This window comes from Lathamus discolor, chromosome 4 (assembly GCF_037157495.1).
Source record: "Lathamus discolor isolate bLatDis1 chromosome 4, bLatDis1.hap1, whole genome shotgun sequence".
Classification (NCBI taxonomy): domain Eukaryota; kingdom Metazoa; phylum Chordata; class Aves; order Psittaciformes; family Psittacidae; genus Lathamus; species Lathamus discolor.
This window is the reverse complement of record NC_088887.1, coordinates 42,030,919-42,103,007: the sequence shown is the minus strand read 5'-3', so window position 1 is coordinate 42,103,007 and position 72,089 is coordinate 42,030,919. Positions and strand designations below refer to the sequence as shown.

The 72,089-nt window shown below is 40.5% G+C and overlaps 1 protein-coding gene across 5 annotated transcripts; it reads right to left on the bottom strand.

Annotated features, from left to right (window-relative positions):
- Positions 1-37,952: 37,952 nt before the first annotated feature.
- On the bottom strand, positions 37,953-57,654 carry TASL (TLR adaptor interacting with endolysosomal SLC15A4). 5 transcript variants are annotated; one of them, XM_065677244.1, is made up of 3 exons: positions 46,546-46,760; positions 42,562-42,650; positions 37,953-40,040 (listed from the first exon to the last, which is right to left on the bottom strand). In XM_065677244.1, exon 3 carries the CDS (start codon positions 40,037-40,039, stop codon positions 39,182-39,184), a length of 858 nt encoding a protein of 285 aa, XP_065533316.1. In that variant the 5' UTR covers position 40,040; positions 42,562-42,650; positions 46,546-46,760; the 3' UTR covers positions 37,953-39,181. The 5 variants fall into 5 exon arrangements, 4 of the variants coding, with proteins under 4 accessions (XP_065533316.1, XP_065533317.1, XP_065533315.1 ...); XM_065677245.1 differs by lacking the exons at positions 42,562-42,650; positions 46,546-46,760 and adding an exon at positions 57,569-57,654; XM_065677243.1 differs by lacking the exon at positions 42,562-42,650.
- Positions 57,655-72,089: the final 14,435 nt, after the last annotated feature.

Below are 72,089 nucleotides of genomic sequence, written 5' to 3'. Positions count from 1 at the left end.
AGGAGTGTCCCAAGATTGATAAGTAGGTAGGTGCTAGTCTTGTCGTTACCAGTCAGAGAAATGAGTGTGGGCTTTTGACACTATTCCTTCTCCTAGTCTGAACAATGTTAAGGGTACTTCTGCTTAGACAATTGCATCAACCCTGATAATTTCTGTCAATATCTGCCAGTTCCACTCTTAATTCTTCTTGAGGCTCCTATGTGCCTCAGTCTTACAATGTTCTGGTTTACCACCTAGATGTCTTACCCTTGTAAGCCATCTGAATTCCACTTTCAATGGCATACTTATTTCCTCTGCACTTGATATAGATCTGCGCTCTAGATCCTCTCTCTGACTTTCTGTTTGCTAGAATTTGATCCCACCTCCTGCTTCAGATTTCACATAACGATGTGAACTTTTTGTTGGTTGCTATATGTAGTCTTTGGACACACCTAGAAAATAGCACAGATCCTGCTGTCTCACTGATAATAATTCTGCTGGCTTCCATATGTGAAAAGAAAAGTAGATTTGTTTTCCCCATGTAGGAATTCTGACTTTCCTCTTTGGGTTAGGATCTTTTTTTGTCTTACAAAAGTCTGTCTTTGATAGAAGCAGCTCCAGTCTGAGGTGCCTCTATATATTCATGCTATGTACAAACACAGCTAAGCAGCATGACAGCTCTATTGCAGCATAAATAAGAACTGCGTACTCTGAGCTTTGAACGATTCAAAATCGCTATGTCTGCTTACAGCCACATAGTAAGTCAAATAGGGCAATAGGAACTGATCCATGGAGTGGAACCATTACAGATCTAGACTTGGCATTCACACTCAGGGCAGAACATGCTTTCTTCAGACTGAGCCCATTAATGCCCATCAGTGGGTGTGCTCCTGGGTGACTCCTTTGGTTTTGGTTTCAGCTGAAGGAAATCCAGTTCACACACTGACACTGTCCATGGTGCACACCAGGGCACCACAAGCGAGTAGTGTTGATAGAGTCCAGTAGGCTGGATGAAAGGTGACATCCTTTTACTCTTTCGGATAATTAAGAGTTCCTAAATTAATGTTTAGACTGCAGCACTAGAGGGCATGCATTTTCTCTACTGCAAACTTGTTACTTTCCCACCTGTGACAGTATTTGTCTTCTCACTTGCTTATTCTGTCTGGGCAATCCATCAAAGCAGCAGGAGAAGGATAAAAGCAAGCAGTTTAAAGCTAAGAAAGCTATTTGCAAGTCTTCTGATTAATTGAAGGGCTACTAAGAAAGTTATAGTAACTCAGTTTAGGCATATGTGATTGTGCTGTAACCCATGCTGAAAGGGAAGAAGCAGTGTTTGCCAGCCACTGGTTTTCACTTTAATGGCTGTGGTTCAAGCTAAGACACAATTGTCTGAGTTAGCAGGAAATTAACTCTTTGTATCCATCACCATCTTCCGCCAGATTCCCTCATCTGAACTTGCAGGAGACCCCATGGAAACAAAATGCAGCTGAGGGAGCTATGTCTGTCTGGTAACTCAAGGAGCAGCAGTGTGATCTGTGCATCTCACACCACAGTCGGCTTCTATAGAGGTTTGGATAAGCTCCCATTCCTGTTTTTTGTGGTGAGAAAATAAGGTCATAACAAGTACTACCTACAAATGAAGCGAAGGCTAGAGAATTTAATGATGGTTTTCCTTGGCTGCAGTTGCAGAGAAAAGTCCATGTTTGTTAGTATTCCACTCAGTCTTTCATTGTCTCTCACTAGCATATGAGTAAAGCTTAACACCTCAGTGGTAAGATTAACAAGAATCTGTAGCTGGGTTTCTAAAATGGGTCAAGAGGTTTAACTAGAGTTGGCCTATATTGAAAACAGTCCCTTCTTCTGTGGCAGAAAAGTAAATGTTACCATATTTGGAATATCAAGTTTTTCACTTACGTTGATGAAATAACTAATACTGTGGTTATTGTTATATATCATTATGATGATAACAACAATTATACGGTTTTTATGATCAACGAGTCTGCACCCATAATAGCAATAAGAGCAATGTTCATGTCTTGAAAGGAGTTAAAATAATGTTATCTAATACCTCAGAAAGGAATAAAGACTACTGTTCCTTCTAACTAGTTTTAAGCATCTACTGTATCTGGCTGCACTGGAGGCACAGCTCCCTAATCTCTCTGTAGGTGACGTGGCAGTTGCTCTCAGAGGAGCCTGAGAAAAGTGTGCCATGTTACATGCCTGAGTTGGTTGGCATGAAAAACCCACTTGGTGACCACATGAGAGTCAAATGGGAGGTCAGAAGAATTTAGAGGCATCCATTGCAAAGCTGTGCAGGAAGGGGAATGAGCAGTGATGGGCAGGACTTGCCAGGGACAGTGAGCAGCAGCCACTGGCATGAAAAAGCTGGTGGGAGCCAGAAGCTCTATGACAGCCCTGGGTTGGTCACAAATTAAAAGATAGATCAAGACACATGGGAAAACAAGATCTCCAAGAAAAATCTGTGAATGGATCATCTCTGCATCCTGGACAGAGGGACATCCTGGCCTGCTGGTAATGAAAATCACAGTTCCTCACATGCCAGAGAACAGGGAAAGAAAAGGGAGATCTTGACAAGTAATGAAGCAGTGAGGTTTTTATTTCCTGGGCATGACAGAGTCTGAATAGTGGTCCTGGGATTTTATAGCCTTCTGAAAACTAGGAGGATCCTTTCAAGGGGTGAAACCAACCAAAAGACAATTTGGGGTAAAAAAAAATGCTTTTAAAGATTATATAAGGTAAATTCTCACTATCTTTTTATTAATGTGATTATTTACTGGTGAGGAATAGCAGCTCCATATGATAATTTTCAATATTTTCTCTTTTTGGAAATAGGATAGGACTTTTGATTGCCATAGAACATGGCTTTGTAAAGCTATATGATTTGTAAAGCCATAGAATAAGCTATTGACAAATCTGAAATGCCAGCTACATTTCAGGGCTCCTTTACCTTCCCACAGCTACCATTATTTCACCATAATCTATCTTTATATAGATTCCATATAAAATGCATAGAAGATAGGGTAGGTGTCTCTGAATGTTAAAGAGATTAAAGTAATTCCTGAAACATTCCTGAATCTATTGTGCTTTATAGCTCAATTGACTTTGAAAAGAGAATTGTTAGATCTACTAAGGTGAAATCCAGTCAACCAGCATGGTTTTTAATATGGAAAAAAAATACCCTGTTTTACTTTTGTGTATACAGACATTGTTATTATTATCTAGCAAGTGTGTCAAGGGCGTGCATGAAACATTCATATTAAAGGGGAACATTCATACTAAGCATTTAAATTAAGGGGAACTCTCATTAAAAACCAGGCAAGTGAACTTGCTTTTCATATCGAAATCCCTGAGGTTTATCTGGTGGTGCGATGTTGCTGTGCCCAACAGCATGTATTAAGCAATAAGATGTGACAGAATGTACAGTGCTGAAGGTTAAACTATAACTAAAGGTGCATTATGAGTCACAAGGCTGAAGGAATAGAGATTTCAGTCTGAGAAGCAAGTCAGTCATCTCCTGAAAATAGACTGCCTGAAGTGACTTATGGTGATTGTATAAATACAGAACAAATGTAACGATATGGTTAACTATGGATTCTCAGATCTCAGGTCATTTTATTACCTGGTTGGAGGTAACCATTGAGACAGCTGCCTGAGGTTTTGGAAGATCTGCAATGCTGACTCTGTCTCAGGCTGTTATTCACAGCAGCTTTGAACACTGAGTTGATATTGTTTCATGGCCAGGGATGTCCAGAGGCATGTCTTACAGAGTTGTAAGGCTTACAGGGGATGCAACCAATAAAGCTCTTCAGCAGTGTAAGGGCTCCACAGTACAACCCACATGTTGGAGTCTCAGAAGCTGCCTGGCAGGGACCAGCAGAGATGTCATCATGAGCCAGTCAGAGAGAAGGAGGGAAAGGAACTCTTCTCGGCAATAAACCCACTCGGTAGCTTTCAGCCAGCGTCCATGCAGTTTCTAACTCAGCTGCTGTTACAATTTCAGCACAGTTGCACTATCAGTAAAGAGGTGTGGCGAGGTCCCTATATACATATTGACTGGGAAGTATAGATTTCAGTAGTTAATTTCTTAAAAAAATTCTAAATGCTTGAAGTCTAACTAACTCACAGAATGGCTTTAACTCAGCTGGTAAGCATGAGCCTCATGCCCTGTTCCGTATGCTCAGGTATTACATAAACTGTATCATTTTGGATGCAAAGTTAATATTAATTAATGTTTAAACAGTAGTTTTAATGATAAATCATGCATATTACAGAAAACTCAACCTCTGGCTTAAGATCTGGAAGAAAGCCAAAGATAAAGTCTTATCTTGTTTCACCATAACGTAGAACTTTTTATAGACAGTCATTAAAAAAAAGAAAAAACAACCTATACCAAATTATAATCTAGAAGATGTCAGTAAAATGAAACTGTCAGCTGTTACTTAGAAAATTAGAGGTATTGGGTTTTTCCTTCTGCATCAGACTTTTTGAGAATGTTCTTCTAAGCTCTAAATTGACACAGGAATGTAATTAAGACAGTGTCTCCTATGTATTTGAATATTCTGAACTCCATTTCTTATTTCTCAGTGATCAGTATACATTTTTGAGTTCATAAATGGTTGGTCTCTTTATTTATAGAATTGTCTTTATTTATAGAGTTGTGCTTTGTGTGTTTGCCTACAAGAGCTGAAGGTTAATTCAAACCTGAAACAGACTCCCTGCAGTACACCACTTCAAAAGACAAGAAGTTGACACCTGCCCTGTTCATGAATAGTTCTTCAAAAACAACATAAGAAGCTTCCAAAGTGGAAATTTCTACTCATGATTAAGCAGCTTAAAGAAGCACTCTAAGCCCAAAACAGAAAACAAAGGTTTTGCCAAATGCACAAGCCTGTGAAGGCCAGCACATGTAAAAAAGAAAAAGAAAAAGAAAAAAAAATATTTATACCTGATTTCATTGTTTTAAAGGATGAAATACACCATGTACTAGCTAACTTACAGTGCTTCAGTAGAAGCAGAACTAATGACGGATCCTAACCACCACCAGTGAGGAGGCTGGTCCCCAGGCTTTGATCCAACAACCTAATGTAGGAAAACTGGTCAGAGGATTTTTAAACAACGATGAATTTCCCAAGACATATTTGCTCTTGCATAACAAGGTCTCTTATTTTAAAATTTTCCGAAAACTGTGAGCTGTGAATCCCACACAATAATTTAGAAATCTAGTTTATTAAAAATGTTGATCTCTGTTTTCTTCTTCCTGTGATCACTTGACTTTCCCTTTAGCTGCACTATATTAGCTGATGTCTGCAATGCACCATTTCATAGGATGCTTTGATGAAAAGACCTGAGGCTACTCTTACTCATCTCTCAGGTTAGGAGCATATTTTGCCTTCAAAAAACATGCTATAGGGCATTTATATTTTTATAGAAAAAATGGTCTTAACTAAAAGTTTTTAAAGTGTTTAACAATAAAAAGAAATAGAAGAGAGAAACAGGAAGCATAAAAATTCATAGAAACATTCCCTATCTCTTCTTGTGTTCACCATTGTAGTTAGGTGCAATGGATAAAACTACATTAAATACAGATTCAATAACATGCTCCCAGGCCTGTGTGCAGATTTCCGTTTTTTTTTTCTGCCCTTTTTCCAGTGTCTTTATTGCCTTATCTGTCTTGCTTCTCTTCTCATTGTTCTTGTTATTATCAGCATTTTGTGCATAAAGTTTTCACTATTATCTGCACTTTTTCCCACAGAAACGTTCAATTTATAAAGAAAACAGACAGAAAGAAAAAGAAAAGGCTTTGTATACTAACAAAAAGACAAGCCTCCAATTCAACTAGACATAACTGTATTCCTAGACTAAATTAAGCATTTTCTTTCCTAAATTTTACTTAGTTTTAAAATCAAACTTTTTTGAGCTTCAGAAATATCCAGGTATGTGTGCAAATGTATGTTGTGTGTGTGTATGCAAGATTAGAAACAAAGATTAAAAATGGCTTACTAAAATAGGTATGACAAAGACTCTCTGGTTATACCTGAAGGCAGTGATCCCTAACAATATGAAGAACTAAAGTTTCTGTTCCCCTAATAAAAGGTAAATACTTTTTCCCTAATAAAAGAAAAGATTTTTTCTGTGCTGAACTAGGAGACCAGCCACGACATAATGATGCCTGTAAACATCAGAAGGAAGCATGAAACACCGGGCAATTCTTTCATTTGCATGTATTGGACTGAATTATAGGACTAAAGGCTATCATCAGACTAGCACTGAATTGGATAAATGGAAGAACTGAGAAAGGTTTTGGAAGGAGACTATACTGGTAATTTGAGGTCTATAAAGATGTCTCTTACAGAAAAGAGAATGGTGTGATATTTTAATGTGCGATGAAGAAACCTCTGGAAGTTTGCTTCTTCTGTGTAATTCACAAATGGGAACAAGTTCAGAAATTCTTTAATATCTGCATATGCAAAATTTCTGAAAGGTTGTGCATGTGAGCTGAAAAATGTTTGTATTTCCATAGGCTGAGAAAGGCTGAATCATGCGCTACCAGATACTACAATGCTTAACAACATAAAAGGAAGGAAAAGTCCTTTCTGTTGCAGAAATTACTTGTGGCATGACAGAAAGAAAGATTAAATTGTCATAGCTATCAATTCCACCCACTTTTTCAATTTGTTAGCCATCATTTTCTTTGTCAAAGTAGCATCAATAACTATTGCTATATTGAGTCTTCAAATGTTTGTAGAATGCAGTTAAATTTTCATGTGCCTCCAAAAATCAGATGCTCACATTATGATTTGTTAAATTACCCAAATAATTAAAAAGGTCTTCAAGATCTTCCTGTCTTTACAAACCACCTCTACATACTCCCATGAAGAACAGACTTTGGCTATGTACACTGTCTTCCAGTATTGTTCCTAAAGATGCTATTTATTATAAGTATCATTTTTTTCCTCTTTTAGTATGTACACTGAAATATAATGCTAGTCCTTTTCACCATTATTCTAAGTTCATTCTTATAAGTATTGCTGCTTTCCAGGATAGCCTCATTAACATTGTCCTATATGCTTTGTTCCTGTGCTCTAGCAGTATTAAGATGTTCCTTCTTTGGTCAAGAGCAGCTTAAGCAATACATTCAGCTTTGTACGAGTGATCTGCCTCTTTTTATTATTTAAGCACCACTTTCATCTTTGTGACATTGACAACCCGTATCAGCAAAGGGTTAAATTTTCTTTCCAATAAAGGCAAGCAGCCATCCTAATGGGAAGATCTGAGACAGACTTCTATTCAGTGATCGTTTCCCATGGAGAAGTGCAGCTGGAGCACCAGGCGTGGTTTTGTCCGTGTCATACGGACCCACACTGGTGTTATGTGACATGATCTCAAATTCTGTTTCCCATGATATGGGGAACATGATATTGTTCTCATTACCTTTCAGAAAACAAGAAACCTTATAAGTCACACCTAAGAGTAGCTGGCTTGAGGCAGAACATAGCATTGAAAAGTAATTTAAGACAAAAGCAGTATCTTTAAGCAGTATCTTTAATCACCTCACGGTATATCATCTGTCTAAACTGCAGCCTCATAACCTTTCCACCCAAATATTATGAAATAAAATGTTTCTTATTGTATTTTTATGAAGTCAGGAATATTTCATTCGGAAGGCTCATCTTAAGGCCATAGCTCCTTATTATGTTACTTCCGCAGGTGTTCTCCTGCTACCATGTCTAAAGGGAGAAATAATGTAGACATTGCTATAGTTATTGTAGTTACAATGTTATCCAATCCACATTTAATTGGAGTATTAAAATGAATGCTACTTCTGTGAAGGACGGTCTGTACCTTAGGATTTATTTTTAAGAACTGATAATAGTCAAGCTGTTTAAAAAAAGAGAGATTAAAATTAAATGTGTATTTTTCTCCATTGTGCTGCATCTTTTTTCTGACAGAATGAACCCTCCTGATCTTGGTTTCAAGGTTTCCATTCTGTGTGCTTTTAAACGAAGGTCAAGCAGCAGGCGGCAGAAGGACCTTGAAGGTGTCATTGGCTAGAAATACATAAGCTTTATAGCTACACCACTAATTATTTATCATTCATAGAAAGGAATAAAGATGGGAAAAATGATATAGATATTGATGCTTCTGTAGCTGTATGCACACCAGCATGGCAAAAGTCAGATGCTTTAGATTATTTGGCAGTGCATATGAGTATACATGTATGTTTATGAGTAATTACAAATGTCTATATGATGATACGTTTTCCTACCTCTTTTTCTGTGTCCAGAATGAAACTGCTTTCTGTATGTGCTATGTTGCTCAGACATGCAGTCTGAAAATCCTGAGAAATCTCTGAAGGGGAAAAACATTTAACAAAGCTGTCTGTCTAGTGCAATCATATACTACTATGTGTTTTTTTAAGGTGGTTTCTTTTCATTAGAAACAAAGGCCTTTGAATGAGGCCTTACACCTGAGAAGGCAGATTTATTTATTTTCTAATAATTAATTTTAAAAAGTTAATAAACTGGGGCCTTTCCTGTATTCCTTGTTGTGTTTTTCCTTATTTTAACAATTACCTGTAGAAGGTACATTCTTGTACACATTGCTAGTAACTTTTTGCTTCCCATGCATTATCTGTTTAATTTGAATTTAAAGCAGATTTTATGGGAATGTTTAATGTATCTCCAGCAAAGATTTTCTATCCATCTAAGGCATCTGTGACTTCTGAAAAGTAGCAGGCACAGAGCCTTACATTTGTCAAAGAGAAACCATGCAGAATGACATGTTGGACTCTCAGGATAAATTTCTTTATTACATAAAGACAAAATTTCTGGCCCCAAATAACTCATCTTCTGTGTCCCCAGCTCAGCATAGCAGCATTATTTCTCATCAGCTGTGGCTACTCTTCTGGACATGTGGTCTCTATTAGCATAGTACAGACAGCCATCTTGATTCCTCAGTTTTTCCAAGCCACATACCAGTTGAGGTACACCACACTTCAGTCACTGGCAGTGGGACCAGATGTCCCGACAACACTGCACGCTGAGGTCTCACACATTGTGAACAAATAGGACCAGTGTGAGCATCCGGAGCTGGGAACTGGGAAATGCAATTTAGGGCCCTAGGTTAAATGTTTCCTAGAGCACTGGGTGCTAGTGCTTTTAAGCTATGCCTACATTAGCAAGTAATGCAAACCAATGGGAGTTGGTATCCTGATGGAAGCAGTTGATGCTGATCAACTGTCATATATACCATAAGCATTTTGAGGGGGTTATGCCAGACTAGCTTTACCTGTCTTTCTGGATTAATTGTTTATCAGCAGCTGAAGCGCCTTACGTAGACACCAGGACAGTATCTAATTCACTTTCATCAAGGAAAGCAGTTTGCATCCTCCAAGACAATTCTATGATGTGAGGTGCAGTAAGCGGAGACAAAAAATGCAATCCTGGTTCAAACTAAAATACTAAAGTAGACACATAGTCATTTCAAGAGTGTGGCATGTTGATATACTGGATCTATGCAGCTTTCTGCTTTCCTGTATTCTAAGTATGGAAAAGTATGCGGGCTTCACACATACAGCTATTTTTCAGAAGAAAAACCCTCAGTGTTTGAAAGAGAACATGAGTTTGATTCATACAGTATATGGCTTTTTTATTCAAAATGCCACAAAATTCCGAATTTATGTTGACTACGTAAAAAAGTTGGAAGATAAATTCCTTTAATAAACTTCCTTCTCTTCTACAATGTGTAACCGAAAAGCTTTCAGTCCATCTATCAAAATTGTCACTGATCTTGGCAAACTCATATTGCATGGATTTTCTGGGGAACCATGACATTCCCTGATTATGAAATAAAAAGTCAGAAATACCTTTTCTTGCACACACCAAAAAACAACAACAAAAATAAGGATACCCAATTAGGCCACATCACAGCACACTGCTTTTTGCTCCTTAGTTGCCTTGTCCCTTCTAAGCAACTCTGTGAGATACAGGTCACCTCCCACATCATTTCCTTGTATGGGGAAACACCTGCTTGCCCACCCTTAGTGCTATCTCATGTTTCGTACCTTTCTCAGTTTCTCCAGGTTCTTCCTCTCGGGTGGAAGGTGACATTTCCTTGCCCCCTTTGTTTTCGTGATTACTTCCTTTTTTTTTTTGCTTTACCTGTTTGCTGCTTGCTTTCCTCTCACTTTCCCAATGAGACCCTGGAGTAATGCTCGCATTGTTGATAAGGACAAAAAAAAAAAAACACATTACTTTAAAGATCTATAATTGATGACTCATGAAGATGACAAAGGGCGCAGTATTACAGATATGGATGATGCTACTTTGCCCATGTTTTGTCATGAGCTGTAGCATCTGTCACCTTCCTGTCTCATCAGTGTGGCAGTGACCCTTCCAGCAGGCAGGCTTATACATTTAAGGACTCTGGTGGACCTGCTGTAGCCACACAGTTCCCAGACTACTAAGAGCATTTCCAGAGCACCCTTATGTCTCCCTGTAGAAGGCCATGATGTGCTACCTGCAAAAAATACAGGAATTAAAATGCCTAATTATTTCTATTACTAGCCTTTGAAGGGACTTAAAACAGCACATCTCCAACACTATTTGTTCTTTTCCTTCTCTTTTTCATATCAGAGTTAAAGGCAGAGTTTTCTGTCTTCTTTCAGTCTCTTTATTTCTCTGGTCACACAGCAGTTTTGAAGCACACCACCTTCTCCGCCAGGCAACAGGAGGCAGATATAGTGAAACAGTTATAACCATTCCAAGTCCTGCCCAGAGTTGAAGGCTGCCCATGAAGTAATGCTGAGCTCCCCACATTTTCTGGATGATGGGATTTGGAAAGAAGGAGCAGTTCTGATCTTGTGTCATGGGAGGAAACGTGTATTTGTTTACTGATACTACAGTCAAAAGACTAGTTTTACCACTCATGCTGTTCTGCAGTAGCCATGGCAAAGCAGGTGGGACTCCAGTTTCTGCTTGAAACTCTGAAAATAAAATCCTTCAAATTATGTTAAAGAAATAAATATTGAAAGCAAAATAGATTTTGGGTGACTCCAAAGAAATATTTTTCAGTGTTCTTCCTAAAGCGAGGAAGATTGCACTTGAGATTAAACTTTTTCTTTAATTTTCAGATTATTTCCCCTTGGTGCAGGGAGGGAGAGTGAGAAAGAGGGAGAGATCCTTTTAATCTCAAAACATCATTTGACACATACATGTCAGGAACTTTTATTTAGATTCTAGTGCAATGAGGACTGGATCTAATGACAATAGTTTTCCAAAGGGTTAATTTCTTATAGCTGAGACTCTGATGACTAAGGCATTAACTCCTCGTGAAATGTTTCCCTCCTTCAGGACATACATCCTGTTTTCTCTGTGTATGGAGCCTCAGATACTTTACACAAACTGAGTATTTAGGCATTTTTCAAAGTGATAATCTGTGATTGTACAGTTTTCTGAGTGGAACTCATACCCTATGCCTGGCCCTTTACCCAGCACTACTGTAGCTTTTCTTAGTACACCAAGTGTTGAGCACTGCAGACTTCATATACTGTGACCAAACTGCAGCACAGTTTTGCATAAGACTCCTTACAAAGGAAAAATACCTCAAATAGCATGTTTTATCAGAAATAGTTTTTGAGCACTCCATAGGGAGCACATCTAATCCAGAGCTTTCTCCACAGGCACTCTCCTTTTATGCACCAACAGCATCTGTAATGGAAATGAGACTCTCAAACTGCTACTCCTAGGTGGAGAAAATGGGAGGGTAAAATGAATCCACAAGGCAGTTTCATTAGTCAAAAGTCAAAGGGACGTATATAGGCTTTATAAAAATCTTTAAAGTGATCTTTGAGCTTGTTAATGTCTGAGACTGATAGCTGTGAATAGACATATGACATCTGCGTTGCATTAAATGTTTTGGGACTTTCTGAGTGTTAGTTCTGCCACTGTTAGCACTGCTGGCAAATTGTTGTTGGTCATCATAATCCTGGATATAAATACCAAAACTTCAGATTAATTGGATTTGTTGGGAATAGCACTAACTGGATAACTCTTAAAGTACGCTGAGAATCTTTATTTCACAAAAATTTCTTTGCCACATTTTTGTTAGTTTATTTTCCTGACAATTAGAGTGAACACATTCCTTTTTTTTTTATTGCCTTTCATACCATCCCACAGACTAGCACCATGTCAAGGTTGCTGCGTCCTGCAACGAGAGTGAGAAGTTAATCTATTTCTTGTCAGAAGATGTGTGGTAGCTGTGAGAGATCGCAGTTTCTATCTTTCATGGGCATCAGCACTGGTATGCTCTTCCAGCTGGACTTCCCTCCTTCTTGCCTCCTCCAGACTCCCGCCGAGGTCGCTTCCTCCCTCTGCAGCAAGTACCAGCTTGTTTGCTCTGTTTCTCTACCACTAGATTAAATTATGCCTGTTGAACAAGTGTTAAACTAAACACAATCTGTAGTAAATAATTCCTCTGTGGTTAGTCCATTTGTGTGTGTTTTTTCCAGTCATGCTGGAATAAGTAGCAGTCTGGTCACTGAAATTGGTAAGGACCCCTTTATCTAGCTTTGTGTTATTTCTGTTCTGTGGGAACTATAATTTCTGTAGAACTCCACTCTATAAAACAGATAGTTGGATTTTCCAGTACAGGGGAACCAACGAATGACTGAACTACGAACCACAGGCCCAGCTAGGCTGGTGTCTGACTGCTGCAGATGCATGCTGGAAAATTATTGGAACTGAGTTGAGCCAGGCAAAGATTCATTTATTTTAATCCGTGCTGATTAAATAAATATTTTTCCAGTGACATTTTACATTGCACAGACAATCTGGTCTCTTAGAAGTTCCAAGAAACACTAATCGTGAAGGGACTGCAAGAGTCTTTATCAACAATTTAATTTCTGTAGGGTACTTAGTTCAAAGCCTCTTAATACCACGTTTGACCTTTCTTTCCCTTTCCTGCAAAGTTATTTAATACTGCTCCTAAAATTGATTTTGGGGACACTGCACTTTTAACCTGTTTTTTTCTTTCTGACTGTGAAAGGAAGCTTGTTCGCATTCTTGGCTTCCAGCAGCCGTCTTCGAGTTCACAGACAAGAGCCTCAAATCTTCAAAAGTAATTCTCCCCAATTTCCTAATGTACATACTTAAGCCCTAGTCTGCATAGAGAAATATAGTCAGAGTGAACTAAAACACACAAAACCACAAACCTGTCGTTTCACATTCCCTGTGTCTGGTGTTTAAATGAGGTCACGTGAAATTTAAGCTGTAGTAAAATGTCTATGTATGTATCAAATAGACAAAAAAATATATTTTATCCAGATTTATTTCCAGTAAATTTCATGATTTTACCACATTTTGCAAAAATTGTTGTTAAGTAACAAAAATACATGCATTTTATACCATCCTGTGCCGGTCTCAGTACAAAGAATTTTGCTTAGCAAATGAGCTTCTGTTTCCTCTTATTTTATAATATACTGTGGGGAGAAAAAGTTAATATTCAAGTAGACAGCCAAATGTTTAAAAAGTCTTTCAGTTTTCATACATTTTGCACTGTGATTATTTTGTCCTGGCTTTATTTTAGCATGAGGTCTGCCCCCTAGTCCACTCTCCAGGCAAGTAACATGGAATCATAGAATCATAGAATAGTCAGAGTTGGAAAGGACCTCAAGATCATCTAGTTCCAACCCCCCTGCCATGGACAGGGACACCTCACACTAAACCATCCCACGCAAGGCTCTGTCCCGCCTGGCCTTGAACACTGCCAGGGATGGAGCGTTCACTGCTTCCTTGGCCAACCTGTTCCTGTGTCTCACCACTCTCTAGCTGGACACACCCAAATCCAGGACCAGGTCCAAAGCCAGGAGCCAAATTCATCAGGATATTAGTGTCAAGTTATCCACTCCCATGCCTTGCTCTTCGCTGTCCCTTTCCACCTCTAAAGTGAAGTGTGATCCCCGGTTTTCTTTTGAAGCAAGGTCCCCCAGGAAGCCCTAGCCTGTCCCCCAGGGCAAACCCTAGCTTCCAACCATATTTCTTTTCTGCTGTACTGCTGGCTATACCACGCTCTGCAGGGCCAGGGTCTTTGAGGTCCAATTATTATTTCTTAAGCCCTCAAGCAGCAAATCTCTGGAATCATCATCATTTAAAAATGCAGACAAGCATCTGTTTACTTATCTCCTTCTTTTCACACAGTGAAATGCATACCTTTTATTACAAATAAATGCGAATATTTATTAACAATATATGCAGCCATTATTATTGTTCTGATTACTGCTGTCTCTGACGCAATGGCATGTGAAGTACTGCTTATAACATCCCCAAGTAGAAGCAAAACTGCTCTTAAAATATTCTTTGCAGAGTTTAATACAAAGAACAAAAATAAATAATATCAGGCCCTTGTCAGGATCAGCCCATTTTAAACTTTTCAATGGCAAAAATCATCATTAATGAAGCACTTAACATTACACTCATGACAGCAAAGTATAAAAGTTACTGCAGTCATCCAAAGGATAAGAAGAAACATGGCAGATAACTTCTGGAGGGGAAAGATTTACACTCTTGTATCAAACCTTTATGGGTTGAAGTTTACATTAGAATAAAGGCGGGGGGGAGGGGATGTTGATCTCTTAAAAGCTTTCGGGGAGACATTTAGAAAGAAATTGTATTTCTTTTCTCAAAGGAACAGAAGAAAGATCGGAGAGCAAGGTCTCAGCAGTAGTAAAATCTGGCTTTCATCATCAGCTATTTTGATATAAAATACTGTGATTGGAGTCATAGGATATAGATATTTACATTATAATGCAGAATAAAGTAAATTCTATTATGCAAGTTCCTTTGATACATAGTTCTAGTCACAGTTTGCTCCGAAAATAGCTGACAATAATCTCAACAGCTGGTATGTAATGCTTAATTTCTTTTCTGTTTATTTGTAAAAGCACAATACCATGCTCTTTATATTAAATTATGCATAGACAATGCGAGTCCATATGCCTATAAGACATGGATCAGAACAAAGATTCCCATTTGTGATGTAGGATATGAGAGTTTGGATGAGAGTCCCTGAGAAGCTAGAGGTTTCACCCACCTGCACTCACACATATAGCAGTATTGCTATGGAGCTGGGATGGTGACTGAGCAGGTCCTGGTGGTGGAGGGAGATGTGACCTGTGGGACAAGTTATTCAGTGCCATAAGAGAGGACCACTCAGTCCAGACTGCTTTTAAGTTTTTCCACCTTGGCAGGATGTAGGTTTTAAGCCAGGATCTGGATAAACGGGAAGAGGAGAAGCTCTTTAGACAGTAATTAGTGTTTGTCATCAGAGGACAGAAAAGTGTAGAAAAGATGGAGGAATCATTTAGCAAAACCAAAATAAACAAACATAAAATTTCAATGCCAAATTTCTCCTGCAACAATTTTGAACAGAAGCAGCACAAGAAAGAGGTCATCTTTGGCTTTATTTCATAATGCCTGTAACTGAAAATGAAAGACTTGGATATTATGCAGTCCAGCCATAAAAAAAAAAAACACAAACAAGCAAAACCAAAACAAGCAAACACATTAAAAAGCAAACAAAAAAAAAAAACCCACCTCCCTCCACCCCCAAAAAAATACACAAAAAAAAAGGCAAAAATAAAACCCTAACCAAAACAAACATTAAATGTTCTTTGATAATACACCAGACTGTTCAGTTCAGTGATTGCAGAAGCTAAACATGTCAGAAATGGATACTCCACAGAGGACATTTGGTTGTGTTCTCCCATCAGAAGGGTTTTGATGAAAACCAAAGTAATATACTATTCAGAGAGAAGAGTTTTGCTTTCCTTAGCTTATAAAGATAGCACCTACGTTCTGAAATTCAGTTTGCAAGATTATCAAGAGGAACATTTACTCTCCTCATTGAATTCAGTAGATTGTGATCAATTCCCACTCAAAATGAGGTGGCAATGTCAAACCTGCATATTTTCTCAAGCTTTATCTACTAGATTGAAAATTTAGGATTTTCTCTTGATTTATTAACCAAGGTATTTCTAAATTTAGTCCTACTTTATTTTCTGTCCAAGCACCCAATTTATTTAAATCCTGTTTGTTTTATTTCACACTTTCTCAAATATTAGCATCATTCACTAAGATATTCAGCATGTCCTTTGCAGAGAACAGATTGTCTTTGAGGATGGACCGTAAGGATCTTAAAAAGTCTTCTCTGCCCTCTATATTCTTCTATACACTTGTTCTCCAGAGTACCATAGATGCTCCCAAATGATTCTAGGATGAAATAACATAGCAGCAAGAAAGGCAATAGAAAATTGTCAGGTATTCACATGTTACTGACAAAAGACAGTTTAAAGAAAGCTGGCGTGAAATTCAATTCCTGTTGTTCCTAGATGAATATTTTGTTGCTACCTTCACCATAGATTAACTGTCAAATTTATAACCTCTATGACAATGCCCCCATCAGGAAAAACAGACTTATATTTGTGCATAAATTTCTAGAAAATGCAGCACTAAAATGCCATGTAGAACTGAAAGTACGTGCTGCTTTCCTTTGACCCATTGATTTTGCCCTCTCCAAAATGGGTCAAGTGTTCCTATAGCATGATTTTTTTATTATAATAGTTTAGAGTAATTGGTGTGTAAAACACATCTAATTTTAACAAATGTGCATCGACCTACCAGAAATAAGACTATGATACTTCGCCTACTATTGTGCCATATGATGTTTTCATTTGACCCATTTTCTATTAGGATTCCTGATGGTTGCTGTGGGAAACCAAGATAGTCCTGAACTTCTGTTAAGTTGAAATGTGTCCCTGTGGTTATTAATTTTTTGAAATATAGAGCTAACATTTATCAGCAGAAAAGCTGGAGAAGAAAGGGATTACTGGGTATGTGATAAATGCTGAGAATGAAGGACTGCTGGAAATGTATTAGGGGGAGATTTTCAAAGGCAAAAATAGGAGTTAAGTGCCTTTGAACATTGCTGAGAAGTTTGTGGATAAGCATCTGTATGTCAGCTAACATAATGACAGTGGGAAAGAATGGAAAATAACTTGGTCACTCGAGACTGGTGTTTTAAGTGGCCTTTAGTAGCAGCTTTATATTGAATTATTCTAAGGGGTCACTTTATTTTCTCTTTGTCTTTTCTACAGATTAAAATCATCCACTTGACTCACCTGTCCAGTTAATCAGTACATCCTAGTTGGAGATGAAAAAGCAAGCATCAAGTACAAAACTTTACTTACTGGGGCAATCCCCTCTATTCTTACTGACTTCCTCTCCCCTCTGTTGAAGTTGATTTGTATCCCACCTGTTTTTGCATTCAGTGCTCACACTCTTCTAATGATTTGCATGACATGACGAAGGGGTACCAATTCTGGGCAAATATTGCCCCAGTATTTCTGCCATCATATCACCATGATGCAATGCTAGCCATTGCCGTGGTCAGTGGTAACTGCATATGGATATGTACTCCAAATTCAGACTGAGCATTGAGCGTTGTTGTGCACTACTGTGGGCAGCCTGTTTAGCCTGGAAGGACTCTGAAAAGACACATACTACTTTGCTTTTTCTGTCCCTTTCTTTGATGCGTGACAGCTTGACTGTACTCAGTGAATGTACTGAATACCAACTGTGTAAAAAGCAGGCTATACAAACTGAGTACATGATAACACACTGCCTGGAAGGTATTCAGGAGCTGAGCTGTGCCTGCATTAACAGCTCCTGAGCAGATACTGTAAATCTGGCAAATGCAAAAGGCCTTTATGAAATGAAGCTTGTCAAGCCCTGAAAAGAATATGAGTGTTTCTTTGCCTTGCTGCTCTGAATGCCAGAGAAATGCTGCCAGTGAGGCTGAAGCAGTGCTCAGGCATTCGGGCTGTTTTCCCAGGGTTGCAGAGGAAGACGGGCTGTACTGAGACCTTCAGCCAGCAGCAGACGGTGTCACCAGGAAGGGTGTTACTGTGTGGGTCTTCAGCCAGAGCCACTGCTGCTGCATCCACACTGGCACATGAGGAGACAGAAGTTTCACCTCTGCCTAGGCTGAACAAATAAAGCGCAGGGTAAAAGCTCCTCCTTTGGTGTGTTGTTTTGTTGTGTTTTTTATAATGGATGAGACATTATCTTTGTAGCTATTGCATGACATTTTGAGCCCTTCTGTGGAAGGCAGTCTCCATCAGAAATGTTATTGCTATTTAATATTTTCCATTTGGTTTGAGGTGCAGTTTATACACAAGCAAGCTATCTATCTCATGACAAAATAGACAGCCATGGCTGATGGTCTGAGCTGAAAAGCAATCGTGACATTTAGGGACTCATTTGCAAAGGTGATAGGCACCTTTGGCAGCCTAGGGAAAAGATTTTATGCAGCTCATAAAGATCCTCTGCTACCTTCCATCCCAGAGACATGAGTCATGCTCTGTCTGCCAGTACGAGATTGAACTGTCGCTACTGTAAACACCATTCTTGTGAAGACTGCTTTTCAGTTTAAACATTTAAAAACATGTATTTGTTGGCTGGTGAAACCTAATGAAAGTAGGAGAAAAGCAGGATGAAACATAAACATGCAGAAACCTGTACAAGATGTGCACCTGTGTGAGCGGAAAGCAGGACCAACTGAGGTACAAGGGCTTACACTGCTCACCACTACCACCAACAGATGCCATATGACAGCACCTGCAGGAGCTCCCGATGAAAGACATTACGTGAAGAAATGCGGTTTGTTTTGTGTCTGAAAGCACAGACAAAGGTATGTTTGGTACATTTATTCACTGGTAAGAAAAGAAAAACAGGAGCCCCAGACAGAAAAACCTGTGTTCTTTTTTACTACTGACCTTTTTAATATCAATACTGAATTACAGAAAGGATCCTCAGTAAGTGCTTAGCTCTCTGGCTGCTCAAAAAAAATCTTTAACTAACCAGTGTTAAAATTCACAAGAAAATTTGAGGCAACAGAACCATGCTTTTCTCTCCCTACAGCAATCTGACTAATACCGAGTACATAGCTTAATGTCTTTCTATAATCCAGAAAACTCCCCTGGATAAGTTCCCTCTTTTCTATACTTGAATGCTCTTCACAGAGTGTCACTATTTATGCACAGAAAAGGTAATGATTTAGACAGCAGTTTCCAGCAAGCTTTTCACATGCCATTCTGTCAGGAATCTTTATCCCAGAATGAAGAAACATTTCCAATGGTTTTGAAGTTTTGGAAGATCCACTAAGATTTTACAGGACAGATTACAAAACTGAGTATCTACTCACTGTATTTAGCATCCATTTTCAGCTGACAGTGACATGATTTAATGCCTAGATTATCTGTTATTTTATTTTATTTCATTTTGTTTCATTTTATATTATTTTATTTCAGCTATAGGTTGCTAGTTTTATAATCTATGGAAATGCATAAGATAGCTGTATCTGGCCTTCTTAACTCCGCTCATCATCTTTGGTCCCAAGAGTGAAGGCCTGTGTAATACACCAACAGTTTTCTATTAACACATCAGTTTCCTGTTCAACCATCTCATGTCAGGAAACTCAGATGTTCTCTCCAGGATAGTAAGTACCTGGGCAAAAAATCCCAAGCAATACCTCCAACATTTCCTGACAACTCCCTTGTTACATCCCCTTTCCCAGCACTTCTTCCAGCCTTACAAGTAAATGCCATGTCTCTTCTGCTGCATCTGAACCAACACACCTTGCTCCCTCTTTTCCCCTCTCTCTGTCATCCCCTAACTTTTCTGACGTTTTTTGCACAACACACTCATTTTGAAGTAGTGTTTCTGGCTGCCCTGAGTGCAGAGCAAATAGTGCAGTAGCTGAGCAGCTCCCTTTGCATACCCATTCACAACAGAGTCAAAATCCCAGCAGCCAACTCCCTGCACTGCACCAGACAAGCCCTGCAAAAGTGATGGATAACCCCCCCAGGATTTCAAAGAGAAACTTAGTCATGTTTTGCCAACTAGGTGACTGTCTGGAAAATCTCCTGAATGGATAAATATACTCGAGGGTTTATTTGGCTGATGCAGTTGCAAAAAAAAAAAATGCTGTAGTACGGATGCTCAAGCCCATTTGTTTCCTGTCTGCTCTTAATAGCAGAATTTCTTCTTCACAGTACCCTGCCTGATGTCTGTGTAACAGGCTCGATGTCATACAAAGTGCTGCATTAATAACGCCAGTACAACTACACAGGTCCCGGTGTCAAGCAAGCAGCAGGACAGCCCTCCTGACCTTTCCCTGAGGAGGGGGACAGAAACCTGGGCTTGTCAGAATGCTATGGGGCATCCTCGAAACTATTTAAAAGGAATTAAAATGCAATTCCTTACCACATATCAAGGTAAGGGGATCGAATGGCCGCACAGTATGCCTTTAGCAGAAACCAGCCTGAAGGCTTTGAAAGCTTGCTGGTGTACTAATAGGTGTCAAGGAGATCTTTCGGATTTAGTCTTTGACAGAATGCCATTTTCTACATTCTGCAAGGAGCTAAAAACTAGATAATTATCTTTGTATGCTTCCAAGTTCTTAGGGAATTTTTTGTGTATTTTCCTATAGCATGGATTTTAAAAGCTGATACTGGTGAAACAACGACACCTTGTGGCACAGAAGAGCAATCAAACCCATACAGCCACACAGCTTTAGATAAAGCATCTCCAATACAGATTACATTCCCCAGAATTATTTTGAATTATTGATGAGCTAAGTTTTAAGTTTACATTTTTCTCATTTCTCTAACCTAAAATTGTCCTTGATGCTTACAGCATTTGTAAGCATCTTTCCAATGATGGGAATAATTTAGACAATTGTTATTTAGGAGTACAGCAAATCTCCAAGTTAGTTCTGTCACTATTCTTGCAATAAAAAAAGTAAAGTTTTTAACTTGGCTAATATATTCGTATTATTTAAAACCACACAGCATAATTGTTCTTCTTTTCAGCCTTTCTGACCTTACTTCAGGCAACCAGGTGCTTTAAATTACACTGGCAGGGGAAACGTTATGCAGAATTGCTAACAAGAAAGATGTGATGCCTGCTAGTTTTATGCAGGTTAAAGGGAAGACTCCAGATGTCCAGAGTTTTCTCAGGAAGGCAGAATTTCTATTATAACTACTTTAAATGGGCATAACTGAATTCAACATATGTGGTGCAATGTCATCTTAAAGCTCTGATCAGATTTTTGAAAGCTTGGAAACAGTGACTTTGTTATCAATTGTATGAACTCAAAAGACTGGACAGCTAATGCTTTGAAGACAGCTCTTCCTTTAATTTCTGGATCTCTTCAAATTAGAAATCATTAGTGAGTACAAGTGGGAGAGAATTCGTAGAAAGCAAAAAATGAGCCCAAGATTGTAGCAGCCTCTCGTGAAATATTTAAAATTTCATACATTTTGTCATTACTGTCCCATCTGCTGAGTGCTGGCTTTCGGTATCAGCACTAATTGCTGAACTTACCAGTGTCTTCTCTGACCTCCATTTAGATAAGGTATACTGCAAATTACTGGGATTTTGAGTGAATGATAGTCTGGTTAAGATGACTGGTATCACATTATGCACTTAAAGTATTATGCCTGCGCTCATACATTTCTTTTTATAACTGTCTAAAAATTAAAATCTTTTTCTCAGCATAATAACATTGCTGGGAGAGCACTTCTCACATCCAAGGGTATTCTAGAGGCAAGAATGAAAACCACAGTGTTATATAGAAAGTACCTCATAGTCAAAGAAGTGATACACAGGAACAAGGTATATTTGGTACCTCTGTCATTTAGCACTGGGAAGTCTCAAATCTTGACACCCTTTTTGCATCAAGAGGTAATTTTTTTCCAACCTGATGGCAATAAACTATATGTTTTACTTTGGCATAGTGGAAATTGCAAAATAAATCTTAAATAGTATTCAGATCAAACATTAGACAACAAACAAGTCAAATATACCAGCAATAGCATGTGACTAATAGCGTACTTCTATAAAATGCTATGCCAGGAAAATCACTTCTCCTCTTGTAAAGAAGCTGGTACTAGCCAATCATTGCAAAATTTAATGATGCGTTAAGTGATTGCTGCTGTGGGCAGTGCACATCCAAAAAATCACAGAGCTTGTCTAACACCACTCTTGCACAGTTGTCAGGACTGCAGTATAGGCCTTGCCATTTGCTCATCCACATCTGCTTTTTGAACTTCATATCCTGCCATGGGGCACCCCACATAATCACCAACATGAAGCCAAGTAGAGCATTGCTGGGAGATTTCTTTTCTGAAAGGAGTGGTACTGCTGGTGAGTGGGGCAAAGACGTGACAATTTACACCTCCCATTTCCAGTCCCTGTAAACTTCCTCTGCAGATAGAGACTAAACCATTCCTCAGCCATATCTCTGCTTTGCCAGCTCTCGTGTATGTGCAGAAATGCCAAGGGCTAGTTCATCATAGCCAAGCCTCTTCTCACCTCCTGCTTATTTCATAGATTCATAGAATGGTTTGGGTTACAAAGTGCCTTGAGATCATCCCGTTCCAACCCTCCCTGCTATGGGCAGGGACACCTCCTGCTAGACCATATCACCCAATGCCCTGTCCAACCTGGCATTTATTAGTCCACCTGCATCCCAGCTTGCCCGGTGCTGCAATATTTGTTGCATCCAGCAGTGCTACAAAGCTCACAGACCAGAGTCTTGCCATAAGCATCATACACCTGCTTTGTCGCTATTTTGTAGCACCCTGTATCTTGGGTATCTAAGTTGCGTATGTTCTGTACTCATCTTGGTTTACACCAGGTCACTGACCAGTCAAGATTTCTGGGTTTGCACTTGCAGTAGAAATATCAGAGCTCAAACTGCCTGGATGCCAGTGTTCAAAAGAACACAAAAATGCTGGAAAATGACAGAAAATAACAGTTATTATGCTTTTGCACAATGAAACAGCTGGGCAACTCCAAAAAATAGATGTACAATGCCTCTTTCTTACAGTGTCATGGAGATAGAATATTTACATTCTGATCTGCAGACCAAATGAGATGCTATTACCTTCTTGATGTCTCAATGAGTCATTAGAGAAAATGAGCTGATAAACACTAATCTTACAAAATAAATAAATAAATAAATAAACCCAAAACAAAACCAGAATAACCCCACCAGGTTCTCACCTTCTGTTTGCAAAGTCTTAGGAATGAATAAAAGCTGGCACTTTCACAGCTCATAAACGGGAACTAACTGTCCCTGTGGTGAGTTTGAAGATTAATTTAACCTTCCTTTGGCCCTGCATTGGACTACATCTGTGGCACTTTTAATGTTTTAACACTTTAGAAAAAAAAGAGTAGATAAAGAAATACTGAATCTTCCAAGATCCCTACATTTCTGACAAGTACCCAAATCCTGCTTCTTCTGACCTTTTTCTTCCTCGGGTCTTGCAGACACTTCAATCCTGAGAGTAGCACTCCACCAGATAACCCAGGGGTTAAGGGAAGCCTGGCTTTGGAAGTATCTGGAAGATGAAAGCTTCAGGTGCCAGTAAGACTGTGTGTCATCCACTCAGAAAGCCTCCAAAATCTGTCTGCCTAGTAAAACCCCTTTGAGAAGTAATGGCATTTTAACATAAGCAATGTGTGAACTGCATGTCAGGATGATGATGCACTCTTTTACCAGGCTTTTACAACTCATTTCCTACAGCTCCTGCCAAATGTGTAATCCTAACGAAAAATAATGAGATCTTTCCTCTCCATGGGCTGTCTGGCACTAATATTTGAACTAGAATTAAGAGCTGCTATAGCTCAGAAATCCTCCCATGAAGATACAGCCACACGAAAAGCTACAGAAAATTATCCTGTGCAGAATTAGTATCCAGCAGGTAACAGATGGCATGGGCTCAGATTCCCCACCTTGAAGTGGGACAGAGAAATTGTTCAAAATGCAATTAACACTTCTCTTTACTTCTCCATTTCCACACCCTTGATTCAAAATTTCATTCCTGTTGACGCACTAGCCTTGCCAGCCGCACATGCCTGCCACAGAACATGTGCAAGTCGAGCACCCTTCTGCTCCTGGTGAAATAAGTAATATTGTGAGTCACTTAGCCCTTGTCAAAGTGAAACAAGTAAGAAACAAAGGTGGGTATGCTGCAGAAGAGGACTAGAGCAGATGGAGGATGTACTGCCTGAACCCTCACGTAGCATCTGTGGCACTGAAGCTGGACTGGCTTCTCCACGTTTGACACATCAGTAGAAGAGATTTGGCTTTGTTGGCCTCTTTCTTCCTCTTTTTTCCTTCTCTACACATCAAAACCAGGTTTTGAAAGTAGCTTACATTTGGCAAGTGTCATGCTGGCTTCTTTGCTTGAAGCTGTTGTTTCAGACTCTCTGCAGACTCAGAGAAATAAGAAAATACCAGTTATTAGTGGTGAACTTAGCAGCTCTGGGGACTGCTGAGGACAGTAGTCCTGGCTGAGCTTGATCTTAAAGGTCTTTTTCAGCCTAGTTAATTCCGTGATTCTAGTCACATCCAGTTTCAAACTTTCCTTCACACCATTTTGTACAAAAACCCTACTTTTTCAGTTAGCTAGTTCTAAGTCTTGCATGATCACATTGGAAGCTGTGTTCCTGTGTGTCTAGCCCTGTGTTAACTTCAACCATTTGCTGCTCATTTTCAAACACTTGCTCATTAATCAATAAATATAGCAGCATGCCCATAGCACTTTTTGAACTTGTGCATAATGAAAAGATAGGTCAAATTCACACAGCTCTTTGGGAGGATGAGAAGTTTGTTTCAAAATTGTGACTCGTCTGGGACTAAAGCTCCTGAAGGATATTGCTTTGAATAGAATCTTACAATCAGAACACACTGAAGTCAATAAATATTCCATCTTCAAAATCATGTTATGCAATGTGTTTCAATTTCAGGAGCTGCGGACTAACATTAGCACTGCACAGGTTGATTTAGCTAACATGTTCCTAAATGCATTATGGCTCAAACCTTACAAAAATAATTTTAAACCAAATTGTTTGAATCATGAAAACTAATACATTTTTAGCTATGCATTGATATATATGCTCACTACCCTAAATATAGCCACAATATTACATCAGACTGTCAATGTTAGGAATATTAACATATTTCCTCAGAATTAGTCATTTGGTTCTTAAATTTAATTGTGGCCGTTGCACATATTAATGCTAAAATCCCTTAAATGTATTTTTTCCATTACTGAGAAGTACCCAAATACCTCTGCTTCTTTTTAATATTAGTGCCCTTTGTTTAACATGTTCACCAGGCACAAAATTTAAAAGATTCAAATATATTTATCCTCCAAACCTGAATAAAACAAAACTGTTTCAAACACTCTGATGAAAATACTTTTCAATTTTCTTTGCTCAATCTTCAGTCTTTCAAAGGCTAAATGCTCACTAGCTCTCCAGTCACGCATAAAATGGAAAAGTGAAATAACTTTGTTTTGTTTTTGTAGTTCTTTTAATGATTGCTATTTAGATTCTAACACAGAATTCAGTCACTTCATGTCTTGTGTACAATGATACCTCTACCATTTCAACAATGTGTATACTGAACTAAAACTTGATAAAAAATTGCTTTTTTTATGCAAATTTGGGCTTTTTTTACTTGCAGGTGAAATACGTGTGTAGCAGGTGAAGACTTGCTCTATAGCTCATAAACAACAAATGCAATGAAAAAGAAGCAAAAGAGGTTGAACAAATGAGATATGCGTATTGGACCTACTAATCGTTTAAAGTTTATTCATGCTCTTTGGTTTCTGCACCATGACTTCATATTTAGCAGTGTATTTTCCATAGACATAAAATTGTTCACCAGTAATGAAAATACTCCTAAAAATAAAACTTTTATTGAGAATTTGCTTACTTCAGGGCTAATATCTAGTTATGAGAAGAAAAAACAACCTAACTCCAAAAGCTCCTATTTGCTCAGCTTTAAAATTCTCTTGCACTGGCTGTGCTTGATCCTTTTTATTTTAGTTTTATGCACATATCAATGCTTTTTCACATAAATATTTTCACAAAACAAGTTGTATGTTCCTATGTTCAGTCATTCCAATAAGAAAGAACACAACAGGTATGATACAAGACACTGCTTAGGGCAGTTTTGAAATCCCCATATCCCTGGATAGTTAAATTTCATTCCATTTATCCCAGCCTCGCATGTCTGTATCACTGAAGATGTTGAGTAGGCTCATTGAGTTTAATATTGAGTTGAAGCTGGAGAGCCAAGAGGGGTAAGCATCTGCTCCTGGAGCAGCCCAGCCACTGCTAAAGAAACTCCTTTCTTTGGGGTAGAAGAGACAGGGGAAAGTGAAAACTAAACGGCATCCAACCAATAAACCCTACCTTTAATTTGTTTCTGTCTAGGAAAGATGCTTCACGGAAGTCTTGTGTGGCCAGAGGAGGTTTGGAATCTTCTAAACTTGCCTAATCCAATCTAGCTGCTACCTCTTTCTGAGTGATTTGATGTCCTGGTGGCCTATGGAAAGTCTCCAGTCAGGGCAAGAAATCAGTGCTGTGTGACTCCATTTAAATGGCCAGTCAGTATGCACAGCTTGAATTTTGGCTGAATACTCACAGCAAGACGTTCAGAGTCAGTTAGCAAAGGAATAAAAGGCCAATAGAAATTCATTAGGATACATTTTCAAAGGAATAAATGTGATAAAATAACATTATCCTCCTTGGATTTTCTGCAAACATAAACAGAAACAGGAATCATCAACCTGATTATTTATGTTGATTATGAAATACATTTTTATTGGTTCAGATACTGAATACTTTTAAAGAAAATGTGTTTCTACTTCTCTAAAAACTATTTACTCAAATAAAGATTATTTTACTCCTCGCTTGTACACTTGCAGTAGATATAAAATTGAGTTTCTCTCTCTCATTTCACTTGCAATACTAATTTCAAAATTCCCCTGGCTCTGAATGAAAGCTATGCAAGGTGCATACACAGTTTATTGCACAGACTCCTCGGTGAACAAATTATCATAATCAATAAAATATTTGTCATGATTTCAAACATCCCTTGCACATCAGCTTAACAATTAGTCTAGCCATTTGTAAATAATGGTAGAGTCTATGTTTTCCCTCGTAAGAATGGAAAATAAATTCAATATGTAAGATTGGAAAGTTCAAGAAGAGCTTCTTGCTTAATCTGCATGTGGAAGGGTACTGATGGCAACTTGCTAGGGCTTGTTTGGGTTTTTTTTTTCTAACTCTGTTTCCTTTGCAGAACTTAAATGTCATTCTTTTCTAGGTTCATTTGAGGATTCGAATCAGTTTTCATTTCTGTGATTAGGCACAAAAAATGCTAAGCGGTTATTGCCCACCCACAATATTCACCTTATAATATTTTTTAGGGTTTTTTTCTTCCTTATTTCTTGTAAAACAAAACTTAATTTATGACTAAATTTAATGAGAGCCAGGAAAAATATGGAAGTAAGTGAATTTAAAGTATCTTTTCTGTGCTCTCACTTCTAAAGAATTGTTTAACAGAATGGAAGGTTGTCAAAATGCTCTTCCATTCCCATACCATCTTGTATTTCACTTGTATGAATAAATTAATTGATACTTCTAAAATAATTATTTTTAAGGAGGAGTTATCTATTCTATTTTCATAGGTAGATCTGTAACAGGAATATACAATTAAGAGACAACAGTTCAGTTATCTGAAGTCTTTTTATTCTCCAAGGTGCTACGGATCAGTTTGAGTCCCTATACACTCTAATAGGCCTTATGTTTCTAAAGAGTATTTTTGAAGAGTTAGCTCCACTTTGAAGAAATTAGAAGTTTTCTAGATGACATTTTATATTCATCAAAATATGTCATGCTAGATTCAGTAGGCCTTTCTTCTGTTACTTTACAGACAAACTGAATGAGCATACAAAATTGATTCAAATTAGTTCTAATGATATGCATCAGGAAGATTTCAAAACTATGCCTTAGGTCAAGACATGGAAAAGGAACAGCACTAAACACGGCTTCAAAATATTTTCCATATTATACAGCTTCTCTGGAGCTTATATAAAAATACATGTAGCTACAAATTCAGATCAGGGAGAAAAAAAAGGCAAGATTCAGTAACTTCTACATGCTTTCTCCCTACAGTGCTTCATACCTACTGTTTTCCCTTACAGCTCACAGCTCAAAGACAATGGATTATCTTGTTTCCCTTCTTCAGTATCTGTAAGTTATTTGTCAAGGTGGGAAGGAACCATGGCTTCCTGTTTGATTAAAATTCAGACATACTCAGCAGAATATCTGTTCCCCTTACAATACTTGTCATACAAGGAACACCAAAATTATGAACTTGCTGTTTTTCAAAGATACAGATCTCTAGTTGTCAAGTGCTGTGAAATCTCAGAATTAGATTAACCCATCATTCAATCTGAACAATGAAAGAATATAGAGTCAAAGAGTCTTCAGTTCTCCCTACCTTACAAGCAAATTCAATTCTTCCTTTTGCAATGGATCTGGACATAGTGCCTTACAGTTTTATTCCTTCCAGACTGCATTGCTACAGATGTTTATAACGTAGAAATGAAGGCAAATATAAAACCTGTATTTTGACTAAATCTGTTGCTTCAAGGACTGCAAAACCACATGCAGGTACAGTAAGCTGTAAGGACCATGTGTATCCTGGATTAGATTCCATGAAATTGGATATCAGGTTTCTGCGGTAGCATGCCTTTAACCAGGACAAGCTGCTCTGAAGCATTTTGCTTTTCTGTTTGTTTCTCCATGTCCCACGCCAACAGCCAGCTGAAATCCAGAGGCCTTATTTTCAAAAGCATTCATATTTCTGGCTCCCACTACAGCAGATGCAAGCAATACTACAGCTGTGTTCATGTGGGACAAGTCAGGTCACCCAGGCCAGAGCGAGATAGTGAAGAAGCAGAGAATTCAGACACAGTAATACAAGTAAAAGAAATTAAACTAATTCCAAGTTTTAAAAATAGTCTCCAGGGCATTCTGCCTTGGAAAAGCTTTCCCATCAGCATGACTATTATAAGCGCGAGTAAGGAACGAGAAATTACTAGCTATTTCTGTTCTCTTCTCCATCTCCATTTTCAAGAGGAAGAGAAGAGACTCAGAAATAAGGAGGCTGGAAGGAAAGTTGCCAGCTCTTCTTGTCCACAGAGGAGCTGGGAATCAACTCTCTGGGCTAGGCACACTTTCTTTGCCAAGCCATTGCTCAGATCCATAAATCCATTTAGAATTTGAAGAAAAACTTCCTCCCATAACATCAAGCTTTTTGCCACATGAGTATACTTCTCAACTGCATTCCTTTCTCTTTGTTCTTGTGTCACTCTATAAACCAAAATTGAAATACTAATATAAAATTGAAAGTATAACTTCATGTCCTAAACAGCTCAGGAGACTTTTGGCATGGTATCATGACAGCTTTAGTCTTCTTGCTGTAAGTCTCTCTGATATTTGGAATCCACAGTAGGAAAATCCCTAGAGAATTCTCTAGAAGAAACACTGAAAAGTGGTAGTCTGCATTTTAGTTTTCCTGAACTCCTTTGTATTGCTACCTTCTCAGCACAAAAATGTTTTATTCCCTTTTGTCTAAGCAACAACAAAAAATCCCAATTCTGTTTGTTTTCCTGACATCTTTCACTTGTCTTTTGACCTTGAATTTATTCTGCATGCCATTTACAGCAGCTGTCCATCAACAGATACAGATGCCTCTTGTCCAAGTTCTCAGCTTCTGCTCTCTCAAGCACTACAACATCCTTCACAAATTCAGTCCAGCCTTCTTCACCTTTCTACAAAGATTGTTTTATGAATCCCTTGCTTTGACCACATTATTATTCTCTATTTCTCCATTGCTATCCCATCTCCATGCATCAAATACGAATAAAAATAAACAGGGTTACAACTCCTACAGTTGTAGGACCTATCACTGACCTATCCCATCTATCTAAAACAAAGTAAATAAATGAATAATGATAACAATTAATACAACAACATATGTATGGAAAAAAGCTACCTCCAGAGTTATTAGATTTGGATGCGCAATGTTTAGATCCTCAATGTAAGTAGGAGTACCTGGACACATACCTTGTCTCCAAGTTACGATCATGCCACTGAAGATACTGTTCATATATTTTGGGGAAATTTTCCTTCTATGTGTATTAAAGGCTTGAATCTGATGTCCTTACTTAAACTGAGTAATATTTTATTTCATGACTCAGTCCATTGAGCAAATGACTTACAAAGAAATGTACTATTTAATTGGAGTAAAGATGATACAACTTGCCTTTAACAAATCTTGCCTTTTAAATATACTTTTTTCTCATTTTTGCCTGAAAGATCATGCATTCTATTTCCCCTTCTTTTGCTCTACTGCAGTTTAAAATATGTTGGTCACATCTAATAGGCAAGGTTCAGAGGCTGTATGACTTCATTAGATAAAAGAAAGTTTAATGGATTTTTCCAATATGCTGCTAATCATGTGAGCAGAATAAGAAACAGATCACCAGTGAACTTCATTTACAGTGTAAGACAATGGCATGCAAACAGAATGCAATCTCAAACTGGTTTGTCCTCTTAAAACTGCCTTGATCTTTAAATGCAATAAAACATTTTGTATACATAAAAGGATCAATAACCTTATAATGTATGTAATGACAACTGATATCAGATTAATTTACTTTCATAAGTACCTAAAGATACATAATGAAATCATTAGGAAATAATCATGTTCCTGCCTGAAAGGTAATGTATTATTTTACAAAATTATGAATATTATTTTAATCCTTTCAAGTTGATTGATGAATGTGATTCTATCAGGTACCATTCTCCTTTGCTGCAGTCTTCAGAAACATATTTATTACCAGACTTCCTGTTTTCCATAGGGGTCCTCTGGAATCTGTGTTCAATCTGAAAATTATTTTGCAATAGACCACAGGCTAAAAGAAACATCAGAACTTTACCATACTTATTCTAAGAACCACATGTTGGTCTAATTGATTCATTTCCAGTGATAAAATCTGTAGCTTCTTTTCTAAGTTTAGCTGGTCAAGGATTGAATTAAAAGAAGGAAGAAAGAAAAAAAAAAAAAGCTACTTTAGGGCTGCACAGTATGTTGTCATTGATTCAATTGTCTAATGTACTTGTGATATCCTTATTGCAAAAAAGAGCACATTAAAAGCTGCCAAGGTCACAGGGGTTATATCCTAAGAGCAAAGTAAAAGCAAAAGAAAATAGCAAGACCAGATGAAGTAAAATTAAATTAGACAAGTGCTCACAGATCAAGGTTGCTAAGAGAAGGAGATGATAAAGCAAATGTTTACTAAGAGCTGGTAGCCTCATTGGATTTAAAGCTGTGAAGCTGTCATTATGGGGTTTAGAATACAGTTTGGAGCAAAACAAAAGTAGTTGCATGAATACCCCCCCCCCCCCAGTGTTTTTTTTCTACTAATAAATATCTCCCTACCATTCTACTATTTCACCCATCTTAGTTTCATAGCTGTCTGTTATGAACTGTTTGAGTTGCACACTTCGAAATAATTTTCATGACCTTGAGCGTACAGTTTTTGCTAATAGGTCTGGGTAAAATTTGGCTACTGTGAGACAACCTGGAGAGGATGAAATTCTCTGCAGAAGCAAGCTGAAGCATTTCTGATACATGCATGGCATAGCAAGTATAAGAGGATGTAGTAGCAATAGGTGCAGTGGCTGATAGATGTGATCTGTGAACATTAGTGAGAAGTTGTCCTCAGCTATGGTTATGTCAAGTGTGGAAATTTCTCTCTGAGTTCAGAAGATGCTAAGGTGTCCAGAGGATGGGCAAGTGTCATCTTAGAAGAGGCACTGGATGCAGAAAGCTGGAATTTCACTAGGATCATGAACCTAGTTATAAAGAAGACAATCAGAAATACTGGTTGTCTATCCAAAAACCAGAATAATAAGAGAGTCAGAATATGCTGAAGGGAATGTAGAAGTAATGTTGATTAAGTCTGCATGAGGTTTCGTTCACCAGCTGTTTGCATCCTGACACTCAGCTGTTGCTGCCTGTTCCTTCCCTATGTATATCATTAAACCTACCTCTCAGTTTGGGAGCCATGGACAATGAACATGGTGCCCCTTCCCAGGAATATACTATGAATCTCATGGCAGTTGATGGAGGGGTTTTTTTAGAAAGGTTCAGGATTGTTGGGACTAAGAACTACAGCCATCAGTATTTCCCAACAACTGGAACTGTTAAGGCAGCGAAGCAAGTTGACAGAAAGGGTGTGTGCACACAGGGCAGTGTAGATAGGATGGACAGTGCATGAGGGGAGGATGCCCAGAGAATGGGGGTCTCCAGAAGGACTTTAAGTGATGCACACAGACAAGAAGGATGCAGCACCCCAAAGGCTTCTCTGCTAAATGTGCTTGAGTGAGCCAGTAGCAGAGGAGCTCAGTACCAAACACAGCGTGTAGTCTGTGAACATCAAAGGGATGTTATCTGCCACACACCGACAAAGGAAGGAATCACTGGTTCATTTCCTAAAGTAGTAAGAAGCTGGGGATGGATGCTTCTAGATGTGCAGTTCAAATGCTTCTCATCTGTGAAGCAGCAAAATTTAGTCTTTGAGGCACAGTAAGAGCTTTCACCCTCTCCAACATCTCCAGATGCACTTTTCTTTCCTAAGGATGGATGCACTTTTCTTTCCCAAGGATGAGTGCAAAATCAGGGGCCACTTTTGAAACTGTGCTACATACATTCTGATGCTGAATAATTACTTCACATTGATTTGTGATTGCCTAGACCCTCTCAGGATCAGGCTAGTCTTTTCTGTGCTGAATATTTGGAAAATGCCTTTCAGTAGACTAACATTTCCCTACCCAGTAGATTATGCCTTTTTTAAAATAATACATTCTAGGTGCACATAATCAGATAATGAAATTATGAAATTTCTGCTCGATTTCTCCAGACATTACAGAACATGGCTGTGCATTTTTAATATGACCCTATTATTGGAAAAACTGGCTGCTTGGTGAATTTTTATCTTTTTTAACTTCTCAGCTGTACCTCCTTAGTCAAGCATTGTGCTTCTGAAGTGACACTTCAGCCAGCTTTTGCTAAAGAGGTCAATAACATCTTGGGAGTAATTGGTTTAAAGTGCCAGAACTGACGACCTCTAACATCTCCTTCTTAAAACTGCTATTCCTACTATTGCTAAGTCTATTGCAAAGATGTTTAATATGTTTCTTTTATTTTTGATATGTAGTTTCTTTGTAGAAATGCATTGGAATTTGTCACCTGTGTTAGAATGGAGCTGTTCAAATGATTAGGGTTTTTTTTCTATTCTACCCCTACCCTCCAAGCAGGAACCCCTTTCAGGCAAGGGAGCTTCCATCAATGAAAACACCAAAGTCCGCTCTGCCATCTATAATTGTATTCCCATAGTTCTAGCTCTGGTTACACAAAAATGAATCTGGAAAACTGCCACCGGAAAAAAGCCGGGTCTGGCTCTGTGCCTCAAGCCTTTTCCATTTCCATTATTTGCTCTTAAGAGAGCTCTCCTATTCCACTTTGTGTCTAACAAGTAAAGTTCAGCAAAGGACTGAAATATCCGGCAGTCAGCGCTGAGCCAGCTGAGGAGGGTTGCAGAGTGACTGGGCGGCTGCTGCTCTGGCCTTTGGTCCCTGCCGTCATCCCTGGGGAGAAGGAGCCTGTGCCGGCACACACTGCCCAGCACAGTTGTACAGTACCAGTCTGGCCATAGGTCCCTCAATCTCCGGCTCAGCTGTGGCTGCAGAGGGAGCCAGTGAAACCCCACATCGGATTCTACTCTTTAAGCTTGAAAAACGGCGCAGGCAGCACCAGCAAGACTGCTGTCTTTCAAACACAGAGGCATTCCTTGCAGAAAGGGAGTGGCTGGAAACACTCCCCCCCCCGGCTTGTCTTCACCAGAAAATTGTGAAACCTCTTTCCCCAGCTCCCCGCCGCCTCTCAGCTTGTTTCACAAACCCTGCTCTGCAAGGGCTTCCTCTGCCTCCACACAGGTCCCTTGTTGCTGCCACAGGAGCTCCGCAGCCTTCCTAAAGTCTCCCCATCATCCTCACCCTTCTCCAGTGCTTCCCGACAGATGCTCGGTATCCAGCTGTGCTATCTTACTGGCCCTTCTGGCTGTCGAGGGAGCCAGGATCATCTTCTGTGAGGGGGAGTGTAGGGGCGACGGGAGGTGAGAGAACACAGGAGCAGGCCAACTGTGGCATACAAAACCACCAAACAGGGGGTAGCATGGCAGGAGGAGGGAGGGAAACCTCGGGGGGCTCCTAGAAGTTGTGGCATGGCAGAAGTGCAGGAGCCCACCCATCATAACCAGCCTTGTGGAAAGATAACGTGGGAGGGTGATGCTGGGGGAAACAGCAGCAGGGAGTTCAGTAATAAGCAGATGTTAACTCAAGGTGAGGCACTGCTAATATTCCTTGAGGGGATTTCCACTTCAGGCAAGGTACTTCATCCAACATTTGCCTTGACAGAGATGTAAGAAGGTCTGAGAAGGAGCCTCAGGAACATTGTTCCCTTCAGTCCTTAGAAAGCCTGCTTAATATTCTGAAAAGTCACCCTAATCCTGTCAGCATTAATGCCGGGGAGACAGCAAGCCAGCTCTTCCCAGTACAGCAAAAGCAGAAGAAACGCTGCAATACACAGAGTAAATTCTGCTTTGATCTAAAATTCTGTTCCTCTACATGGTAGTTATTCTTTGCCATACATTTCCAAACTGTAAATGGTCTTCTAAGACAGTGATGGTATTACTGAGCATAACGCAGCTTGGGAGCCAGGTCTTGGTCCGTGTTAGCTCCACCAGACAGAAGCCAGCCCTGCTCACTTGCATTGGCAAATATCAATACATTGATTTAAGCTGCCTGCTGTGTCCATGCTGTGTGTAATTAATGCAGCTGGAGAAATTCCTGCCCCTTCTGAATACCAGCCATAGCCTGTCAGAGACAGGCTTCTTCTGGGAACACAGAGATGCCAAGTGGATACACACCAGCTATCGCAAGCACACAGGATGCATTTCATTAGGTGTGTGACAAGATATTAACTTCATCAATTAGCAAAAGTGCAGAGACCTTTTGTATCTCAGCATTGGTTTAAAACCTGTAGCAAGCCATCACTGTAAAATGGCAAACTCCCTAACTCGGTATTCGTCCCTCCTGAATCTGGGAGATAAAGAGACATCTCCCCTGTCCACACCAGTAACAAAGATATTTTACAGCAATTCTGATAAAAAAATGGTAACAAAACCTGCATCCCGTCACCCCTCTTCTGCCCAAACTGTTCCTGGCACATGGTTACATCCTCAGCAGGTTCTGTCTCGGAGAGAAACGCATGGGAGGAAAAAAGCTTAGGGAAGGGATAGTCCTAAATAACTCTCTATTGCTTCAGCCTGTGAAAGAGCAGCAGGAGGGGAAGGAGCTGAACCTCAAGGTGCTCCATGGAACCCACCAGTGGTGGGAGATCCCAAGCTGCTCCTGCCCTGCAGCAGCTTGCCCGAGGTGAAACCCCAGCAACATGCCTGGCTGAACACAACAATCAGAACATTTCATGTTCATGTGCTCACTTTCACGTTCAGCACAAAGCCCAGCCTGCAGTTTATATCCCTTCTTCTTCCCTCACACTGCTTTTTAGCATGGATAAGAAATCAGAGCCAGCAGAGGGGTTAAATCCAAATGCAGGACCCCCAGGTTGCAACAAATCTGACGACCGCCTTTTCCCTCTTTCCAGCTCCACCAAGGATTTTTCTCATCACGTTGCACACCCGGACTTCCTGGAGGCACACAGGGGTAGTGCTCACCTGCCACAGTGATGGGCTTGGACTCTTGGGGGCACAGTCACGCTGCATATAAACAACAAAACTCCTAGCTGCTATAATCACGTTATCAGCAGTGAGTAATATGTTCCGGAAAAAATTCCTAAGGAAGCTGCTAGCGTGTGCTGGCGGTGGTTATAAACTATCCTTCTGAGATCAGTTTCTTGACAGCTGGTCAAAATACCAACCAAACAGTTACTGAATTATTCATTACAATCTTCTGTGCCTTCTTAAGCAATCTTAGCCATATTAAAATAGCCATATTATTAGGAAGTATTGTGAGGGCAGAACTCAAACTCTCCTCTCCATCACACACTCCCCAGACACTAGAACTCCATCAGCATATTGATAAGCTTGTGTCAAGAAATGATGTGCCCCTGGCTAAAAATTAGTTATTTAACAGAGCTACTAAAAAATTGGGATCTCTCTCTCTTTAAACGTTTGACCCTGAGGCAGAAGAGAAGGGGAGGGAGGGAGAAGGAGAGAGACGATAATCGCATTAGATAACAACCTGACTCATGGTAATAGCAGCCTAATTGCTATCCAAGTGCTTTTAGAAGGAAACAGCCACACCTAGAGAGGCACCTGTGCAGAGGAAGATTATTTTTAAATGGAGGAAGGACAGAAATATAAATGTACTTTCAGCTGAGCACAGTGGAGTAGTTATTTGTTTATGTAGAAACTGTCTTAAATCCAAAAGCCATTTTGTACTACTTCAGATAATGGGATGCGGCTGGTATGTAATTCATGTGAGAAGCAGGTACACTGCAGGGCTCAAAATGAAATGGGGATTTAGGCAGGGAAAAGAAAATAACCATATGTGGGGAAGAAGTGGTTGATGGAGTCTTTCTGGAATAAATCAACTTCTGCAATGATAATGACCTTCCATGAATAAAATTCATAAATGTCAGTCTGACAGTACAAAATAAAACCTTTACTTGAACGTGGGTATGGCTGTAGTGATTTGCTTGGAAGGAAGCTGCACAAGAATTTCATGATTTGTAGCTGATCGATTAACCAAATATAAGTATCAAACATGCCTTCTATATGCAGGAACCATGTTTTTGTACATTTAAGACTTGTCTTTCTTCTCCTCTGCTCTGTAGCCCATTGCTATAGCCGCACTGTCCTCTGAGTACTAAGCCCCTCGTTCTTGTTGCAGGCCTTTGAGACGGTATCTATGGAGTGAGCCCAGTAAAGCAGAGGACCTTTCCCTGTGGGTCTAGGCAGGCCTCCCAGCCCCTCCCCTCCAGTTGCCCCTGCTGTTCCCTGCGTTGGTTCTGAGTCAGGAGGTTGTGGTGAGTGGATGCTGCCTGCAGGTTTGGCCACAACCCTACCAGCTGGGGGGAAATCAAGATCCGGACTTCTAAGTAACAGATGATAAAGTGCTGTTTAGTTTGCGCAGGACCTGGTCTGTGGAGTGGGTAGAGTTGAGTGTAAGAATCAATTATGCTCTCTGATGAAGGTGCCAGCTCTTTCAGCAAGGGTATTGATTTATGTATTTAACTCTGAAAGTTGCTTTCTACTACATCTTTTGCTACTAAAATTCAGTGATGTGAATGTCAGTAGGCATGAACAAAATCCCAATGTTTTGAAAAGCCTGAATCTATAGGACATAAAACTACAATATTTGCTTGCTTTTGCTGTCCTCTGCAAGCCATTTCATAGATTCTAGTGTATCTTTTTATTCTGGGAGAATTTTGAGAGATTTGTTGGTAATGGATTTTGCATACAGGACATGTGTGTGTCTGCGCATTATCATGAATGGTATTTTCTCTTAAAAATAGCATTTTTTTCTATTTTTAAAATGCATTTGATCACAGTCTAGAAATATCATACGCCAGAAATTATCTGTCTTGAATTGCTGAATAATAGTATTTGGGTAGGCTGCTATGGCAACATATAATACAGACTCTGGATTCACACATAAAAGGTTATTATGGCAACTGATTTTTGGATACCCCTTCATTGCACAAGCAGGAAAATATACTGAGTTATCCCAGTAACCTCTGAAAAGACAGCAGCAATAGAATAAACTGACTATTTTACATTTGTTTTGAAATATAGGTAAAGGCATGCCTTACATTAAAAAAAAAAAAAAAAAAGAGAGAGTAAGAGCACAAAGACCAGAACAACAGTGTGGAATCAATAATGTGAAAGAAATATTAATATTTATGATAAATTAGTATTTATACTAGACTTGGAAACCAATGACGGATTGGCATTGACAATATGTTCTCCATAAGACAGACTGAAAGTAGGTAACCATCCTTGCCACAATTGCCACAATTTCTAAAAGGCTGCTCTTTTTGTTTTCTTCTTTTGTAAGACTTAGTGAAATTTTGCAAAAAAGGGCCACCCTATTATAAATACGTCAGTTTCAAGTTATACACGATACACAGCGATGATGCTAACAAAAGAAGTGGTTAGCTGAGCTGCTGAGCAGTCTGCTTCAGTTTTCTTTTTGCATTCAGAGGAAATGTTCACATTAATTAAATGGGCTTTGGAATAGCCCTTACTTTTCAATGTGCAATTCTCTTGAAGGAGAATTCTTTCTTTTCCCCCTTTGCTATCATCGCTATCCCCACACAACCACTCCTCAGCTACACGACTGTAAGTAGCTGGAAGAGGTGGTGCCTGCCTGTGACTGCAGGTCATCAGAAACTGATTTAATGGTTCAGCCCAGTGCAAACATGCAGGTACACATGCACACTGTTTGGAAACAGTTTGTCTTCACAAAATAGTCTGGTAACTTTTGCACAGGAAGACACCAAGTAAACAACCAGGGTTAGTACAGAAGAAACCGTAAAGTGTCTATACCTTAATATCTTTAAGAATAAATTACAAAAGTTTTTGAGCGATGTCTTAAGTAAAGCCACTTGGGGCAGGGAGATGAACTAGATAGCATCCTAAATTCTGTATTTGTGTGGCTCTGCCACCACTGGGCTTGTGCTTGTGTGGGTGCAAGCCTCCACTGCACACAGACCCCGAGGCAGGATGGCAGACTCCAGGCAAAGTTAAATAATATGTCAAGCATGTGGGGAGGAAGGAGAGTCATATGCTCTTACTCATTTTTCTACAAAACATTTTGAAAACGTCTGAGGCTCACAAAAATAAGCCTTTAAGGAAAAATTATTTTTTAAAAAAAGCAAAAAACTGAAAAAGCCCAACCCAATAAATCACCTGCTCCACAGTAGGGGCTGCAGAGTACAGATATTTTCACTTATTTAATACATACTGAAAGGTTTAATTTAAATGGTAGATAGTAAATGCATTTTTAAGAAGCAGAAAAATGTCTTAAAAAACTATAAATTGACCTTGCAGAACATAAAAGCTTTCTAACAGCAGACATGCAAATACTATGCATTAGTGTGGCTATTACTGGGAAATATGCAGACTAGGCGTGCTAATTTCTGAAGATATTTTTCCACTGGCTATTTGTAAGAAGCGGCTAATGACAATGTCCTTGGCCTTGGTGGTCTCCATATTCCTCTCCCGTGATATCTGCATGCTGATTTGATCTACATTAGTCATGATAAGTTCCGAGGCCAGGATGTGAGTGGGGGATGCCCTGTTTGCTGTGCTATCCATGATGTACTGCTTATAGAGTTCCACCAGCTTCTGTTCGAGGTAGTTGTTCAGGGCTGAGTCAGAGAGGGGCTGCTGGTGGGGCACTAAGCTCGCCAGCCTCCAGCACGAGGAGTATCCTTGGGCCGGCTTGCGAATGGTGTCGCTGGTGGTGGGGACCCTCATGGACTCCATAGGGGGAGGAATCTCTGAGGACTCCAAGAAGGGGCCGATGCCACTGTCACAGGTAAAATCTGTTGTCACTGAGCTAATTGGTACCACATAGTCCCCAGCTATATGCAAATCATTGTAGTTCTTACAAATGCTTTTGCAGGAAGGTGGAACCAGGTAGGTGTCTTTTTTTGTAAGCCCCTCACAGACATGCATAGATGGAGATGGCTGCTCTGTGGCTGCGGGATGATGTGTAGGCTGTAGATTATCCTTCTGCCTCCTGCTATGCTTGCTACCTCGAGAGCAGACAGAGGAAATGCACTTGCCAGCATATCTGCATCTCTGAAGGAGGCTTTTTCCTTGTGCTTCATCTGTGGAAGAATAATTAATGGACCTCATTTCATACACCACTTCCTCAGCCGAACTCTTGCCATAGAGCTCCCGGTTCAGGTCTTCACAAAGGTAGGCAATTCTGTAAAGGTAACCTTCTGACAACATCCTTCACCAAAGGAAAGGAGCCACCAGAAGACAGAAAAAGAACACAAACCCATTAGTTCATTACAAACACATTGAGTGGTGATTATACTGGAAAGTCTGTTACTAGCTGCAAAGAGATGTTTCCAATTTGGACGTGAACAAGAGTGTCTTTCTAAAAGACTTGAGGCAATGACTGACCAGCTAGTTTCCCTGTTGTGATGTTAACTCAATCACATCAAAGCATATTCTGTATAACATAATATATGGCATGTCCAATACATCCACAACAGTGAGTTGAGAAGAGATGAACAAGAAGTGGCTTGTTGTCATAATAATTGCTGTAATATCTAACACTTAAGTATCTGTATTTTTGCCCTTAACTTCAGTAAGAAGTCAAAGGGGTTCCCATTCTTCACATATACTTTGAAGCAACCTTTGTTTTGTGGTCTGTCAGCTGCCTTAAACTATGTTGATTTGGGATTCATATTGAGAATATCACCCCTTCTGCTCCAGACTAATCAATGATTGTCACTGTGGTTCCTTTTTCATTAACAAATGTCACATCATTAAATTAGCACTTCACACTTCTGTATGCAAAGCAGGTTGGAATTAATTGTCTCTAACTTTTAGACATGAAAATGTCAGTGGCAAAAGCAAGGCTTTTTGGAGGCACAATTCATCTGGCTTGTTTAAGACACCAATGAGATGAATTGTAGCCTATATTTGCTTATCACTCTCCAGTTACTATAAAAGGAACTTAAACTGACAACCCTTGACGTAAAAATCTGCAGTGTACTTTTGAAGGGACATATTTCAGTGCAATGCATAGGAAAGTGCACATTTCAGAAGTACTCTGTCTCCTTCACTGTTGGATTAGTCATAAGTACCACCACCAGCTCTGAAATCAGTTTTGCACTGTGTTTCTACAAAGGCACAGTCAGGTTCCAGCAATCTCTAACTCACTCCACAGTCTGAACAAGTGGCTTAGTCTCAAAAGCTGCACAGACATGTTAGTAATGAAAGAGAGGACTTGCTAGCAAGGACACGCATGCATCTACACATCAGCAAATGTTCTGCCCAAGCTTTAGCAGCTCCACTACCACATAATTGCTCTTAAGTCCACTTCTGTCTTTTCCTTTAATAGATGCCAAGGAAACGGTCAGTGAGAAAGATGTCTTTAAAAAATGGTTTGGTCTAGCAAAAAGAAAATAAATCATAAGTAAAAGTTAAAATAAAAACTGTTCTTTTCTTTCTATAGTACAAAATATATGATAGAGGAACGAATAACTTGTCTTAGTTTTAATAATGAGTACTTCTCTTAATTTACTATTTAATCCAATTATATAATTTTAATCTTTAACAGATACTGACTCTGCAGATATGAACATATGTTCCACTTATTTGACAGTTTGCCTGTCTATTTCACAACACACGCTGTGATGCAGCACCAGAATGGGAACATCTTCCCATAAACTGTGAATGGGGAGGTGTCATCTCTCTGGCACACGCTGCACTACCCCATGCTGCTGTAGACTGTTCGACTTATCTTTTCCAAGAGCAAATGGACTCTCATTTCTTAGCAAATTATTTCATGTGTCACAGTTGCAAGTACAAAATGCTGCACCAATAACAAATGTTGGCTAAATCCCATCCAATCATGGATATAAACTTTATGCCGATGTTAGGAAGGAGAGAGCGTGAGAAAAGCCTGTCCTCAGGAGGAAGAAGGAGGAAATCACTTCCGCACTATGAAGAGGGTTGGAGGGAATATGAACTTCCTTCAGAAGGAAATACTCACAGAAAATTAAATGTGTCCAAACACTTGCTTTGCTGACCCTGGATCCTCCCTTCTGCTGCTAGTTGTGTGAGATTTCCCACAGGCAGGTAACATCTCATGAAAAATGATCTATTTACACAACGAGGGGGGAGTGGAAATCACGCCTGGGGCTTAGTATTCCTTGCAGTATGCTTCTGTTCCCTTGCCTTAGTTTTTAGCTGTAATTTAGGTGCTACCACAGAAATCTTAGGCAAATGCTAGAGCTACTCAGGTTATCAACGCACCCCCCTTTCTCTTCTTCTGTTCCTCTCTTCTGCAATGCAAAGGATATTCCCTTCCCCCAGTCATCTAGGGCCCAGATGGCTTGATTTCAAAGTCACTACTAATGTTGGCAAGAATGAGTCTGGAATTCCTATACGGTTAATCCTATGCTTATTTTTAATGTGGGTTCTGAGAAATGAGTGGAACATATGGCCTGTTCACTGCTCAACCAACTTAGGCAAAGCCAATAGTGTTCAGGCAGTATGTGACACTTCTGTCTTTCCTACTACCCAGATGTTTGTTGTTTCTGTCAGAAGGTGATACATTAGAGAAATGAAACCAATGGTTTCATTTCTTTGCACTGCCTTCTGCAATACTTATTTTAAGAGTTTCAGAGCATGATGTCTGAGACAGGAGTGGAAACAAAAGAACTGGCAAATTGAAAGGATCAGGCTTCCATCCTGCTCACGAGTTGTGTGTTTTGTTGAATGAGTTACAAGCTTACCCTTAGAAGCTGGCAAGGACTGTTGCACTAATCTATTCCCAGCTCTGCAAGGAGATCTGATTGAAGTTTTGATAGGCAGTGCTGAGAGCCTGAATGCAAAAGAGACGTTCTGATACTTAATATAACATATAACTCTGCCAAGTTGTCATTCCATCATTACCAGTTGCTGGTCACGCAATTGGGTCACCTTTAATTCTTGTATTTTATGTCTGATAAGGATGACAGTTCTCATTAATTCTACTTCTTGTGCCCCTTCTCTTAATCCCCCTTCAATGCCTCAGTCACATGCATGTACCAGGATTCCAAGTGCATGGGGATTTTATCTATCGTCTTTCAATATTTTGGGTTTTGTGCTCCTTAAATTGAGATTTCACTTCCCTCTTCATGAAAATTACTGAATTTCTTTCCTTGCACAAGGAAAAACTGTCCCTTTTATTATTGTGATCTGATGCATTTTGCATGGGAGGTGAACAAAGAGATTTTCCCTTGTGTGGCTACTGTTCTGGCAGTGGGAGCTCACTACATTCTGTTCAAACCTGGTAGAGACAGAGAGAGAAGACTGTACAAATCACACTCTTTTCTATCTGACATAGTCTTTATTAGTCAGATGATTTTAAAAACTCATATGTCTTGCCTGGGGTTTTTGTTCAGTTCTTCAGTGTAAGAAAAGCCTAAATGCAGGATGAATGTTTAAAGCCTCATGGGGAATTCAGTGGTATTGCCAGTATTTTCTGAGTGGCAGCAAGTCTGCTGGGTTATAATGCTTAGAGATGGTGCCAGCGTTTGCATAAAGACCTCAGATTAAAGTCTGGGAGCAGGCAAACAGAATGGGAGTTCTTGGCTCAGGATAAGCAAAATGGTTAAGGAAAGCCTGAGAAGTGTACACAAAGAGGTATGATAAATTGTGTCCTATATACAAACCTGAGCGAGATGAAAAGTTGCTAGGGAGAATGGAAAGAATGTGGTGCCAGCTGGGATCACAGCTCAGTAGGGAAAGGGACAATCTTTTGCATTGCAAAAAGAGGGGATGGAAACTCATATAAGAAACAAGCTTGCTTTGTGTATGTCTGGCTTTAAGATCCCTACTGAAAGTGAAGCTCTGAATGGCACTGAAGTTGCGCTGCCGGTGGTTAGAGATCAAGTTTTATCACAAGGTATACCTTAACTTCTAGCTGACTTACTAGATGGGATTCTCAATGAGATTTTAGTTCCCCTGTCTCGAACTCAAATCCTGCGGAGCCATCTGCAGCATTTTTTCTCCATTTTAAGAAACAATTTTCCAGTCAGTGGGGATACAGCAGATTCCCTCACTGTGATTTGGGATCTATCTCAGGTTGCATGACATGCATGCAAGAGTTCACCTGGCAAGCAGGTTTGGCTGGAGAGTGAGCCTGTGTATGCTTCAGTACCTTCCGCTGCTGTGAAACAGCTCCCAGGAAGCCTCAGTGCATCCAGTGTAGGGAAATCCAGTATAATGACCTGTGTCTATGGATGAATATAGCCTTTCCTTAATGCCTGAAACCCATTTGATCTTCGGTATCTGAACCCCATTTGATAAGGGCTGTCTCCAGTGCCTGGGGCTGGTTTGGGTACAGGTAGTGCTGATGACAGGAAACTGTGTGATGAAGTGGACGCATCAGGAGGGAAAGCCGTCTTACAGAGAGACCTGGACAGGGTGGAAAAGTATGTCAGGAAGAACCGTCTTTGTCAACAAAGACAAGTGCAAAGAGCTGCAGATGGGACAACATAACCAAATGCCCAGTACAGACTAGAATCTGACATGGCTATGGAGAAGCATTGGTGAAAGGGACCTGGTGGAGTTACCATTGCTGGAGGTTTTCCAGATGGACAGGGTGCTAGATAATCTCATCTAGGTTCCCTTCCCCATGAAAGGTTGGACCAGATGATCTTTCAAGGTCCTTTTCAAACCGGACTGTTCTATGATTCTATGATAACCACAGTTGCCACTTGAGGTAGGTGTTGGCCCACTTTGTCCATGGCAGAAGAGAAGAGGAATAGCTAAGAGGCACTTTTGCAGAAGCATCCAAATACTACATGCTACTTGTGTAACTTCCTCTTCCTGCTGCTGCTGCTCTGGAAGTTCTGGGACCTCTGGGACTGCACAGTGAAGTTCTTTCAGAAACAGCCATGAGCCAAAGCCTTCTTGTTCCCTCCCCACAGCTCTCTGCTCTGACCTTTTGGTCTTCTCACAGAAGAAAACACAAGCCCTGCTCATCTTTATTCACATGTCAACAGTTCAAGAGATGCAGGAATGCTAGGAGCACCTCTCCCACAGGGGAATATGAGCTGACCTGGAGACAACAATTAGAGTAGGTTTGTGAGGATAATAATCCTGTATTTCAAGAGTATGCGGGAATGTCCTTGAAGGACAGGCTGAAGCAAGCAAGTGAGGACAGGCATCTTCCCCAAGAACACGTGATACTTTATATGTCTTTTGTACTGTTGAATGTTCTTGTTATACAAGTGTCTACCCATTTGTAATCATGCTAAATGGATTGCAGTGAGCTTTGGGAGCACTTGATTTCTTTCATTTAGGAAAAAAATACATTTTTATTGTATTGTTTGAGTGTTGTTCTATCTTTCAGTGGAGTTGGGGCACAGGCTTCCACAAAAATACAATTAAGACTGTATCTAGGTAAATACAGTTTCTTGAGCTCTCAAATAACTTCCCATCCAAGCCTGTTTTATCAGTTCAAGTTCCTTGAAACTTCATACAGAGCAAGCCTGGTTCATAATTTTGCACATTTTTCTTAGTCATCCATACCCATACAAAGTTGGTTTAGGATATCATCAACCTCGTTTGACAACATTTTACATCTCATATCCACAGCTGTAAGCAACAACATGAAATGTGAGGCAGGACAGAATTGGGCACTACATTCATAATCACAGAATCATAGAACAGTTTGGGTTGGAAGGAACCTTAGAGATCACCTAGTTCCAATCCTCATGCAGTAGGTAGGGACACCTTCCACTACACTTTTCTTTCATGTCTTTCTGGGGTGGAAATAATCTCATGGTTTTGGATTTCCATGTTTATTTTAATGAGTTGTTAGCTGATATCATGACTGAACTATATGGACTGCAGTATTTTGTATCTAAGCAGTTGAAGTGAAGGGGAAATGAATTCATGTGCACTCTTATGGAAGAGAATACACTTTCTAGAAGTGAAAAGAATAAATGCTAAAGAAAGACAGACAGAAAAGGCTGAAGGGGTTTCCCAAGAGATTGAAGGGAAATGATGCACTAACGAGCATTGAAATATAAGTCACATCTGCTGTAGAGTATAAAAACGAGGGGGCAGGGTGCATATTGTATGTGTATACTCATGTCAAGCTGTGAATTAGAAGCAAATGAAGAAATTCGCTATGAATCAGGAAAATAAGATGGTAACTCTTGTTTATACCTTTTAATGTCATCTTGGTCTGAGAGAAGTCTAAGCTTTTTTCTATTAATTCTTTTTTAATACAATGCCCAAGTTTATCTGTTATGGTGTCTGTTTCTATTTCTAATCTACAAACGGAGTACTTCCCATTGAGGACACTAACATGCACAGAAAGGCCAATAAAAATACCAGAATTATGATAAAAGCAACAGACCTGGTAAGGCTCCCTTTTGAAAGTATTCTAAAAAAAAACCATTTTTTACTATGCTTTTATGAAAGGCTTTAGAAATACCAGAGGAACAATTTTTTTGTTTGGATTTTGAAGTTGCATAGCAATCACAGTCAGTCATGGTTGTGAAGAAGGCACTTTTGAAATGCTCTTATCACTCCTTAAGGCAGCAGAAACTGCATGCAGTCAGTGGATGAGATGCTGCAAACACACACATGCACGCAAAACAGAAAAAGTACATCTCCATCTTACCAGCTGTGATTCCACACAAACAGAACTGAGCCACTTTGATAAGCAAGAGCAACACTTTCATACATATATATAATGCATAGCATATTTTAGTTCTTACCTCCAAAGACACAGCAGCAGACCAGGTACAGAAAATTTGTTGTCTTCTAACCAGTTTAAAGCTTCCTGTGAGTCTGTCCTACCCCAAAATGCAACACTCTGTTTTTATTTCCTTTTGAAATACACTTCTAAGATGACATGTGTTTTATTTCTACTCCTCTACAGCACAGAATTATAGAAAGAAAGTCCCTTAGGAGATGAGGGGTTTTTATAACTGACTGAACAGCAGCATGCTAAACTTGCTTCCTCTTTTATGTCTAAACGAAACTTTGTTATGAAACTGTGTGCTGTTAAAATAGCTGATTGCAACACACTCAGTCAAGGACTTCTCTTTATTAACTGTTATTAAAAAAAACCCAAAACCTAGTGAATTAAACAGCTAGAACAGTCTTAGAGAAACTGCTTATTTGTTGGCAACTTTACGGTGTATCCCACTTCAACCACTACCTATTGTTTTCCTTTTAATTGACACCTCAAGACATCTAGACATGTCAAGATTGTCAAGCCAAATAGGTAGGAAGACTGAGATGTCAAAGCAGAAATGCATATCCCAGCAGGCCTACTTTGCTGTCTGCAGACCCTAATATATCTCATCTTCCACCAAGCCATACAGCTCAGCTGGTTTATCAGGTTTTGTTTGGAATCTGCAAAATCTGTCATGAAGAAGGTTAGACTTGAGATGCTCTTGGTACCTCAGTGCCTGCCATCCCCACAAAGGCAGCTTGTCTTAGCAGGGGCAGTGTATGAAAATACCTTGGGCAAGGGAGAGTTTGCCCTCCAAGCTTGAGGTGTACAGACAGTGAACAGGACTTTGAGATTGGTGTTAGGGTATTCCTTAAAGGACATATTCTTTATGCGGCTTTGAGCAACCTATTCTAGTGGAACATGTCCCTGCCCATGACAGCGGAGTTGGAGCTGGATGATCTTTAAGGTCCTTTCCAACCCAACCGATTCGGTAATTCCATGACAGAGGATAAGTACTGTTTAAAGGATGTAACTGGAGTGTTTGAATGGATCCCAAAAAGATGTACAGAATTTGCTTAAAAACCCATCATCAGGCATCCATATTTTGCAATAATAAGAGAAATTTATTTTCACTCTCAGGGTGTTATAACTCCTTTCCTTATTTTTACTCAGAAACCTCCAACTCTGCCAGCCAGAAAAATATGAGGCAGTTCAACATTTCTCTTAACATAATTTTTCTAAATATTCCCTGTGATACGATACATAATTGGGAGTAGTATACAAAGTCTTCTTAGTCATAGGCATGGAAAAAGTACATATGTCAGTCTGGCCTTACTTATACACCACCAGCTAACACATACAATAGTTTAACTAAATAATGTTGTACCCAATCATATGCTCTGTTAAGATCAACAACATCTAAAAAGCACAAAAACTGGAAAAAAATGGCAGTTTAATGCAAACCTCAACAGATGTCTTTGCTGCAAAAGTGCTCCTGTGGAAACAAAGCTACTGTAGTAACAGACAACTCTTTTATGCTTAACATAAATAATGATTTTTTTTCTCTGATCTTTCACTGGTACTGTGGGCCAGCATCAGGCCTTGTCAAATGTATGCAGGCCCAACATTTTTTTCGGTGTTTCTGTATCTGGTTGAAATAGTATTGAGGGGAGCAAGAAATAAATTGCTGGGAAATTTTACTTCTTTTGTACATCCAGAGATCTTTATATACACAGAAGCTCAGTATTTCTAGTTAGACTGTTGGGAAATAGCTTTGGTAGTATAAAAAAGCAGCTCTGTAGAGGTCCTCAGAAACTTTTCAAAATATACTAAAAATCATCTAAATCCATGTAAAAACAGCCAGATACAAACAGGCATATTTTTTGAAAGTAAAAAGTGTGTCCACAGCCAGAAAAGCACAGCTACCCAGCATCACTGAAAACTAAATCTGCTTTATAGAGATACCTCAGTATGGATTCAAGACTTGCCTTCAGGCACTTAGATTTGGAAAAAATAAATGGCTTTATTTTTTCTTCCCCAGGCATGCGCATGTAATGTTTTTAGTGCTCTAGAGGAAGTCAAACACTATCTGTATTTGTACACAGTAGCTGTATAAACTTAAACAGGGGAAGTTTAGATTGGATATAAGGAGGAAATTCTTTCCTGTTAGGGTGGTGAGACACTGGAATGGGTTGCCCAGGGAGGTTGTGAATGCTCCATCCCTGGCGGTGTTCAAGGCCAGGTTGGATGAAGCCTTGTGTGGGATGGTTTAGTGTGAGGTGTCCCTGCCCATGGCAGGGGGGTTGGAACTAGATGATCTTGAGGTCCTTTCCAACCCTAACTATTCTATGATTCTATTATTCTAACTGCATGAGAGGAGACGGAAAGCTTTAGCACCGTAGGGAGTCTCAGTCAGTCCCCTCATCTGTAAATGTAGCTCAGATTGTCTGAGGCAAAGCCGATTTATTTTTATCAGTGTACTCCACTACAGTAAGCCCAGGGCATCAAGAATGTGCTATTCCCACTCCCGCAAGTGAAAAGGAAAACATTTGAAGTAAGTTGCACAGTTCCCTGTTTCCTTCTCTATCACATTCTTTCTACTGTCAGGGAGTTTTCTCCAGGAAACTGCTTTAATTTTGACCCTATGTACACCTTAGCTTTTTGTTTCAGTTCAGGAGTTTATTTCCAAAACAAATCTGCCAGTTGTATGCCCTCACTATGCTTTGCCTCTTTTAACCATGTGAAGCAGATTCCTTTTGGATGAAACTCAGCAGGAGGACACTCACCAGGACCATACTTCAAGTGTGCCATGGGCAAGTTTCCTCATGGGCTTTCACAGGACACAGCGGAGCTAGTCAAATCTGACCGCCCCAGAACATGTATACCATGGAGGTAGGGTTTCAGCACCAGCTGTTTCACTGTTCACATCTGCTCCAAATGTGGTGCACTATTGGCTGATGTAAGCAGAACAGAAAAATGTTGTCAAGGGACTCATCTATAGAATTCTACTGGACAGTTTATCATTTCTTCACCGAGCAACCCTTGCTCACTGACGCGATTCACCTAGCATGTCTCAGTATGTTGTAACAGATAATGCTATACTGCCATAAACACAAGGTTGAAGTTCCTTTTGTACACCTACATGCTCCACCACAGAGGTTCAGTGTAAGTAAATCTCTGCTTAGCCTGGGCCTGTTTTGTCGAGCAGTGCAAAGCAGCTGTCTGTCACTTGTAGGTGAAATGTTTGCGTTCTAGAAATAATAAGTTGGGAGCCTTTGAGAGGATCAATATTCCATAGCTTTTTGTGAAACTTAATAGTAGGCATAAGTGCAGAAAATACATCAATTCTCATGTACATATATTCCAGCAGGCATGTACAAAGTAAGCTCGATCAGGTTATCAAACAGTTATAGCCCTGTCCCTTTTCGGTATGTCTATGCTATTAACTAGGAATTTTGAAATTCAAAAGGTCAAAGATAACACCATACGATTACCACCTAGTTTATAATTACTTTGTGCAATATGATGATGAAGGGAATATTATGAATCCTTCTGGTCATGGGAAGGGAAAAGGTTACTGAAGGAAATAAGCACATTATCCAGTGCTTCATCATAAAGAACAATCATGAATGATTTATCTTCCTTACAGCAGCAAAATCACTTATATTTCAAGCTTCCCAGTATGCCACATTTGATTAGAACCTGAAGCTCAGTTTCCAATGCATCAATTACACCAATAAAATCAATTATTTGAGTAAAACAACAGTCTTTAAACAGGAAAGAAGCCTCCATTGTGCACAGTTTTCTTTCCTCTCTTTTAATTACTTGAAGTAGAAAAAAGATCAATATAATTTTCTAGGTAAAATGTCAGGATTCCCATCTTCCACAGGAGGGCCAGGAAAGACAGGTTTTCAGATATCTCAGTCTGAATGGAGCCTCATGGAAGAACTACTCCAGCCCTCGACTTGTAAGGTGGAAGAAAGGTGCCTGTGGCATTATCATCCTTTTGGCCACATGCTTCTAAGGAGAAGGAAAAGGGCTTAGACGCACAGACAACCTTTGAAGCTCTGGAAAATGGGGGTGAGTTTTGGTGTCCACCTGTATTAATTACTTCTGGATGCCCATGGCCAGCAACTGCCCCCACAGCTCCGAGAAGTCTCGCTATGCTTGCGGCCCAGAGCCTTACCTTTAGAAACTGAGTCGGGGAGCACAGCACCTTTCACATCACTAAATTGATCAAGTTTTGCACCCAGAGTTTGATACTTCAAAATGAAACAGTCGTTTCGTCATACAAATGACCACTAAATCTTTTAGCTATCTACAGAGGCAAGACCTATGAATTTCCTGATTTCTTGCTGCATTATAATAAGATTTTTGTACTTCAAGTGACAATGGAATAGGGAACATTTGCTACCTTACATGCTCCTTCAAGGCAATAAAATCATAGAACCATAGAATAGTTAGGGTTCGAAAGGACCATCTAGTTCCAACTCCCCTGCCATGGGCAGGGACACCTCACACTAAACCATGTCACCCAAGGCTCTGTCCAACCTGGCCCTGAACACCACCAGGGATCGAGCATTCAGTTTCCCTGGGCAACCCATTCCAGTGCCTCATCACCCTCACAGTAAAGAGCTTCCTCCTGATATCCAATCTAAACTTCCCCTGTTTAAGTTTTAATCCCTTACCCCTTGTCCTGTCACTACAGTCCCTAATCAAGAGTCCCTTCCCAGCATCCCTATAGGCCCCCTTCAGATATTGGAAGGCTGCTATGAGGTCTCCATGCAGCCTTCTCTTCTCCAGGCTGAACAGCCCCAACTTCCTCAGCCTGTCTTCATACGGGAGGTGCTCCAGCCCCCTGATCATCCTCGTGGCCCTCCTCTGGACTTGTTCCAACAGTTCCATGTCCTTTTCATGTTGAGGACACCAGAATTGTGCACAATACTCCAGGTGAGGTCTCACAAGAGCAGAGTAGAGGGGCAGGATCACCTCCTTCGCCCTGCTGGTCACGCTCCTTTTGATGCAGCCCAGGATATGGTTGGCTTTCTGGGCTGCAAGCGCACGCTGAAGCCGGCTCATGTTCAGTTTCTCATTGACCAACACCCGCAAGTCCTTCTCCTCAGGGCTGCTCGGAAACTCTACTCTGCCCAGCCTGTAGCTGTGCCTGGGATTGCTCTGACCCAGGTGTAGGACCTTGCACTTGTCATGGTTAAACTTCATGAGGATGGCATCAGCCCACCTTATAAGCGTGTCAAGGTCTCTCTGGATGGCATTCCTTCCCTCCAGTGTATCAGCTGAACCAAACAGCTTGGTGTCATTGGCAAACTTGCTGAGGGCGCACTCAATCCCACTGTCCATGTCATCGACAAAGATGTTGAACGAGACCAGTCCCAACACTGATCCCTGAGGTACACCACTCATTATTGGTCTCCAGCCAGACATTGAGCCATTAACCACAACTCTTTGTGTGCAGCCATCCAGCCAGTTCTTTATCCACCGAGTGGTCCATCCATCAAATTGATATCTCTCCAATTTAGAGAGAAGGATGTCGTGTGGGACAGTGTCAAACGCTTTGCATAAGTCCAGGTAGATGACATCAACTGCTTTACCCTTGTCCATCAGTTCCATAGCCCCATCATAGAAGGCCACCAAATTGGTCAGGCAGGATTTCCCCTTAGTGAAGCCATGCTGGCTGTCACCAAGCACCTTGCTGTTTTTCACGTGCCTTAGCATGCCTTCCAGGAGAATCTGTTCCAAGATTTTGCCAGGCACAGAGGCGAGACTGACTGGTCTGTAACTCCTCGAGTCTTCCATTTTCCCCTTCTTGAAAATGGGGGTTATATTTCCCTTTTTCCAGTCATCGGGAACTTCACCTGACTGCCATGATTTTTTCAAATATGATGGACATAAAATATGCAATTTATTCATGAGAATATTTTGTTCCTCTTTTGTGGCTCACATAAATATTTCAGTTATGTCCAATCATCTCTATAGGTTCAATCTATGTGAAAATGAAGGAAAAAAAGCAAGGCCTTTGATATAAGAAAATTATAAGCCAGACCACTGCACCCTCCAATAAATTTTCCAAGCCAAAGGGAGTTTTCTATGAGAAAAAATAGCAGTATTGGACATAGTATGTTGAAGCTGTTCTACATTATGTTCCCAGCATCAGTCTCTTCTAGTAATGAATAACCAGTTAATGAAGTCTTTTCAGTTCATGCTCTTTTCTCCTCTTACTAATTTACATGAGCTATGAGGCTGGTCTTGTCACAGTTCTGAAATCCTTTCCTGCAATCTCAAGCTCTCTTCATTCATAATCCTTTATTTACCTTTAGTGGACAAACTGTTCTGCCCAATTTTTTTTTAATGTAGGCCATAAATAATGCTGCTCCAACATACTTTTAATAAAGTACTTTACTGTAAAAGCAATCCCATTGATGGCAGAGAGTGTATTGTGGTTTCCGTGCATAACCACATATGGGCACACAAACATACAAGCATTACTATTTAGTCTGCAGTGCATGAATCACAAGTGGCCTGTAAAGCATCAGAAGTTAGTGTGCTGGACAGGCTACCCTCTTTCCATTGTCAGTGTCTGGCAAAAAGCAAAAAAAAATTTATTTTTTTTTCCTTTTTCCTGATTTTTTTAAATTTGTTTTTGTTTTTTAATTTTGTTTTTAAACTAGTAGCATGATAACTTAGAAATGGTTGGCTTTAAACAATAAATCTAAATGCCGCCTACTTTTTAATACCCCCAGAGACTTAAACAATAAAGAGAAAAAAAGGTGGTCCACAATGATACATAGAATCATAGAACAGTCAGGGTTTGAAAGGACCTTAAGATCACCTAGTTCCAAGCCCCCTGCCACGGGTAGGGACACCTCACACTAAACCATGTCGCCCAAGGCTCCGTCCAACCTAGCCTTAACAAAGCCAGGGATGGAGCATTCACAACTTCCCTGGGCAGCCCATTCTAGTGCCTCACCACCCTCTTCCTTATATCCAGTCTAAACTTCCCCTGTTTGAACCCGGTACCCCTTGTCCTATCACTACAGTCCCTAATGAAGAGTTCCTCCCCAGCATCCTTGTAGGCACCCTTCAGATACTGGAAGGCTGCTATGAGGTCTCCACGCAGCCTTCTCTTCTCCAGGCTGAACAGCCCCAACTTTTTCAGCCTGTCTTCGAAAGGGTGGTGCTCATAGATAAATACTCACTGAGATACTGATGTACACCATAAATTCTGTGTACAGCTTGCTCTCTGCTGCTGACTGACATACCTCATGGTATGATGCATTTCAGCAACAGAGGAGCTTGAAAGCTGGGTAGAGTGCAAACTGCAACTACTCTTTAAGCAATGAAGCATATTCTTCCTCATCTCATCAGCCAGCTCGATTGAAGGGTTTATCAGCAGCTATAGCTGTCTTATGTTTGCACTTTACACATCTTTTTAGGGGGTCTTCTAGGATAATTTTTTAAACTTCCAGACATCAGTTCTCCTTCTTTCATAGACTCTGTGTTATGGTAGTCCTTGTCCATACCTTTGAGAGAGGAAATTTAGGAATGAAAATTTCATAGAATCATAGAATGGTTTGGGTTGGAAAGCACCTTAAGATCATCTAGATCCAACCCCCCTGCATTGGCAAGGACAACTTCTACTAGACCATGTCACTCAAGACCATTTTCCATCTGGCCGTGAACACTGCCAGGGATGGAGCATTTACCACTTCTCTGGGCAACCTGTTCAGTGTCTCACCATTCTCACAGAAAGAACTTCTTCCTTATATCTCATCTGAATGTCCCCTGTTTGAGTTTGAACCTATTACCCCTTGTCCTATCACGACAGTCCCTGATGAAGAATCCCTCCCCAGCATCCTTGTAGGCCCCCTTCAGATATCGGAAGGCTACTGTTAGGTCTCCATGCAGCCTTCTCTTCTTCAGGCTAAACAGCCCCAACTTTCTCAGTCTGTCTTCATACGGGAGGTGCTCCAGTCCCCTGATCATCCTCATGGCCTCCTTTGGACTTGTTCCAACAGTTCCATCTCCTTCTTACGTTGAGGACACCAGAACTGCACACAGTACTCAAAGTGAGGTCTCACAAGAGCAGAGTAGAGGGGCAGGATCACCTCCTTCAACCTGCTGGTCACACTCCTTTTAAGGCAGCCCAGGATACGGTTGGCTTTCTGGGCTGCGAGCGCACACTGCCGGCTCATGTTCATTTTCTCATTGACCAGCACCCCTAAGTCCTTCTCTGCAGGGCTGCTCTGAATCTCTTCTCTGCCCAGTCTGTAGCTGTGCCTGGGATTGCTCCAGCTCAGGTGTAGGACCTTGCACTTGGCTTAGTTGAACTTCATGAGGCTGGCATTGTGCCACCTCACAAGCATGTCAAGGTCCCTGTGGATGGCATCCCTTCTCTCCAGCATACCAACTGAATCACTTAACTTAGTATCATTGGCATACTTGCTGAGGGCATACTCAATCCCACTGTCCATGTTACCAACTAAGATGCTGAACAAGATCATTCTTCAAACATTGAAAACTTCTTTAAATGCTTGAAATTCATATGAATCATTTCAGCAATGTGAAAAAAAAATCTTTATTATTGTTTTTCACCTGTAAACCTGAGCGTGTGTAGCAAATAGGTGTGATCAAAATCAGTATTTCAGGTGGTGAATAAATCAGCCACTCCATATCCCTGTATTTCAAAGTACTTCCTGCAGAACAAAAAAGTGTGTGAGCCTCTATATCACATCACTTCCTACACAAGAATCCCACAGGGATGTTGTAATGCATTCTTTGCTTCACAAGTATGAAATGATTACTCACATATGCTCAATTAATCAGCAGTTAATTACATCCTATGCATCAGATAGAAAGGCATAGCATTGGATTAATAAGACTAACCAGTACATCTGGGAGGAAATATTTTTGCTGCTTGGAACATAGCTCCCCTTTTATTGGAGTATTGTCTACAGCAGGGACTCCTGCATTCCACAGCACCATCCCTGGAAGAGTGCAGCAGAGTCTGAAATTGTGTTACCAGTGTTGCCAGAGCTTGGCTTTCTTTCCCTCAGGAGCTCTTTTCCGCTTTTTTGCCCCAGGGTGAGCTCTGGATTCCTTTCTCAGCAGGTCTCCAGATTTAATAAGCTCTAAGGCTCAGAAAATCCCAGCTGATGAGAGGTGAAGCTTGTTGTTCCACCTGTGCGCATCTTGAGGACAAGGAAGTCCTCATCTCTGCAGGGCTAGCTCAGTACAATATTAGCAGTTTTCTCTCTGGCTTTCTGTTATATTCCCACTCTGGCTAGACAGACTCTCTGGGATAAACCAGGATTTTCTGTGTAATTCCAAAGGAGGAAATAGTTAATTATATTATGAAAGTTTCAAATGCTATTTCAAAAGGCAACACAGATTGGCTAGAACACTGCCTACCTGCATAAAATCATGCCATATGATACATTCCCTAATTGCAGTGCTTGCATTGAGTCTTTGTTAAAAATAAATCATGTGTCACACTGCTAATATACTTCTTGGTTCAGTGGTAACTAGTCACTAGTGATGACACTTCAAGATCAGGCAAAAATCTTTTAACTGAAAAACAAGATTGGGCAATAGATAAGATTTTTCTTCTCTTTTAGTTTTTCAGTATACCTCAGTGTAATGTAATCAAACCAGAGGAAGTCAGACTTCTAAGAAGAAATTTGTGTTGATAGTGTATCAAAGTACCACAGCGATTGCAGAAACCCAAGAGGCACTAGAGTTTCGCGTTACTATAGGTGCATTGACAGAATGTAATTTCTACTTAGAGCCATCCAGTGGTGACTGGCTGAATTTCATGCATCTTTTTCTCAAGTACTGGCTCTTAGTTTGACTCTGATTTCCACATCCCCCACTTCTTATTCTTTCACCTTTCCAGCAATCAAAAAATTCAATTCAAAATTATCTCTGAATTAAGGCACTGTCTTCAGCAGGTTTACAATGACTGCAGAAACCTGGAAGCAGCAACAGAAAAAGCAGTGGATCTGCTGAGTACTTTTAACAAGACAATAATAGAAAACCCTCCTGCACTTACATAAAGACCAGATGCCAACAAACCACTGCCTGTGCTTTTGTTTGAGTTAGGTATTCCTGGGCAACCGTGCCATGAACAAATGAAAAAAGGAAAAGCAGCAAATATGACAGGCTGGAATGACTGCAGACATATCGTCGGTTAACTAACAAAGAAACAATGGTCATTGCAGTTTGCTGCTGAAGCAATATCCAGGGGTGTGAGACCTGGCAGAGGGGGTAGAGGGAGGAATAGTACCATGGACAAGTTTCTCAAAAGCAGATTGAAAATTAAGGGTCACCAAGGTGATTTTTTGAAAGAGAGGAATGCTGGTGAGAGATTGGAAAACATTAAATCAATTAATTATACAGTTATAGAGAACCAAGGAAGCTTTTTCAGATGGAGGCTGAAACTGAGATTTTGCAAGGAAAACTGGTGGCAAAAGGTTATCTAGCTACGTTAACAGGAAAACAATTTCAGAAAGATGGATCTAGAGTGATTTCTGAAAATAAATACATCTGCTTAAAGGTGGGACTCAGTGGGTTAATTAAAAGTGTATTTTTGATGTAGCTCTTGGAGGATTTACTGAAGATACATATTCATATTCAGGAGGACTGGGACAGAAACAATGAAAAGATTTAAGAATAAGGTACACCGTTTTGTATTTTAAAAAATGCAATTACGAGACTCCGGTGTGTCCCTGCAGAAGGAAGGCCAATATCATCTTGTGCTGCATTAGGCAGAGCATTGCCAGCAGACTGAGAAAGCTGATGCTTCTCTGCTCGTCCCTGGTGATACACACCTGGAGCACATCTGGAGCAAAAGCAGAGACAGCTGGGACTGCTCAGCTGGGAGAAGAGAAGGCTCAGTGGGATTTATTGATGTGCATAAATACCTGATGGGGAGAGTACAGACAATAGAGCCAGGCTCTCCTCCGTGTTGCCCAGTGACAGGATAAGAGGTAATGGGCACAAACTAAAATACGAGAAATTTCATTATATACAAGACACTTTTTTACCATGAAAGTGATCCAGCACAGGAACAGCTTGCTCAGAGAGGCAGTGGAGTCTCCATCCTTGAAGATACTCAAACTGCAACTGGACACAGCTCCGAGCAACCTGCTCTTACTGACTCGGTTCTGAGCAGATGTTTGGACCAGACGATTTTCACAGGTGCCTTCCTGCCTCAACTGGTCTGTAACTCTAAATAGGAAGAAGAAAATAAATAGAAAATAGAGTAATTGGTACAAAAGAAAACAAATATTTCTCTGTGAATGTTTGTTGCTACTGCAACATAGAATAACAGTGATGTGTGAAAATATATCAATACAACACAGAAATATGTGGCTGTAGGCAGAACACAATAGATAAAAGCTGGATATGAAACTAGACAAAGAGGTAATAGAATAACCACAAAGGGGAATAATGGAGACAAAAGGTAAATAAAGACTTTTTTGCTCAAGGTAGCTTTTGATACTTGATCATTTGGGTTATATTGCCAACACTGCCAACATCTGCTGTTTCTGAATGAGATCTGTAAATATTACATTACCAATTTTCTCAACTGGTAAAATCACTTAACAACGAGTTCTAGTTTATGTAACACTTTCAGGAAAACAAGACAATATCATGGATTTGGTTACACAAAAGGCAAACAAACTCAATTGATTTCAGTAACCACTAAGTAAAACTGGAAATAAAGAGAAAGCTAACCAAAGAAAGCAGCCACAGGGTAAGTAACTACATTTCCATAATAGAAGATATTACTGGAAGGAGGTTGAATGCTGGTATTAAGAATCCCAAAAAAGCAGAGAGATTTCTGAAAACCAGAAAGAGGTAGGAAACTTAGAGTCTAGGACAATGTGAATGACATGAGGCTTTGTTCGTTTGTTTGCTTGTTTTTAAAAAGCAACTATGAAACCAGAGAGGGTAGGAATAGCCTCTCTAAACTGAGAAGTTTAACTCCTAAGTCAGTATTAAGGAGTGTTTGTGTCTTTGTGGGCATTCTAGAAATGCTGAAAAATGCTTTGCCTGTGCTGTCAGGCAAAGTTGGTTATTTGGGGTTTTTTTCTTTAATTTTTTTAAGTTTTTGTTTTGTGTTAGTTGGCATCTTTAGTGACTTGACAAGGCTATCTATTAGGAAAGAACTCAAGAAATCATCAGAAATTAGAGTTGTTTAGTATTTGCGCCATTTCTTTTTTTTTTTTTTTTGGTTGCATATCACACCGAACAGCTCAGTTTTACTTACATCATTATTTACAACACAGAAATTGTAACTTAAAAGTTACAGTGCTCTTATAGCATCTGTATCACCATCAAACTGAGGAGACATTCATGTTAAGTCAGCCAAGGGAAAATAAAATCATAGAAGTTCGTAAAATAATTGTACACACCCAGATGTTGTGATAAGATAAATAGCACTTGGCATCACACCGTAATTCATATTCTGCTATGGACTTACTGTTACAAGTAACCAGGAAATATTTCACAACACACAACACACTTGACTCACCCATATGTGACAAATAATGCAGTCAATGGTCACAGAAATTTGCATCTAGCCATGTACCATAACACAGTACTTTGAACCCCGTATTATTATACCAAGGCAAAACTCAGAATTAAGGCTGCTTGATGCCCTAAACCGAGGTTGTTTGCTTATCACTCAGAGTCTGGACCGTAGAGGAAAGTGGTTTTATTGTACATAATATTCTTCGGTAGCCCTGGGGAGCTCTAGAGTATGACTGCTAAGGTCAGATGTCTGAACAGAAGACCTGGTCTCTGATGACCACCCTGAAGGGTTGGCCTTTTTTTTGTTTTTAACTGAAGTTTAAGTCAGTTTGAATCAGCTACATCCTTCTAAAGAAAAGACTGGAAGGGACCATATCTCAGTTTCGCACCAGCTACCTCCCACAACTTCTCCAGAGACCCAGTTGCATCTCCAGCATGAAGTATAAGATCTTCCGAAGAGCAGAAGCTGCTTGGTCACAGCCTTGCTGCCTTTCAGCTGTGGCTAAGCAGAGAAGAGATACAACTTCAGCCATTCTGTTGCTTGCTTTCCTGCCTAGAAATGTGACCTCTGGGATGAACTGAGCAGGTCTGACCAGCTCTGCATAGCAATTGAAGAGCACTTCCCATCAAATACACACCTCTTAGAGAAGCCCAGGAAAGAGGAAAACCTACCAGCACTCTGATTCACAACCCTGGCAGCTACACATTGATCCAATCTGTACTGGTAGGATACAGTCTCATGAAATGGGAGAAGTGGAGAGGGAGAAGGAAAGGAAGAGGGAGAGGGAAAGGGACAGAGAGAGGGAGAGGATCTGCCTCAAAGTGTCTAAGTTATGCCCTTTGCTTATTTCACTGGTAAATTGAATTTCTTATGATTAAGAGGTTGGATCTTGCTCTTAAATGCTGAAATGTTTGCTAATGCAACGAACACCAGCCTAAAATAAGGATCACTGGGTGTCTCTGTAATGCAGGGAAGAGGGAACTTTGTCCTGTCCTCTAGAAAAAATTATTGTTGTGAAACAATTTGGGAATTGATAAGCTCCTTTACCTGCAGCCTGGAAAAAAATGATCCTTTTAGAGTTGGGGTTTTTTTGATTTTTTCACATCTTCAGCCCTCAGGCCCACAACCACAGCTTATTTGATTTGCCTGTTGCAGGTGGCATAGCTCATGTTTAAAAGCACAAAGATAAGAGTTTGGGCCTTTTGATATTTGCATTAGTGAGATAAGAAATATTTTATAAGATCTGCTAAGAAATGGACACTCCACCCTTGAACTGCTTCTTCAGAAGAGCACATTGCAGTTCCTTATTCTTTGCTTCCTGAGGTGAATGAACTGATCATTGCTCATAAAATTGTAGAACGAATTTTCCCATGCCCACTGAAGTTTGTTATAAACAAGGTAGTCTCTGAAGTCAAGTCATCAAAGGAGATATAGTGATCACATAACAAATACAATATCAACCCACCAGCCACTCTATGTGCAGAAGGACACAACACATCCAGGGAAAATAGCTTCTCACCTTTCTTCCACAATAGCCCCTTCTTCAATGAGTGATTTCTTCGGGAGGCTGGCTTTTTAAAGTTTAACCGATGAGGGCTTTCTGCAAAGCTAAAAGGTAGCGTGCAGGATGTTTCTTTCAGAAGGTATTTTCTGTATAACAGTATAAATCTGATCTTCAAACTTTCTGGAACTGGCCTGGAGAAAAGCTAATATTCCAAGCTAAAACTAAGTTCTCAGAGTTAATCCATTTTGATGGAAAAATCTCTGTTTGCCAAAATATATGGCTCTGAACTGACTTTGAAGCATCTGAAATGTTCAGTGCTTAGTTCTGTTATGTAAATCCTAAATCATAAAATCCCTCCTTTCCTGCACAGTAAGCTGTCATGAGAAATATGCTTTGTTATCTGGGATCACCTGTTTCACATACACTGCCTCAGCTGTCAAAATGATAGACAGTAAAACATTCTGCTGACATGCATAAGGAAAACATAGCATTTCAGCAACAGAAAAGTTCTTTGTTTTAGACCAGGCTTCTAATTATTACAAGATTTTAAAGAGCAAGAGGCAAAAAAAAAAAAAAAAAAAAAAAAAAATTAATCAGTCATTCCAGGAGAAGGTATGGAAAAAAATCCTTTTATTTGGATGCTGTGCCACCTGGGAACTTAAGGAATAGCACAGCATTTTCCTAGGCGGAAAAAAGTGGGGGTTTTAATCTTAGAAGACCTAATAGGATGACCTGAGTTCCCTCACAACCTAAGTTATTCTATGAAAGTTATGGCACTCAACCACTTGCTAAGGTATGCTATTCTGATGTATATTGTGTTATTATTTTATTATTATATGAAAAAGGTATTTATTTGTTTTTATGTATATAAATGTTACAAATGTAACAATTACAATTATTTAGTGTTAATACCACTTATTTTCAAAGTTCACATCATACTTTAAAATGTTAATTAGAATTGTACTTCCCTACATCTAAAATGAATCTGAGATTTTTTAATGCCATCTGTTCACTTCTGTTTTAGCAGACTCACATGCTCCACCATTAATCGTCTGAGAACTTTGTACAAAATGCACCATGGAAGTCTTTTTTTCTGTTTACTCACTGTTTATCTTGTTGACAAAAGTACAGCAAACAAAGATAGTAAGCAGAGATATCTGAGAGATAATTTGATGTTAAAATGTTAATCTAGTTTCTTTCTTAAGTAAGCAGTGGCAAGCCAAAGCAAAGCAAACACAGACACAAACATCAAGCACATTTTATGGCATCCACAGCAGAAATGCACATCTCCTTTCCTTTGACTGCAGGGGGAGAAAGAATTTTCCTGAAGTATTTTGAAACATTTAGCTGTGGTGCACTCACTGTGCAGTGTCTTGGTCATTTGCAGAGAAATATTTCTGCATAGAACAGAAAGAACAAACGACATCTATACTATCTGAAATCAAACTGAGCAGTGTGTTTCCTCAGGCTGACTCCCTGTCTCAAACAATATGGTAGAAATAAATGTAAAAAAGAGGCTAAAATTAGCAATTAAATTTCTTTCTATTTTTATATAAAAAATATAATCTCATACAGAAGGAGCAATCAGCTATGAATTTATCTTAGAATAATAGGAACCTTATAATATCATTAGAAAGGTAATTTTTCTACTGCAATTAGTAGATGAACTTTACCACTGCCACACTGATGTTCATCATCTGAATGTCTAGCCTTATGATTTTATCTGTGCCCCTATTGTACTTTGTCCTAATAGCCTCAACAAGGAGTATATGTACAGAAATCACTCTCTTACAGTCATCATCATGTTATTCAATTGCATGGAAGAATCAACACAGCTTCTAGAAGTTAATGTACTTACAGGGATGACTCACAAACAAGGCAGCTGGAGCAGTTTCCACCCTAGCTCTCAGCTCTGCCCCTAAGGAACTTCTTCTCACGCAGAAGAGTGTTGTAACCTGGACAGAACCAAATGCTTATAAGTAAGCTGTTCTGACTATGGACCAGAGCATTAATGGAAGTTAATAACAAGTAGGTGAAATATGAATATATAAGTACATCCTGTTAACAAACCATTGCTGGGTATACTGAAATGTCAAAGGCCCTGAAATATGAGGAGGGAATAATGACTAAAGCATGCTGCAGTTATCAGGAGTTTACTTCATGAAACATGAGCAGGAAACTATGTTTTGAGGTACATTAAAGAAAATGGAACTTGCTGTTGGAAAACCATTCAGACAGTATGCAAGACTCACATAATTTGACCATGTTCAGAACTGTATAATAACCTACTGAAACAGCCATAACTGGTATCATCGGTGGACACATCTTTACATTGTATATAAGCTTGTAAGAAACATCTATTGTACAAGTATCTGTGCTTCAGAATCCAGTATGCAAATCTGACACTCTGATTGTCTGCAATGCTGTGTATGTTACATTACGGTCACTCCAGGGAAAGACACCTTTTACATTTGCCTCTGATCTAGCATCCTGCCCTTTAGGCTTGGCTGTAATCTGTCTGGCCTAACAGAAGCAGATATTAACACTGGCATTACCCTGGGTTTCCTGGACTGCAGCAGGCTGGTTTCTGTGCTGGCTCATGACTGTGGGGTGAGCAGTTCATCCTCACCTTCCAGGAGAAGAGCAAGAATAGCAAGAACTGGTCACTGTTTCAGACAAGAGATTTTCTTCTTTTTCTGCATTTTCTGCATTTTCCTCCACTGTTGCACCAAGAAAGTGCATTCTTTAGACTAGCTGCCATCAGTAATGTCTGAGTTCAGGCTGAGGAAGTTGGGGCTGTTCAGCCTGGAGAAGAGAAGGCTGCGTGGAGACCTCATAGCAGCCTTCCAGTACCTGAAGGGGGCCTACAGGGATGCTGGGGAGGGACTCTTTGACAGGGACTGTAGTGACAGGACAAGGGGTAATGGGTTAAAACTTAAACAGGGGAAGTTTAGATTGGATATAAGGAGGAAATTCTTTCCTGTTAGGGTGGTGAGACACTGGAATCGGTTGCCCAGGGAGGTTGTGAGTGCTCCATCCCTGGTGGTGTTCAAGGCCAGGTTGGATGAAGCCTTGTGTGGGATGGTTTAGTGTGAGGTGTCCCTGCCCATGGCAGGGGGTTGGAACTAGATGATCTTGAGGTCCTTTCCAACCCTAACCATGCTATGATTCTATGATTCTATGAGATGCGTAGTCTCAGCAGATGCTCAGAAAGCACACAAAAAATTATAAAAATGTCACATTCAGTCTTTGAAGATGAGTCCACGTATACACTTTCTCTTTGGGTGACTGGGCTTTTTGCTCACATCGTATCTACTGGACATGTTTCAAATTTCTCACACTCTCCTCAGGATATCTGACAGGTTTTTTAACTTCACAACCTCAGTTATTCCCTGCTGCTGAAAAGCATTTTTCTCTTGGACAGCTTCATTGATAGCTTTATTGATAGCTTTATTGATAGCTTAGTTTCCTCTGTGTCTTTTTCTTGTAGTTTACTTTAGTGATTCCATCTGAGAGTTTCTTTCCCTTTTAGAGCTTGTATGGTTGTTGGGGTTTTCCCCCATAAACATTGCTCCGGGCTTCCGATTTGGCAATACCTGAAATAAATATATGCAATATCTTCCAAATTAACTTCAAATGAAATTCAATTCCCAAATCAAACACAACAAGGCATTTTTTATGAAGTTCAAAAAGGCTGGTGTTCACTTCAGTGTCCCCAGTGAACTATATTTGCCAGCTTACATAGCAAATGAGTTTTCTGACCCAGAAAGGAACTTGCGCAGTATGTGTCTGTCTCTATTCCTTTGAACATGGAACACTTCAAAATAGAGAGTACAAGCCTAAGGAACAGCTGCTACTGATGCATGCCTTCAAATTAGTGTCAGTCCTTGGCACCAGAAAGCATCTGCTACTATGGATCAGTTCTTTCGTACCCTGGTCCCTGGAAACATCAGTCAAACTGAGACTTCCTCATTTGACATCTCTTAGAATAGTTAAGGTTGAAAAAGACCTTAAAATCGTCAAGTTCCAAACCCCCTGCCGTGGGCACAAACATTTCACACTAAACAATGCAACCCAAGGCTCTGTCCAACCTGGCCTTGAACAATGCCAGGGATAGAGCATTCACAACTTCCTTGGCCAACCCATTCCAGTGCATCCTTATAGGCCCCCTTCAGATATTGGAAGGCTGCTATACGGTCTCCATGCAGCCTTCTCTTCTCCAGGCTGAACAGCCCCAACTTTCTCAGCCTGTTTTCACACGGGAGGTGCTCCAGTCCCCTGATCATCCTCGTGGCCCTCCTCTGGACTTGTTCCAGCAGTTCCATGTCCTTTTTATGTTGAAGACACCAGACTGCACACAATACTCCAAGTGAGGTCTCATGAGAGCAGAGTAGAGGGGCAGGATCACCTCCTTCAACCTGCTGGTCATGCTCCTTTTCATGCAGCCCAGGATACAGTTGCCTTTCTGGGCTGCAAGTGCACACTAAAGCTAACTCATGTTCAGTTTCTCATCCACCAACACCCCCAAGTCCTTCTTTGCAGGGCTGCTCTAAATCTCATCTCTACCCAACCTGTAGCTGTACCTGGGATTGCTCAGAACCAGGTATAGGACCTTGTACTTGGCATAGCTAAGATTCATAAGTTTGGCATCAGCCCACCTCAGAAGCATCTCAAGGTCCCTCTGGATGTCATTCGTTCCCTCCAGCATATCAAGTGAATCACACAGCTTGGTGTCATCGGCAAACTTGCTGAGAGCACACTCAATCCCACTGTCCATGTCACCGACAAAGATGTTGAACAAGACCGGTCCCAACACCGATCCCTGTGGGACACCACTCATTACTGGTCTCCAGCTGGACACGGAGCCATTGACCACAACTCTTTATGTGCGGCCATCCAGCCAGGTCTTTATCCACCGAGTGGTCCATCTATCAAACTGATGTCTCTCCAATTTAGAGACGTCATGCGGGACATCAACACGACAGGGAGGGACTCCTAATTAGAGACTGTAGTGACAGGACAAGGGGTAACAGGTTAAAACTTAAATAGGGGAAGTTTAGATTGGATATAAGGAGGAAGCTCTTTACTGTAAGGGTGGTGAGACACTGGAATCGGTTGCCCACGTTGTGAAAGCTCCATCCCTGGCGGTGTTCAAAGCTAGGTTGGAGAGAGCCTTGGGTGACCTGGTTTAGTGAGAAGTCCCCTTGCCCATGGCAGGGGGGTTGAAACTAGATGATCTTAAGGCCCTTTCCAACTCTTAACTATTCTATGATTCTATGAGTCTATGACAGCGGCGAATGCTTTGCACAAGTCCAGGTAGATGACGTCAACTGCTCGACCCCTGTCCATCAGTTCCATAGCCCCATCATAGAAGGCCACCAAATTGGTCAGGCAGGATTTCCCCTTTCTGAAGCCATACTGGCTGTCACCAAGCACCTTGTCCTTTTTCATGTGCCTTAGCATGCCTTCCAGGAGAATCTGCTCCAAGATTTCACCAGGCACAGAGGTGAGACTGACTGGTCTGTAACTCCCCGGGTCTTCCATTTTCCCCTTCTTGAAAACGGGGGTTATATTTCCCTTTTTCCAGTCATCGGGAACTTCACCTGACTGCCATGATTTTTTCAAATATGATGGACAGTGGCTTAGCAACTTCATTTGCCAGCTCCTTCAGGACCCCAAGATGGATTTTATCAGGTCCAAAGGACTTGTGTACATTCAGGTTCTTAAGATGGTCTCAAACCTGATCCTCTCCTACAGTGGGCCCAAGGTCTTCATTCTCACAGTCCCTGCATCTGCCTTCCAAGACTTGGGTGGTGCGGTCAGAGCCTTTGCCAGTGAAGACTGAGGCAAAGAAGTCATTAAGAACTTCAGCCTTCTCCAAATCCAGGGTGGCCAGTTCTCCTGATAGCTTCTGGAGAAGGCCCACATTGTCTCTACTCTGTCTTTTTTTCACAATGTACCTATAAAATCCCTTCCTGTTATCTTTCACATCCCTAGCCAAGTTTAATTCCAACTGGGCCTTAGTTTTCCTAACCTGGTCCCTAGCTTCCCAGACAACATTCCTGCATTCTTCCCAGGCTGCCTGTCCTTGCTTCCACCTTTTATAAGCCTCTTTTTTCCCTCTGAGTTTCCTCAGCAGCTCCTTATCCATCCCAGAAGGTCTCCTGGTCCTCCTGCTGCGCTTCGTTCTATTGGGGATGCAACACTCCTGAGCTTGTAGCAGGTGATCCTTGAATACCAACCAACAGTCTTGGGCCCCTCTGCCCTCTAGGACTATTTCCCATGGAACCTTACTAAGCAGTTTCCTGAGGAGGCCAAAGTCTGCTCTCCTGACATCCAGAACAGTGAGCTTGCTACACACTCTTCTCACTGTCCTGGGGATCTTGAACTTGACAGTCTCATGATCACTACAACCAAGGCTGCCCTGGAGCACCACATTTCCAACCAGCCCTTCCCTGTTGGTGAGTACGAGGTCAAGCATGGCACCTCTCCTTGTCGGCTCCTCTATTACTTGCAGAAGGAAGTTGTCTTCCATACAGTTGAGAAACCTCCTGGATTGCTTGTGCCGGGCTGTACCTTTCCTCCAACAGATATCAGGGTGGTTAAAGTCCCCCATAAGAACAAGGGCCTGTGAGCGTGAGCCTGTTTCTATCTGCCTGTAGAGTGCTTCATCCACAGAGTCCTCTTGATCAGGCGATCTGTAACAGATCCCAACAGTAATGCCTGCCATCGCTGTTCTCCCTTTAACCCTGACCTACAAACTCTCTGTTAATGGACCATCTGTCCCCAGACAGAGTTCCATACTCTCCAGCCTATCCCTAACATAAATAGCAAATCACCCTCTCTGCCTGCCGAGCCTGTCTTTTCTAAAAAGCCTGTAACCTTCCATTCCAACATGCCAGTCATAGGAGCCATCCCACCATGTTTCTGTGATATCTGTTATATCATACCCCTGTAGATTTGCACACATCTCTAATTCCTCTTGTTTGTTCCGCATACTACAGTTGCTTGTATAGAGGCATCTGAGCCGAGCTCCAAATGAAGCTGGCTTATTGGCTGGAACAGATGAAATATCTGTGCATCGCTCCGAGCATTTATTATAGGTGCTGGCAACTGACTGGGTGTGTTGGGATGGAATGATGCCCCCTTCCCCCAACAAATCTAGTTTAAAACTTTCTTTACCAGCCTGGCAGGCCTCCCACCAAAACCACTCTTCCCCTTTGTTAGACCAGCTCCAACAGCCCCTAGTAGACCTGGCCTACTAAATTGGGTCCCATGTTCTAAACACCCAAACCCCTGACTATGGCACCACTGTTCTAACCATTTATTAACCTGGCCAATCCACCTAGCCTTTTTAAGGTACTCACCTTTATGCTGGAGAATTGATGAAAAGACTATCTGAGCTCCAGAGCCCCTAACCACCTCTCTCAGGGCTCTGTAGTCCTTCTTTATATTCTCCAGGCTAGCTGTATCACTAGCCCCACATGCATCACTAGAAGTGGGTAATAGTCAGTGGGACTTACTAGAGCAGGCAGCGTCTCTGCAACATCCCTGATCCAAGCCCCTGGTAGGAAACACACCTCCCTTGAGACTGGGTCAGGCTGACAGGTGGGTGCCTGTGTGCCTTTCAAAGTAGAGTCCCCTACTACTACGACCCGCACCTTTTTCCTGGCAGCACCAGTAGTGATCTTCTTCACCAGTGCATCAGCTGGCTGTTCATGTGGCAAGATGTGTGTTTCCTTGTTAGCCCCCTGCAGAACTGCGAGGCGGTTCTGGTTGGGGACGTCAGGTTTATGAGGAAGCCCCTTGCTTTTAATTGTCTTCTTCCTCCTTTTTTTGTTGGCTTTTTGTTTGTTATTATTTCCCAGTTGTCTGGGTTAACGGCCTCCTTCTTTCCTCCATGAGCTACAATGGACACCTGAGGGCCCCAGCACAGTTTGGGCCTGGAGCAAGCAGTCCTGCTTCATCTCAGCTTCCCTGACATCTTTCAGCCTATTGACAGCGTCCCGCAGCTCAGCCACCTACTGCAGGAGGACCTGCACCAGAGCGCACCGAGTGCAGCCTTGCCCATGGTGAACCCTCCCCCCACAAGACCAGTGCAGGCACTCTCTACACTCCGAGCTCTGCACTGCAGCCTGCCTTCTCACCGGCTCTGTCTGGGTGCCTACGCTGGCCACCACCGCTCTGAGTTGAGGTTCCTGGACTCTGAGCTTCCCCCGCTCCAATGTTGAAGGCGTCCTCTCTCGAGCTACTCACCTCAGCAACTGACACACTTCAGCAATTTCCACGACTTCTTCCAGTTCTTGACCATTTACAGAAGATGTCTAAGGAACTTTGATTTCTTAATATCCAGTTGCCATTTCAGAAGGTTCTGGGCCAAGCTTCAAAGCCCTTCACCAATAACAGCAAGGCCTTGAAGGGTCCCAGAACTGTTTGCTGTTCCTGCCACATCAGCTAGTACTGATGAAAGAAAAGAGAGAAAAGAGAAAGAAGAGAAGAGAAGAGAAGAGAAGAGAAGAGAAGAGAAGAGAAGAGAAGAGAAGAGAAGAGAAGAGAAGAGAAGAGAAGAGAAGAGAAGAGAAAGAGAAAAAGAAAAGAAAAAAAGAAAAGAGAAAAGAAAAAAAAGAAAAAAGAAAAAAGAAAAGAAAAAAAGAAAAGAAAAGAAAAGAAAAGAAAAGAAAAGAAAAGAAAAGAAAAGAAAAGAAAAGAAAAGAAAAGAAAAGAAAAGAAAAGAAAAGAAAAGAAAAGAAAAGAAAAGAAAAGAAAAGAAAAGAAAAGAAAAAAGAAAATAAAAGAAAAAAGAGAAAAAGGAAGGAGGGAAGAAAAATGGTTACTAAGAAGAAAATCTTTTAGGTTTTCTTCCGGACTCAGTCTCAAGGAATCCTTTAGAATCATAACTGAAACTTTACATCTATCGTTCCAGCCTTTTAGTAAAATACACTGCTCTCTTCAGAAAGGAAAAGCTACAGGGCAGGGCTACTTCTGGCATCAAGGCTAGGACTGTCCAGGATTCTCCTCTTCCTAGAACCCAAACTCCATCATAGCAGGAATGCTTCTCACATGAGATGTTCAGCTTCTTCTGTCCTGATAGTTGTGCTGATCAGTCCTGGATTCTGCAAAGACCAGTCTTTTTCTGCACTTCTAGATGATGCTATTTTTTTGTTTTTTTCTTTTCTTTTCATTAGAATGGCCCATTTATCCCCAGTATCAGTCAGAAAGAATTTCTCCCCCTACATACAGAACCCCTAGATTTATAACATAAATTCAGGGTATTTTCATAATCTCTTGTGGAAGATATCCCCAAATATTATGGTACTGTGGGAGGAGTCATCAATACTGAACAAGGTTTATAGGACAACATCCAATACCCAATCTCTCCAGAAGGTCTTTACCTATAAATCACGCTTTGCTGGACTCTTGTTACCTACTCAGTGATCTTCTGCAGAAGCAGTGGACTGTAAATATCAAGTCCTTACTACAGAGTTTTTGTTTAAACACCTATCCTCTTATTTCATTTAGAGAATTAGCTAGAAAACTAAAAAATACATAAAAATATTAGAGCCATAAAAACAGGAGGAAAGTTCTAATCTGGCAGCAACTCTTAGGTCTAGGGTATCCAATTACTGTATCAAGCTTTGCTCCTAGGTCTTATTCCTTTATTTGGAATCTGTGTAGGTTATATCTGTTTAACTATTAATCTAGTAGCAAATTCTACTCATTCCTCAGTGTTAAAAACTAACACAAAAGTTAAAAGCTGAAGCAAAGGCATGTCCCATGGTTTTCTTCTGGCAACAAATTCCTTGATACATTAAAATCTAAGGTTGGCATTTGCATTACTTCTGAGTCCTTTATGACCTGGGTATGGAAGTAACCATCACAGTTATCAGCAGTTCCACTTGTAGTGTAGGTAACTTAAGCATTTACAGAAGGCCATTCTAACGTACTCCTTTATCTGACAGGGTATCCCTTCACACACATATCATGCTGCTGCATAAGAATGTAGCCAAATTTGCTGGCAGATTAGGTGAAATTCTATGCTTTCTTAGCCCTCCAGTCTCTAAAATGGAAGAACCACTGTACTCTTGGATGCCCATAGGGCTCTGCCTTTTTTGTATTTTCAAAATTTTCAGGTGTTCTACGATACCATTCATCCCTACTGCTAACACCCAGCCCCACAGAGGTATCTTTGATTTGGGTGTTTGGGCCAAAGGTGATACGAGTGAATGACTTTCATGATCTCAGGGTTGTCTTCAAAATCTATAGGATGGCCCCCTAGAACTTCTTTATTAAACCACTATAGACTATGAAACAATACACAACTGCTAGAGTATTTGGAAATGGTGCAGGTAGTGGCAGCAGTCCTGCTTGAAGCATTTCTATTGTTTCAGATTCTGCTTGGAGACATGTCACATGGAAATGGCACGCAATATTTCCAAAGGAAATAAAAGAGGCTATTTAGCCACAGCTGGACATTCTTGAGAACTCTAATCCACTGGTACATTGGCTTCATGCTCTCTCTCTCTCTATTTCATATTCCAACTTGTCTCTGTTTAGATTTCAAATGGAGGGCAACTGAAAGCATGTGGCTAATGTCTACCTAGCATTAGGTAGACTTGTCATGGAGTTCAAGGGAGTAGAGCTAGAGCATGCTTACAGATATTCAGTACTTGGGTGCTTGTTACACTTACTCTCAAAAAAAGTCACAGAACCACAGGATCAGGTATGCTGGAAGGAACCTCTAGAGGCCAGCTGGTTCCACATCCTGTTCAAAAGGCTCAGTTACAGCAAGTTGGTCAGTCCTTGCCCAGCTGCATTTTGAGTATCGTGAAGGATGGAGATTTTACAGACTCTCTGAGCATCTGCTCCACTGTTTGACAACTCTTACTGGGGGGTGAAAAAAAGTAAAAAAAAAAAAAAAGCTAATTTCTAGCCATCCCTTCACCTCTTACATCTAAATAGAATTGCTTGTGTTCTAACTGGTGTCTCTTCCCTCTTGTTTCTGTCACCATGCACCTCTGAGAACAGACTGTTTCCATCTCCTCTACACGCTCCCACTAGGTAGCTACAGACAGCAGTAACATGTCCTGTAGGCTTTTCCTTATGGCTGAGCAAACATGGCACTCTCTGATGTTCTTCGTACATTATCTACCAGTCCCCCAAGACCTTGAGCTCCTAGTAACTGACATCATTTTGTGTTAGGATATAATCAGAGCATAAAGAATCTCCAGAAGACCTCTGTAAAGCTGAAGTCTCCCATCAGCTTTATGACAGATACATTAGTTTTGTGACATAAAATTGAAAAGGGCCATGTATTATTCTCAAAAACAAGCAGTATAGTTCACTCTTCATGGCAATAGTGTAGCCATTAATATCTCCAGAATTACCCAACAGAGAGCTATAATTTGATTTGATGATACGGAGGTTGAAGGTCCGTGAGCAGCTGAGGCAATCTAAGAGGCTGCAGTTGCTGAATATTTCATGCTGTCCCTAGTCTCCTCCACATCATTTCCTACTTATTCTTAAC

Coding starts and splice junctions, on each gene's coding strand:
- TASL (XM_065677245.1), bottom strand. CDS start 40,039: ATGTTGTCAGAAGGTTACCTTTACAGAATTGCCTACCTTTGTGAAGAC.